This window comes from Sciurus vulgaris, assembly GCF_902686455.1.
Source record: "Sciurus vulgaris genome assembly, chromosome: 9".
In the NCBI taxonomy this organism is placed as follows: domain Eukaryota; kingdom Metazoa; phylum Chordata; class Mammalia; order Rodentia; family Sciuridae; genus Sciurus; species Sciurus vulgaris.
Window position 1 is genome coordinate 126,958,183 of NC_136469.1, and position 70,254 is coordinate 127,028,436.

Consider the following 70,254-nt stretch of genomic DNA (forward strand, 5'->3'; position numbering starts at 1 on the left):
ACGGTCGACCTGGTCCGGCGGGGCACAGGGAAGCCTCCTGCGGGAGGCACCCTTGCTTGAGTCCTGAGGAGGAGGCGGCCTTACAGACAGGGAAGGAACCAAGGAGAAAAACATTTCAGGCAGAAAACAGAGCAGCTCCGAAGACACAGCTCAGCCACAGGAAACCCACCCTGGATAATAAGTCATCCAAAACCGGAGCACCGACCTTTCTGGAACACCGTACTGGAGGCTGCTCATTTCCCCATTCTCCAGGTAGGGAAACCGAGTCCCGATGCATTGGGTAATTTGCCCCATTCACCGGCCCCGTGAGCACTGGCGCTCCACACTGTACCTGGCTTTCCCATTTCCAAAGTTCAACTCCTAAGCCCCCTTCCACGCGCCTTCTGAATTCTAGCTTGGAATGTTGCCAGGAGACACTGAGTACATCTTTCTGTATGTTTGCCATTTTCACTCTGATGGGAGCATCCGGCCCAGCCTGAGGCCCCTGCTAAAACCCACCGGCTAGCCCGCATGCATCAGAGGGTCTGGGCTTCCCTCTGCCCCTCCTCTGCCCAGATCCACAGCCATCGGTCTTCACAAAGCACTGAATCAGAGAAAAGTTCTGGGAAAGGCAAAATCAATGGCCGGATGTCACACCGGGCCTTGAAGGAAACCGCAGGACGCGTGGCCTCTCGTGGCCTCCCCCACCGCCCACCCCGGCTCCCCGAGCACTTAGCTGTCCCTATCGATTCCCAGGCGGCTGGAGATGGGAGCCCATCAGCAGGAGTTGCTGAAGTCTGTTCATTTGCCTTCCATCGTGGGTTGATTTTTACTTGTTGACTTTTCTTACCTCATTTCCCTGGTTGCTCCATTTAGAAATTTAAAAAAAAAAAAAAAAAAAAAAACTGTCAAGTTACAAAGAAGAATGAAAAAGAGGAAAGTTGTATTGGTTCTGTTCTCTTAGGTTCACTCCCTGTCTAGCGCGGCTCTGCCGGCAGGGCCTCCTGGCCACCCAGTGCAATCCACTTGGGCTGCATTTGGCCAGGGAAGGTCATGGAGGGAGAAGACAGATGCCAGGTGAGGCTGCCCCCAGCGCCCCCAGCAGCGCTGCGTCTTCTCCAGGGCAGCTTCCTCTCAGGGTCCACCGGGTCCTGTAGGGGCCCTGGCTCTGGCTTTGTTAGCACCACCTGCTCCTTCTGTCTCTCCAGCCTAGGGGTTGACTCGCCATCCTGCCTTTGTTTGGCTTTTAGCTGCTTCATCAGCTGGGCAAACAACACTCCATATTATATTCCTTCTGATTTAAGTACTGCGAGTGATTTCTGTTTACCTGGCTGGAGTCTAACTGATCTAGAAAGGGAAACTAATTTGCTAAGCAAAGACATCTGGGATGTAGCCCAGTCTATAAAACTATCGGTGATCCTATCTCAAATGATTTGGTTCCATCCGGGCAACGCAGTGACTCAGTTCAACTCAATTGAGATTAGCGAATGCTCATAGTGCACCCTCTTTGAGAAGGCACTCTGCCTGGGGAGGGAGACGGAAGAGAAAGCAGAGGCGCACCACTCCGTGGGCTGGTGGGGAGTCGTGGAAGTGGTCAGGAGCACTGGGCTGAGCTATTCTGCGTAGTGATAAAGGGTGGAGACGGGGACGTCCTGGGGAGATGGGCGGAAGGACTGCAGGCAAGGGCACTGTGTGAGCGTGGTGCGTAGGCCCATGGCTGTGGAGCTTGGGAAATCTAATTCCCAGAAAGCAGAACACAAAAACTCCAGCATCTAAAATCCACTAGGTAGCCAGCTGTGCACACCTATCGTTCCAGCATTTGAGGAGGCTGAGGCAAGAGGATCGCGAGTTGGAGGCCAGCCTGTGCAACTCAGCAAGACTGTCTCAAAATAAAAAATAAAAGGGTTGGGGATATGACCCAGTGGTAGGGCACTCCTGGGTTCAACCCCCAGTACCAAATAATAGACAGACAAAGAAACCAGGCAGATGGATGGAGCAGAAAAGTCAACTAGGAGACCTTAGGCTGTTTCTATTTGACGAAAATAATAAAGGTTTAAAAGAGACCATTAAATAAATGGTGTTAGGACAGCTATTTAATTATTGGAAAGAAATATAAATAGAGATTTGTTCTCTGCTTTTTATCAAATTAATTGAAGAGCTAACTCCTCCCTCCCAAAGTAACCATAACATCCTGAAGACACTCTAGGTTAAAATTTCTTGGACTGGGGATGGAGAAGGACTTTCTGAAGCATGGGGCATTCAATTAAGAAAAATAAAATGTTATGGAAGCTAAACTCCATGAACAATACTATAATTAAGGTGGAGTACTAGTATTAAAAGTTTGCAACAACAACAACAAAATGAATATAGAAAGAGTTTGACAAACAAATATGAGAAAACAATCTAGTGGCATAGATGTGCAATTCATATGAAGTATGTGGGAGAATTATAACCAATTAGTCACTGGAGATGTGCAGATTCTTCTTAATAAGACAACTTTTGCCAATAAAGTTGGCAGAGCATGTTTTGTTTTCTAAATTAAACTCGACACTGGTGGGCATTGTCTGAGAACTCTCATAATTGATGGTGGGAGTGTGAATTCTTACACTTCCAGGGAATGATTTTGTAACAGGTATTAATGGCTCTAAAAATGCTTATGGCTTTTGCTTTTCTCTATAATGCCACTTTGAGGAAGTATGTCCAGAGGAAATTCACAGGAATGCATCATCTTGGCATTTTTTGGAGTGAGAGAGAACACAGTCCACCCTTGGCAACCCTGTAGTGTAACAGACAACCAGTGCGTCTCTGGTCATGCAACATCAACACGTGATAAATATGATGTGATAAATGCACTTTGCAATAAAGATAAGAGCAAAGAAAAGGGAGAAGTCAGGTGAGAAAGAGCATTCTGCCTGGAGCTACCAGGAAAGTTCTCACAGAGACATTGATATTTAAATTGGGTCTTGAAGGATGAATAGGAGTTTACCAGGTAGAGGAAGGTCCAGGCAGAAAGAAAACGTGTAATTGTGGGGAGTCCTGAGTTCGATGTGACCAGAGCTTACACTGTGCTTAGACTGGAAGAGGGAGGGAAGGTAAAAAGCAAGGCATCACTGGGAGTCAGAAGGATTTTGGTCAACTCAAACTTGCCCGCAGAATTGCGGGCAGATTAGTTTGGCTTCATTCAGTAGGTTCCCCGGGCACTCAGGAGGCAGGAGGACATTTCGAGGCTCTGATGACAGGCTGGCCAAGAGGTTTGGCCCAAGGCAAAGTGAGGAGAGATTCAGGAGGTATGAAGGGGCAGGACTGCCACCACGAGAAGACAGACAGATTCCAGGATGTGTGACTCTCTGGGACGAATGGGAACCGATCATCAGAATTCAGTTGGCACGTGGGAGTAAGAATGCACCAAGACAGAGGAAGTAAAAATAGGCGTTTAGAAGTCAAACAGTAGGCGTTCCAGAAGAATCCCTCCACACCTGCTGTCAGCCTCATCCAGGAAAACAAGACTGCTCCTCCCTTCCGGAAGGACTCAGGAAGCCCGTCCCGTGGGATGGCCCTGAGGAGGGCTAGCAGGTGCTCAGTGTCTGGCATGGACCGGTCTAGCCTGTGCTCCATGGGTCCCCTCTCCACCCCTCTAGAGGAGCTGAGGGAACGGAAGTTCATGACCTGCCACCTTTGAACTTGCTATGGAGTACAGAGTGCAACTGGTGGCCAGACTTGAAATATAGATTTTCTGTGAAGATCTGCAAATAGTCCCTCCCGTAGACAGGTGGACAGCCCCCAAATAGATGGACAGCTGCAGACAATGGAGATCGGTTGCACTCGCGCGTGTGTGCACGCACATACACACGCGCGGCACCTGCCCCACCCCCCTGGCACACATTCTTGATCCTGTATTGGGCGATCACCTACGGAAATGACGTGCATGCCCTTGTGGAATTCCACATGTCACTGTGACAGACTCACTTATAAAATAAGACAAAGAGGAGAGAGTGGGGGGTGGCCGTAGAGCAGCAGCCGTGGTCTGCCTGCCAGGTCCGTGGTGGGTGGGAAGAGGCTGCCCCCTCAGGAACGTGGGAGAGAGGAGCATCCATTACCCACAGCATTGCTGTCATGGACAATGCAGGTGTGTCACTACCTCCAAATGTGTCATGAAGGGGACGGACTTGCGGGTGGTACAAAGGGGACCTCAAGGCCAGGAGACAGGGGACGGAAAAGACCACCCAGCTAGAGTTTGGATGTGACCCATTTGAGTGCACTGTCCTGGTCACCTGGGGGACCGGTTATCTAGCCCTGGTTAAGAGAGAGTTGCACAGTTTGAAGTCTATTTCCAAAGAGCCTGTCCTTACTCCCAAAGGCCTTAGAAGAGCTGCAGCCCAGTGACAGCAGGGTTTAATGTGCCAAGCATGTGACCATTTAGTAAAGCTGGCGATCAGCCTCCATAACCCCTGTTATCACTTGGTTTCTCAAAATGGGATGCTAACTCTTGATGGAATTTCAACAGTACATTATAGATACATGGTCTTTGGTGACAGCTGGCTTCCTGGGCACCATCCTCCAGCAATGCTTGGGAAACACCCTTTCCTAGTTTCTGCTAACTCCCCACCTGAAATGCTCCCTCTTTAGTGGCTGCTGCCTGTGGCCTCCTCTGGTGGCTCCCATGTTTTAGGGTGAATGTTAAGTACCTTACTGATACTGGATCACATGCAGCCTCTGACAAGATCTAAATTTCCTTCCTTCTCAATGATCACTTTGGGTACAGGAGGATGCACCAGGTAGGGTGGGCAATCTTGTCTGTCGAGTCCTGGGACACAGGATTTGGCTTCCGGCCTCTGGCAAGCATCTTCTGTAAAAGACCAGACAGTAAACATTTTCAGCGTTGTGGTCCATATGGACTCAGTTATGACTGCTCAGCTCTACTTTTGTAGCACTAAAGTAGATAGAAACTAGGTAAAAACAAACGGATGTGGTTTTGTGTCAATAAAACTTTATGAAAACAGGCAGCGGGCAGGAACTGACCCATGAGTCATAGTTTGCTGGCTCTGTTTTCATGCTGTCCAGTGGAAGTATCAGGTGAGTCACATACATGCTTTTTCACTTTTTAGTCATCACATTTAAAAAGTACAATGAGGCCTGTAAAATCAATTTTAATTTTGCATTGTTTTTAATTTAATGCAATCTACCTGAAGTTTTTATCATTTGGACATGTAATCAATAATGTAAACGCTTTAATGAGATATTTTGTGGGAACCTAGTCTTTGAAATCCTCCTCTGTGTGAGCGCTTGGCAGCCCTCCTGGGACCAGCAGCTGCCCCAGGAGAGCCCAGTTCTCATGGTTGCTCTTGGCTGCACACTGAAATTCGTCTCATTGGCACCATGTTTGCCTTCCAGCTCATGCTGAGGGAGGGAGAGCACACGCCCAAGTGTTTTAGAGTTAAGACTCCAAAATCACATATGCCACTTTCCCTTATCTAATATGGTGAGAATCCAGTCGCGTGGTGCAGTAGCTGCAAAGGACCTTGGGAAATGTAGTCTCTAGCTGGTGGCCATGTGCTCAGCTAAAACTTGGGGGCAGGGCTGTCATCAGGGAAGAAGGGGAGAAAGGTATTTGCTGGCAGTGAGCAATCTTGCCATATCATCTAGATTTTATCATTTTCAACAGAGTTGGCTCTCTGATTCTGAGATAATACTTTCACCAAAGGCTGGTCTTGAAAGTCAATCTCTTGGAAGGTGTGCTAGTCAGCTTTCCATCACTGTGACAAAATACCTCAGAAAATCAAGTTAAAGGAGAAACTTTTATTTTTTATTTTTATTTTTTATTTTATTTTTATTTTGACTCATAGTTTCAGTCCATGGTTGCTTGTCTGCGTTGCTTTGGGCTTATGATGGCGCTGTATGTCAAGGAAGGATGTGTGGTGGAGGAGCCCTGTTCATCTCATGATATTTGGAAAGCAGGGCTGGGGGCCGGGGGTGGGGGGTTGGGGGCGTGGCAACAGACAGACAGACATGAGGAGAGTCCTCCAAAGGCACACCGCCAATAAACTAACTTCCTTCCACGGGGCTCCACCTCCTAAAGGCCGCACCCCCTCTCAACTGTGCCATGGGCTAGCGACCAAAGCCTTTAACACGCGGGCCTTTGGAGGATGTTCAAGTTCCAAACTCTAACAGAAGGGAAGCGTTAAGCTCAGTTAAATTGGCCAAAAGGTTTAAGTTGGCCTAAAGGTTTCTCTGTACACAGTGAACTGTAACCTAACCTGATGTGTCCACAGACCATCGAGTCTTGGAACCAGGAGCTGCATCTCAGCCAATCAGAGTCTGTCACCTGTGCAAACCGCCATCCAATGAGGCAGACGCGAGCTGTGTAACCAGTCAGCCGCTCACTGTACCTCACTTCCATTTCCTGCAGGCCGCTCACTCTTCTCTGGCTATAAATGTGGCCTGCCTGTGTGGCAGCAGGGAGCATCCTGAGGCAATTTGGTGGGGACTGCTCTAGAATCACAAAAAGCCAGGTAAGCTCTGAAAATCTAGTTGGTGATAATTTTCCCTTTAGCAGGAGGGAGGGGACTCCTGTTTCAGACCCATTCTTCCTTCTCTTGACACCCCCCACTGCCATGCCCCTGGTCCCTCTCCTCATCTCCGTCTGTTCCCTTGTTCTCCTCCATCTGCCTGGGTTTCCTAGGGCTGCTGTAACGATACCACTAAAGCGGTAACTCAAAACAGCAGAAATGTATTCTCTCAGCTCTGGAGGCCCCGCCAAAACCAAGGGGTGTGCCTGCTCCTTCCAAAGTCCCAGGGGACAGTGACTCCCCTGCCACTTCCAGTTTCTGGTGGTCTTCCCTGGCCTGTCGACTGCGACTTCAGCCTCGGCTTCCACTTTCACATGTCTCCTCTTCTGTCCCCTGTATGCTCTTCTTACAAGGATGCCACTCCCCGGATGGTTGACCCATCCTAAGTGCAGGCTGGTGTCACCTGGAGATCGTTAATTATCCCCGCATAGACCCTATTTCCACACAAGGTCACGTTCCGGGTGGGCATGAATTCGGGGAGACCATTTTCCACCAGCGACACTATCGACTAGGACTCCGGAGGCCAGCACTTCCCAACCCCCTCATTTCTGCCCCACAACCCTGAATTCCTGGTGCTCGCAGTCCCTTGCAGCTCGGCTCTCTAGCTCCAGGGAAGTGCTCGGGAGGCAGAAGGGGCAGCAGAAGGAAGGAAGGGACAGTTAGAGGAGCGAGGAAGCCAAGGCCGCGCACCCACGCTAAGCGAATAGGTGGACCCATCCTGCCCGAGACGTAAAAACACACCACACCTTGTGTCCCCAGATAAAAATAACTGGATCACCTTATCTAGTCCTAGTGCACAAAATAAATGACTTCTGGAGCATGTCCTGACAGTCGCTGATTACCTAGCAAAACGCCTTTATCCCTTACGCAGGCGGCACTGGCGGCTGCAGATGTACAGATGATGACCTCGCCTGCAAACAGCTGTCGTTCCGCCATGAACGGACTCGGGATGTCGACAGCCTCCGTGCAGGTGTTTTGGGTATTTTTCTTTTAAATGTTGTTTTTTCCATTTTGTCTTCCTTGCAATTCTTTGCAAATGACCTTGGTTTTGCCTGGAGTCTTCTTTCACAGATGGACTCCTCTGCTGTCCCCGGGTTGGAATGGTGGCGTGGAACGGGAAGAGGTCCTCCTCTCTCCTCACAGCCTATGAGTCCATCTCTAGCTGTCCCTTCCTTCCGTCCACTTTCTCCACCCGACTCCTGGTTCCCGTTGGAATCTCACCGGGACCACTGCAACTCGCCTCAGCTTTACTGCTGCCCACGGTCCCTTCTCTGCACAGAGGTGGGGGGTCTGTTGGAAACACAAACTCTCCTGCTACTCAGCTGCACTGTCCCCCTGTTGATCTTAGCATAATAGCTAAGATGTACTCAGCTCTGTGTGTCAAGAACTACCCAAATTTTACCCACATCAGTATTAATGTGACCCTCTCGCTAACAGCCTCACATTTCATATTAGCAATCAGAGAAATTAAGTCACATAACTAATAAGTGATAGAGCAGGGATTTGACCCCAGAGACACTTGCTCCAGAGTCTGTTCTTACCTGCCACTCTGCACAATGGCCTGGTGGCCTCTGCAACCATCCATGAAGCCCATGCCACCTTGCCCGCCCCCTCACTCCCTGTGCTCTGAGGACAGTGTCCTGCTTGCACTTTCTCGTACCTTCCAGCTCTTGCATGCCTCAGGGCCTTTGCACTTACTCTGTCCTCTGCTGAACGTACTCTTTCCCCCAATTCCCAGGCCTCCATTCAGGGATGCCATCCACCATCTCCCAGGCCAGATCGAACCCTCTAGGGGCTTTGAGAACTCCAAGGACCTCCCCTTGCTGTCCCACCTCTCAGTGGTCTGGGTGAGCATTTGATAATGATCCTGCCTCCTTTCTCCCCACTTCTTCCACAAAGAAAGGGAGGATCGTTCTCCACTGTCCCTCCAGGGCTTGACACAGGATCTGGTTCACAATATTTGCAGAATAAAGAAATGGAGAAAGATATTAAATCAGTGTGCTTGATATAAGGTGGAAAAAAAGTCCATACTGATAAAGATCACAGAAAAGAAAGGGTGGAGAAGCATAAACTTGAAGCTTGCTGGGCGATCCAGCATGGGTTACAGTTCTGGTGTGACCTGCCACCATCGGCACGTGGCGCGCACAGCAGGCAGGGGGTAGGCTGCCGCAGGAAGAGCTGGGTCTTCAGCCCAGACGGCTCCTGTGCCCGCGTCCTCGGCTGCTGTCTTGCCCATCTCTGGGGAGTCCAGATGCTCCATTTTCTCTTCAAGTTTTCATGCCTTTGAAAGCCAAGTTCATCTTACAGCGAGCTGTACATTTAATGAAGTGTATTTTTTTGTGGGTCCCTGAAAAGCAGTTTCGAGATCAATGGTGAGTCCCGCAATCAATGGCGTTTGGAATCGAGGAAATTCCATTTGTGGCCTGGGGTGAATTTTTTGCTTTTCTGAATCCTAATTTCCTTGGCTACAAAAGGACAGGAGTGTTGTAAACATTGGAGGTGTATCTGTGGCCTTGGCATCGTGACCAGCAGGTTTAATTTCTCCATGGAAAGTCTGTTGTGAGTTCCGTGAACTATGTGTCGGATTGGTGTTTTACTGGAATCATTCACATGCTGTATCTGCGTGGTCAGTCACACGTTTGGCTACTCATCATTTCAGAGGAGAAACGAGAGAGAAAATTGGCGGGGGTGGGGTGGGGTGGGGGGCTCTGTCTTCTTTACGTTTTAGTTAATGCTGCACGGAACCTCTTTCTTGTGTCTGGGGAAGAGGCTTCACCAGCAGGAGGAGCCGGAGAGAGGCGCCTTGGGCCCTGGCTAGGGCGTGCTCCAGAGGGTTCTGGGCCCCACTTGGGGAAGACTGCATGGGACGTTTCCCCGTGATAAAAATGTAGAGAATTTGAGTCATCTATGGAGCACCTCACTTTTTAAGAAAAAAAAACTTAGGGCAATTACTTGTTCTATTTCTACATCTAATGTTCCTTCCAGTTTATTCTGGGTGCACATTAGTCAGTGCAGATATGTTGCAATAAAAGTTTCTATTTGCTCTGAACCAGTCACTGGAGTCCAATCTCAAGAGCTCTCCGAAGGCTTCGCTGGCGTCACCGATGGCTCCTAAGCTGACTTGAGCCAGGGCCCCAGCCATGATGGAAATGAAGCCTTCAGATGATTCTGTGAAAAACGCTGCCTTATGAACAACCTCTCTTGCCTTTTGACATGCCCAATAGAAGTCTCAACCCCATTGACCTCGGCAGACTAACGCGTACTGTGAAGAAGCTAGAAAATGTATATTTGGGTTAAAAACAGAAAAAGAAATTTCAGAGGAAGGGTGCAGAAATGTAATGAGATTGACGACACCTCCCAGGTAAGAGTTCCTGGTCCCTCTCCTGCTGACGGGTGGGACACAGATCAGAGCCTGCCTGGTCCCTGGAACAGCTCTTGTGGATGTCAGCAAATTGTTTTTCATCTCTGCAGAAGACCCATGCTAGGGCTTCTGCTGTTTGCCGTGGGGCACATGGCTTGTCTTTTAGGAGTTGATGTAACCTTTGAGAAAGCAAAAACATTGACCCTTAAGTTGGGTCAATGAAGAGAGGTGTTGGAATTTGTGTGTGTGTGTGTGTGTGTGTGTGTGTGTGTGTGTGTGTGTGTGTGTGTGAGAGAGAGAGAGAGAGAGAGAGAGAGAGAGAGAGAGAGAGGTTAAGATCAAACTGTCTCTAAAGCGAGGTAACTAACTGAAGCAGGTTGAGTGCTATCTCCCTCTGAAAGACCTGCCTGTGTCTTAGCATGAGGAGCCTGTAAACGTGACCTTATTTGGGGAAAAAAGGGTCTTTGCCAATGTAAATAAGTTAAAGATCTGAGATAAGTTTCCACTGGATTATCCAGGTGACCTTAAATCCAAGGATAAGTGTCCTTCCAGGAGGAAGGCAGAGGGAGATTTGAGACCACCAAGAGCAAAAGGTCATGTGAAGTCAGAGGCAGAGACTGAAAGACGCAGCCACAAGCCCAGGAGCATCGGCAGCCACCACAGCTGAAGGAAGCAATGAAGGACTCTCCCTTAGAGCAGCCGGAGGGACACAGCCTTGCTGACGCCTGGCTTTCTGACTTCTGGCCTACAGATCTGAGAAGATGCACTTCTGTCACTTTAAGCTACCACATTTGTGGTAATTTATTACAGTTAACACTTTTTTGGCTAATTTATTACAGTTGATTCTTTTTTGGCTTGAAAACTTGGTGCTAAGATAATTCCCAAAGAAACAAGAATTTCAGAACTAATTTGAGTAATGACAGTTTCAATCAATGGCGTGCCTATTTTTCTCTAAAACCTACTTAAAATAGTTTCTTACCAACTTTATCAATCAGGGTCCAACTCAGCATACAGCAACAACTTCAGGTATTCATAGAGAGGGGATTTCTTGCAGGACTTTGTCACATAAGTGATGGAGGGGCTGATAAGTCACTAGGTGACAGAGAGGTCACCCAGAAATTAGCCACTTCAGGTAGCCATGCCACTCCCAGGGAGGAGGTGGTGTTACCAGAACCCAGGGGCCAGGGTCACCTATAGGGAGCAGGGAGCATGGTAGGCTTATGTGGGGAGACTCTGAAGCTGAAGGACACCCCGAGGTGGAGAGGGGAGGGAGAGATGCCCAGCTCTTCCTTCCTCTGCCTTCTATGCCTCACCAGTGCTGGCTGACCCTCACAAAGGCTGCACCAACGGTGGTCACTCTGAGTTCCCACCTTGCTGGCTGGCAGCTCCCTCACAAAGCAGCTTGAGAGAGAGAAGAGAGTCTCCAGCGGACTGAACGGGTGAGGGGATCTTGGACTGAGCCGCTGAGCCCTCTCCTGAGGACGCACTTCCAGAGAAACTGGTCTGGATGGTGGGGGCGGGCATTCTCCTTCCTTCCCAGGAGGCTCAGCTTTCAAAAACATTACACTTCAAGAGAAAAGTGTAGCCAGGGTAATGCTCCCAGGGCGTGTCCGCCTCCAGGTCCCTGGATTCTGTGAGGACCTTACCTCGTTTGTCCAGATGTGATTAAATTAAGGATTCTGAGATGGGGACATGAAGCTGGATCATCCAGGGACCCAGTGGGTCACAGAGGGCCTGGTAAGAGGGAGACAGAAGGGTTCTGGAGACAGAAGGGTCCTAGATGAACAAGGAGAGGAACAATAGGAGCGGAGGGTGGAGTGATGAGCTCTGTAGGCGGAGGAAGGGGTCCTCAGCCGAGGAATGTGGGGCCCCTAGAAAAGACAGGAAACGGCCCCCAGGAAGGGGCTCAGCCTCACCAACTCCCGATGCTGGCCCAGTGAGGCTGGCTGAGGGCTTCTGGCTTCCAGATCCCCGAGATGATATGTTGGAGTGGGTTTAAATCTGTCTGTGGTACTTTCATACAGCAGCAGTAAGAAAACACTAACGAGCCCCTTCAAACCTCAGGCTCAGACATCCAGCCTGTTCTTTCTCCAGCTGGGGCTGCCATGGGCCCATTTCTTTATCACGCAGGAGAGGTCATGGTGAAGCTGAACGAAGCAGCTGCTGGCAGTGGTTTGATGCAGTCTGAAGGATTTCAAACCACACTCACGGTCCTGAATGATGCTGCGATGTTGTGCGTGGAAGTCCGCTTCACACCTACGAGCCCGGCTTGATCCTGCGCCTGCACCAACGGGCTGTCACCCTGAGCTCCCACCAACGCCCTCCCAAGTTCTAGGCACCATTGCTGGACTCTGGGAGTTGGTTAGCATTGCTTTGGTGATATTTAGTAAAGCTATGAAATGTCTTGTGTTATTACTTGAGTGTCTTCATTAAATGAAGCAGACTCGATTCAGATAAATTAAGTGGGAAAGAATATTTTCTAAAATAATAGCTCATGTTGTTGCATGGTTTCTATAATCTAATTAATGGCAGTGTCCCAAAGCTCCTTTCTCCATTCTAGGGAAAAGGAAGCAAAAGGAAGAAAGAAAAAGCATCAGGAACCAATTCCTTTTACTCCTAAAGATAACATAATAATAATAACAGTGGCAATAAAAATCTAATAATTAATTCAAATGCTAGAGCCCGTGTCGAGAGTGATTTTGCATATCCTTTTCATTTTGTTCTGGTAACTTAATGAGAGAGGTCTGACTGGCCGTGTTTTTCATGGGAAGCAGTTAGATGTTGGCAGGTCAAGTTCAGGCAGGTGGGAAGCTGGAACTCTTGAATCAAATATTGTAAGTGCTGTGTTACTGTTGCTGTTTCCCAGCTTGGCTTGTGTTTGGATCTTGGAGAACACCCTGGCTCAATAATAATTTATACATGGCAGACATTTGTTGAGGATCGATCCCAGTCACATATAAATAAGTTATTTATATGTGACAATGGCCCACCCAGCCACAGCACGCCCCCAGGGAAGTGACCACCACTCATATTCCTGAGCGAGTGTTGCATCCTAAGAGGCAAAACAGCTTCTGGTTTGGAAAAGAGCGAATGGCTTGGGCTCGCGGGTCCCTTCGCTGCTTCTGTCCTTCACCCAGCAGACGCTGCTGAGGGCTTCCCTGGAGCCAGGTCCTGTGCGGGGTAGTGGGAGTCAGTTCCCTCTCTTAGCCGTGTTCATTGGCCTGTCCGTAGGGCCTAGCCACATAGTCCACCCTGCTAACTTGGAAAAGACCCTAGACTTACAAAGCCCAGGCCTGAAAGGACCTTGGAGGGCATCTTCATGTGAAAGGAGGCACAGGTACCAGCTGGACGACAGCTAAGGGTTGCATAGGTCTGAGTTCAAATTCAGGTCTCTGCCTTCCAGCCAGACCTCAGGTGCTGTGCCTGCTGGTTTGGGGATGATAGTCACACGTACCCCAGAGGGTAGAGGTGAAGTCTAAAGATGACCACAAAGTGATTAGCTTAGGATCTGTCCACAGAAAGTGTAAAATAAATATTTGAACTCTATGTCACTGTCCTGGCCACGCTTTCCCCTGCATGCTGCCATTACGGAATGTTGAATGTGTGTGGGTCGAATCTATGGTACCGGTGCCTTGGAGACTGGTGGACACAAAGCTGCGGGCTTCCCATGCAGATCCCAGGCCCAAGCCTTCAGCACCACCGCTGGTCCCAGCCCCATCACACCTTCCGGGGACTCTGAGACCTGACGTCCCTCTCCCTGCTCGCTTGTCCAGTCTGTCCTGTGCACAGTGTGTCCTGTGGGCCCTGCGTGGCCCGTCCTGTGACTCCCCAGCCCTGCCAGCTCCTGCTGACGGCCACCGTCCAGCCGGCAGCTCCCTGCTTGCGTCTCGGAGCCGCCCCTCCGCCTCCTTTCTGCTCCTTGAGCACACCGCGTCCTTTCCTGCCCCGAGGCCTCTGTGCCTTCTGTTCCCTCTGTTCAGAGTGACCTCCCCACTGTCCCCGGACTTGCCTGCCTCCTCAAGGCCACCTGCACTCCTCAAAGGCACCTCCCCTCCACAGAACACCCCTTCCCCAGCACCCGCGCCGTCTCCCGCTCGGGAAGGGAAGCTTCCAGAATGCTGCCAGCCTGGGACCTGGAACGGAAAAGGCACACATCAGGTGCTCCATAAATACCTGGGGAGCCAGTAAGTGAATCCCTCATGGCAGTGGCTTATCTAATAGGCTCGAGACGTCATACTTTTATGATGCAATGACGGGGTTGATATCTAATTTTTAAATTGAACATGCTTGAGCTAGAACCATTTATCAACAACGCCCAAAAGCTAGACAATAATTACCATCCCCCTTCAACGACCTCTGGGCCACACTGGACACCACAGCCAGAGTATCTGTGTCCCACCGTCCCAACATGCCAGGGAGGGAGAAAGGGTCTCTGAACCTGCAGCTGCCTCGGGAAGTCCAGGCAGATCCACAAACCCAGGCGGAAGGCCGCTGCCAGGAAATCAGATCTCAAGCCAGAAACGCGGGTTCTGGGACTCTACAAAGAAGTGCAGTGTGTGTCACATTCGACACACATGAGGGCAGGGCTCTGAGGTCCTCCAGTCTGCCCCTGTGTCCCTGTACCCTTGAGGAAGGTGACTTGGGGGGGAGGGACCTGTGCAGTTCCCGGCACTGATGTTCGAGTTGGAAACAGATCCGTCCACAACCCGGCTTCGGTGGCTCATGTGGAAAGATGATACAAGATGACGCAGATCCCAGTGTGAAAGCTGGGTTGAGGGTGACAAAAATCTTACCGCTTTATGTATAAAGAACATTTAGATACTCGTGTACCTGTTATGGGGTAGGACTCAGGAGAAAACAGATATTTACATGAGGTCTCAAATTCACCTACCTGACCACCCCCGTGAGGTTTGGACGTGGCTAACCCTTTCCTAGACAGGGAAACTGATCCTCTAATAGGCTAAATGGTGCACTCTTGTTCACCCAGCTGTTAGCTGGGGAGCAGAGACTAGAAGCTGCCGAGTTCCATGTGGTTCCAGAAGAAAAAGTATTTCCCATAGGAACAGTAGAAGGTGCTCAGGGCCAGTTAGTGCCGCTGGAACACGCTGTTAATAAAGCAAAATTGGGAGCAGGGTCCTTCCAACTTCCTGTCAGGAGTTTTCTGACATCCTGAGGATTCCGGAGTCCCCACACCTGGGGGGGTCTCATAAACACACACGAGACCTCCCAGGTATGCCCTCAGGGATCATATGGGAGCACGAGACAACCAGGCTGATGGAATTAGACGGACATTGCCCAGCACTAAGGGAGACATGAAGAAAACAGCAAGCGTGCGTCTTACAGAGGGATCATCAGGCTTCCCAGGGCAGGTCTCCGTGATGGTGGACAATGAACCCTGGCCCTTGTACATTGTGTGACCCAGACAAGTAGTTTGACCTCTCTGAGTCTAGTTCCCTCATCTGGGAGCAGAAGGGAGTGAGGACTAGTGAGATATTCCATGAGAATGGGCCTTCCAGCCCTTGTTAACAATGGTGCTAGTGTCTCCATGCCTGTCCTTTCATACTCTGTGATAGTTTCCCTCTCCTAAAAGCTCTGCCTTAGCTCATTTTCTGTTGCTATAGCAAAACACCTGAGACCAGGTAATTTATAAAGAATAGAAGATTATTTGGCTCATGGTCAGGGAGGCTCTGAAGTCCAAGAGCAGAGCACTGGTATCTGGTCACGGCCTTCCTGAGGCATCACAACATGGCGGAGGACATGGTAAGACAGAGCAAACCTGCCAACTTGGGTGTCTCTTCCTCTTCTTATGAACTCACTAATGCCGCCACGAGGGCTCCACCCTCATGACCTCATCTAACCCTAATTACCTCCCAAAAGCCCCACCTCCAAATACCATTAACATAGGAATTACACTTCCAGTGCGTGAGGGCGGGTGGGGGAGACACAAACAACAGCGACTTTTTCTATTTCATTACAATGTTTCCTGTGTCCCCAGTGATTCACAGAGAAGGGGGTAGTGGGGAGGGACCTGGGCCTCCTGAGCTCTAATGAAAGTTTTCAGATGGATTTGTCCTCTGTGGGCCCCACGAAGGGCCCTCTGTGACCACAGAACCACCAAGAACCACTTGGTCTTGGGTGAAGACCAAGTCCAAGGAGGACAGGAAGATGATGTAAAACATTGAACTGTTTCAAGCGTCTTCACTGCTGGGCACCCCTGTTTACATTCAATTAAAACAATAGGATCTATCTCATCTTCCCCACTAATGAAAGTCCAGCTCTGAAGAATTTTTCTCAGTGACCCTCTTTTAGTCTAGCACTTTCCTCCCACATGTTTGAATGTGGTTGCGTTCCATTTTTTCCCCCACAGGAAATGAAAACGTTCTGTTGCTCACAGTAGTGTGTGCGGGTTGTTCAAGCGGCATTTGCTCCCCTGGCCTGGTTCCTGTGTGCCCTGTGCAGACCCGTGGTGATGGCGCCCCCATTGGAGAAAGGAGGAAGTGCAGGCGAGTCCCAGTGTGGCTGCTCCTGGGCTGGGTGAACTTGGATTTGTGAAGTTCTCTGAGCCTCCATTTCTTTACAGTTGAAACAGAAACAGTGTTAGTGTTTAGATATGAGATGTCCCCCAAAAAGCTCATGTGAGAGACAATGCAAGAACATTTAGAGTCTGAATGATGTGGTTATGAGAGCTTTAACCTAACCAGTGGATTGATCCAATGATATGGATTAACTGGGAGGTAACTATAGGCAGGAAGGGTGTGGTTAGCGGAAGTAAATGACTGGGGGCTGCCTCTGGGGTTTACACCTTGTCCCTGGGGACCCTCTCTCTCTCTGCTTCCTGTTGCCATGTTCTGGGCTGCTTTCCTTCACCACATCCTTCCGCCATACCCTAACTTGGGCCCAGAGCCATGGAGTTGGCCATCTATGGACTGAGACCTCTGGAGCTGTGAGCCCCAAATAAAACTCTTCCTCTATGTTGTTCTTGTCTGGTCTTCTGGTCACAGCGATGAAAAAGCTGACTAAAACGAACAGTGATTCCTGATGTGAGGATTAAATGAGATCAGGTTTGCTATAAAAGTTAGCATTCTCAATAGCGAGTGGTAAATTGACAAAATACATTCTATATCCCACAGACACAGAATGTGTTTGTTCATGGACCAGCACGACCCAGGGACATAACATCAGAGACTGCTGACAATGTCAGCAAGGGACGCCCCTTACACACACAGGGGATAGAAAGGAGGCACGCCAACCTGGGTTAGGTGCTGTTCCACCACTGACTCTAAGACCTCTCAGAGCTGAAGACCCACTGTGCACTTACACTCTGTGAATATCAAAAGAATAATTCATTTGATACTCCGTTTCATTGTTGGAAAACTTTGAAGGGTATTTTGAAATTTTGGGGTATATGGTTCTTTTCCAACTGGAAATTTTATAAACTATAAGGATAGGAAAAAAATAGCTATGATGAAAGTTTACTGCTCTGAGTATAAATAATTGTAAGTATAAAAATACGCCACTATGTATCATGGTAGAAGTAAAAAATTCATCACCGAATTTCAGAGACTTAGTGTGAAGAAAACATTTCAATTATATTGATGACAGGATGAAATAAAAACATCTGGAATATCTTATGGCTCAGAACTGTGCCCCCCTCAAAGCCCATGTGTGGAAGTTCTAACCCCAGGACCTTGGAATGTCACTATTTGGAAATAGGAAATAGAGTCCTTGTCAACAGAACTCATTGAGATGAGGTCCGACAGGGGGGAGGGGGGAAGGTGGGTTCCCAACCCGACAGACTAGGGTCCTTATTAAAGAACACTAGCGAAGGGACAGTGGCACATTCTGAGGGAAGACAGTGTGAAGACACCATTTCCAAGCCATGGAATGCTGCAGATGGCCCACCACCACAGAGGCTGGGGGAGCATCCTGGAGGGGACTGTCCCTCCCAGCCCTGGGGCGGGGGCACCGTGGCCTTGGGCTTCCAGGCTCCGGACATACTTCCGGTGATTCTACCACTCCGTTTGTGGTTCTTCGTTATGTCACCCTTAGCAAACTATCACTTTTGGGCTAAATAAAATATATCATTAAAGTCCTTTCTTTGTTGACTTTCTAAAAATGTTAACAGAAGGTTTGAGATTGCACATACAGTTTGAATTTTGTTTCTATCCCATGTTGCTTTCCCAGCGGTAAAGTCCAGATACCATCGGACACAAGACCAGGAGACTTGATCTCCGGGATGGGGTTCAGAAAGTGTCCCTGAAGAAGTGAGGCCTAGACTGAGTCTGGAGATTCACGAGGGCTAATGAATTGAGGCATGAGCAGGATGTGGAGGGGCAGAGAGCTTCAGAGGAAACGTGTCTCCTGAGCCACCTCCCCAGCCCCTGTGTGGCCAAAGCTGACCAAAGTGAAGCATCCTCTGGCATCGATCGATATCTATGAGGGAAGCCACGGGCTGCATTCGCACCCCTGGCTTCTGAGGCTCAGCAGGGAGCTCGAAAGAGGAAAATGAGCCCACAGCTTCTGGGGAACACCCGGTACCATCGAAAACTCAGAGTAAACAACTAGTATAATTATTTACAGGTGTCAATAATTCAGGCTCAGTTGGAAGATGAGACACGAACCTGTTACCTACCTCAACAATTTCAAGTTCCTAGAACATTCCCTGCTCACCGCTCAAGGGAAACAGCTCCACTTGACACTCGGGAGCCAGTGGTGGCTGTGACCTTCAGGGTGTCCTTTCCTGGCCAAGATGGACCAGTTTTTATTGGATTATCAGCAAAAGCAACCCCACAGGAATTTTCATACCAGACCCACTGGATTCCAATCTGTGGCCAGAAGTGGCCTCCCTCCTCCATCCCAACATAGGGCGTGAACTTGGCACTCTGAGCCAGGAGCATAGATGCAATTGTGCTCAAGAAGACAGAAAGCAGCGAGGAGGACAGAAGTGGAATCGTGTATTTATTTCCAAGCTAAGTCCTGCCACTTTTCAATATGTCTGATTTTTATGTAAAAAAAAAATTCCTCAGCCAGGTATGACTTGGGAGGCTAAGATGGGAGGACTGGAGGTTCAAACCAGCCTCAGCAACTTGGTGAGGCCCTGAGCAACTTAGTGAGACTATGTCTCTAAATAAAAACTAAAAACAGGGCTGGGGATGTGGCTCAGTGGGTTAGTGACCCTGGGTTCAATCCCTAGTACCAAAGGGGGAAAATAAATCCTCTACACTTTGAAAAATGAAAAGGCAGCTGGTTAACACTGCAAGAACATCTCTGGGGCGATCAAATTTCCAGGGATCGAATTCCTCTCTCCTTCCTCGCACCACTGAAAGTCCCCGCAGCATGGCGTTCTCATTCATTCATTCATTCCTGTGACCATTCGTGGAGCTCAGAGAGGTCATGTGAGTTCGCAGAGACTGTTACTGATGGGGTCTGTTTTGTGTGAAGCCTCCTTTTCTATGAGGGAAGCAGAATTTAAGCAGCCGACCTCCACAGACTCCTTAGGCCGGGAATCTGAATGGCCCCAGGGGCCTGGAGAAACTTCCATTCTCTCTGGCCTCTCTTTGTGTGGCTTCTCCTCTTCCTCAGCACTTACTCCAGGTGCTCCCAAGCCCTGTGCTGGCTGGGACACTTCCTCCGTCCCGCTGGGGGAATGCTGGCCTGGACCTGGGTCCTCCCTTCGTTCTTCCACGTCATCCCAGAGGGGTCCGTGCTGCGCAACGCGGCTGGAACAGCAAACCGAACATCCTGGGCCCCGCGTGGCTCCTTCTGGAACACTGGGCTTGGGCGCCATCCTCGCCGCCATCCGAGGCCTCCAGGATTCAGCAGGGAAGAAGACAGCCAGGTTTCTGCCTCCACGGGGTCCCATCCTAGTGAGGAGCATGCCTTCGCCAAGCCAGGGAAGTTATGTATACGCGATGTGAAGTCGGGGAGACGCTCCCCAAGAAAATGCTGCGCGAACCGCTGGGGCCCCTTCCGAGGGGGCGGGTGGCAAAGGCCTTGTGAGGTGGAGACCTGAGTGAAGCAGGCGAGGCGCTGCGGAGTGGAGACGGTGGGGGCGTCACTCCTGCAGGGTGAAGCCCGGGTGAGGGGATCCCTCTCTGTCCCCGTGGCAGCCGCATGCGGAGAGCTTCGTGGGGCAGGCGGGAGTCGTCCCAGCCTCTCAGTCTCGTGGAGTCGTACCTTTGGGTGCTCAAGGTCGTCTTCCGCCGCAGACAGCACAGCCTAGGGACCGTGCAGAGCCAGCTGGAAGTCGCGTCAGGGTGACAGAAAGGAGGCTCGCCACACGAGCTCCCGTCCATCTGGGAGAGGGGAGCCTCATTTCCCAGAATCGCTTGACCACAGCCTTGTCCCTGGAGCCATGTGTGTGAGCAGTGGGACTCCTGTCACCTGGCTCTGGGAAAACGGGTCAGCAGCCAGGACAGAATGTGCTGCCCCTGAGGAGTGCCAACGAGAGCCAGGGTGCCCACTCAGCCTTGGTCCAGAGACATGTGTACCAGAGGGACAAGCACACCTGTACCCGGCATCAAATGAAGAGGAGTCCTGGCCATCTCCCCTCAACAGGGCATGAGGGTCCTTCTATGTTCCCACACCTCATGGGCAGTTCCGGCTCCCGGCCTCTCAGCCTCAGCTCTCCACAGCTCCGGAGTCACCCCCTTTATTCCCCTTCTCTGCTCCCAGGACAATACAGCTCTTTTTGTGACAGAATGAATGCAAAACCAGGAAGCGTCATCAACTCCCAGGTAGCAGCAGATTTCTAAGAACCCTCACCACTAATATTCTCATGGCTCCAGAGAGGCCTGGAGCTTTTACTGAGCTCCTCGTGGTTACGTCCATCCACCAACTAAATGTCTTTTTTGTCCTTTGTAACAGACCTGGAGCGAGGCAGCTCAGACCTCTCCTCCAGAAGGAGCTGGCTAGCCAGGGCCTAGAGGGTGCTGAAGCTCAGTCTCCTGCTATTAGTGCCTTCGGATCTTCCTTGACCAAGCAGGGCCCTGTTAGGAAACCCAGCCATTTCCCCCAGAGGTAGGACTCCTCTGCAGGGCGTCTCTACCTGGGAGCGCCAGGTACTACTCCCTAATAAACCTTTTGCGTTCAACTCTGGCTTCTGCCCCTGCTTCCCAGTGATCCCAAACAGCACACGCTGCAGACTGGAGTTCCAAGAGCGCCCAGAAAGAGCCAGAGGGCAGGCCGACCTTCCTTCCCAGAGGCCATGCACGTTCAGGGCAGGGAAAGAAACAGAAGATGGAGCAGATCTGACAACATTGATTCTGGCCGTACCATGGTCCTTGGAAGCTTTTTCCAGTGGCCCCTCCGTATCCCAGAAAGGACATGAGTCTTTTGTTTCTTTGGGGGAATTCAGCTGTAACCACATTGTCCAAAATATTACAGTAAAATCAATCAGAGAGAATGCTATTCTCATGGCAAATTTTCTGATTTCCCAAATGAGTCTAAAGCCAAAGACATTATTGATGAATCCTATTATTCCTCTTGGAGGATAAAAAATAAAAATAAATAGTGCTGTCTTGGATGGGCCCCTAAGGGACCGCTGCGGCTCCTGCTGGAGGGGCAGGGCTGGGAGAGTGTAGGGGACAGCTCTTCCAGCTGGCCCTTTTCTGGTCTAGAGGCTTCATGATCTCTGCTGTCCCAGGGTGACGTTGCCGTTTCCTCTCTGTCCCCGTCAACCCTCAGCGACTCTCTCTTGGTTCCTGGGGGTTCTTGCCTCAAGCCAGGTTTCCTTCGCCTGGCATGGGGTGTGGGTTGCAGAGGGTAACCATACTCCACACTCAGCTGGGGTCTTTGGGGACATTTGGACAGGGTCATCCTGTAGTTCATGTGTCTCTCTGAGTTACAATATGTAAGGTTGCTCTAACAGCAAGGAGATGCCTTGGAAAGCTTGGGTTAAGAGGAAGGAAGACAGGGCAGGGTTTCTACCTTCTAGAACTTTCTGGAAGGCATTGAGACCATTCCCGCACTGGTCCTGATACCCTCGGCAGGACCGTTGGTGGAGCAGTCTCTGACACGTGCACGTAGCTTCCTGATGGACAGGCCACTCGACCTCCAAGCCTCAGTTTCTTCTTTTGAAAATTCCTGCTCCAGGGCAGCCGTGAGCTGGGGAGTCGTGACTGAGAAAATGGGGTGAAAGGCCTTGTGAACCACCGAGCTGCGGCGTGAAAGTCAGACGCTGTCACGGAGCCGCTGACCTTCTCTTTTGTATCCTACCAGGACTCAAAGCCTGAGATAGAAACTCCCAGAATTTCGAACATAACAGAAGGCAAAGCTTTGATGTGAGCTAAGATGGCCCCGCCGAGGACGGACCTGGGATTTACAACTGTCCTCTCCTTGAAGCGACCGCTCCTGCGTGTCAGCATTTGGGCCAGTGGACATGACCCCTTGCCCTTCCTTAAGTGATGGATCACCCACTCTCCTGCCAAGTGAGCAGTTCTTCAGGAGCCACATAAATTCTAAGTTCCAATGTCACTGTGAAGATCCAGAACAAGGAGTCCGGAGGTTTGTTTCGGGATGGGAACTTATCTCAGTGCAGGGATAGGCCTGGTCTTGCCCTGGGAGGCGGGGAGGCGTGAGAAGGGTATGAAAGTTTCCACTTTCTTGTCCCTTGGCTGGCCTCCTGAGGCACTGCCCAGTTGCCTGGGGGCTGTCAATCCAAGGGCAAGGTGTCCATCTGGATTTTAGCATGTGCAGGGCAGGCTGGAGGCAGTAGGAGGCGCCCTGCCCATCACTGTGTCAGAGTCTAGCACAGGGCCTGGTCCACAGGAGCCGCAGGGAGTATTTCTTGGACAATTAAACTAAGCTTCTCAGCTTTCAGATAAATACACAGATTGTGTCTCCTGGAGCTGTTGAAAAAAGTTTTGAGGAAGAAGCAAGACACTTTTGATGTACTGACAGGCTCTTCTGAGACAGAAGAGCCTTATTTCCTTGGACATGTTGTAAGCTCCTTGAGGAGAATTATCCAAGTCCATAGCATCCATATCTATAGCCTATTCCAAATCCATCTCCATTTATCCATAACAAAATCCATGTTCACAGTGATTTATGGCCCTCAGTAAATAGGTAGAGACCAACTAAACAGGCAATTAACTAACTCGAACGGCTTATAAATACTTTTCACAGTCTTCAACTGATTTCACGTTCCCAGCAATCCAGGGTGGCGGGCACTCTCTTCTTCCACTGGCAGAACAGAAAGTCGAGATCGTGGAGATAAGTGGGGAATCCGGGGTTCAAACGAAGGAGTCTGACAACGCAGTCCATGCTCCCTGCTGTGCCGACTCCTGGTACCAGACTCTGCAGAGCTTGGGAGAGGGAGCCAGGTGGAGGGCCACGAAGACAAGTCCCCCTGCTTTTCTTCTATAAGACAGAGGCAGAGCCGAGCGGAGAGACCTAGAGGTGGGCGGGAGAGCAGTGGAAATCAAGGCCCGTTTTCCGATTTCAGGAACTCTGCAGGCATGGCCCCCAAGGTGTTTGGTCTAAGCCTGAGAGCTAAGTTAAAACGGCGACATGCCAGAGTCGGAAAGCCCTATAAATACACAGTGTGTGCATTGCCCATAGTCCCCAAGGAACACATTTTGATGCAGCTGGGGCAGGTTGAACAGAGGACATAAGATCACAGAATAAGTCAGATGTCATAGCACAGAAAAATTATAAGCCCCCAATCTATTTGATTTAGCCTTGATTAAAATTAAGTGGAGACCAGAGGTCACACAGCTTTTAATAGCCTGGATCTTCAGATTCCAGATTCAGTGTGCAAAGCATTGGATTAACCATGGTTTATGGATAAGAGAAGAGCTTAGAGGATATTTACAGATCTATTATTATAAATTTAAGTTAAATCTCTACTTTTTTCTTAACTCATACTCCTGAAAGAGGATTTCTGCTAAGGCTCTTCACTAAGAAGAACAAAGAGATTTCCCATAAAGTTATGGTGTCGACTAGTAAACTCGAGGCCATGAATGTTTGTTATAAAGGGCACTGTGTTTGTTTGAGGAGATCGACTTTGCTCACAGACCCACCGCCTGTGACCTATCCTCACACAACCCAACTGAAAGGCTGGCACGTTCTCTTAGAACTAGGAACACAGCTGAAGAGCCTCTGTCTTGTAAACGTAAATAAAGTGCAAAGCAAGTGACCTGTGAAATACAGTGGCTGGTGCTATAAAGTGACTGTAACTGATTAACTACTTGAGTGTTGGATTTCAGATTAAGTAGAAGAAAACAGATGGAAGGTACAACACAGCAAGCTCAGCGCAGAGAAAATTAACAAAGAAACAAAACATAGGTAGAAGAAAGAAAATCAACAAAGGCATGACTTGGTTCCTTGAGTGAGTTAATAAAATAGGCAAAACACTGATGCCGTGATTCGAGAGAATTAAAGAAAAAATTGTGCATGAGCAGGAGAGGCAGAATTTCAAAATTTCTTTAGCAAGTGCGAAGGAAAGGATATCATAAAATTGGGGAGAGAGGGGAAGCACATGGTGAGAAAGCTTTGAGTTTTCCCCATGTTGGCCACTGCATACTGCCTCTGTTCTTGGTGACAGCTCAGTGGATTAGTTAGGATTTGTTTGGTTGCAATAGCCAAAACCCAGATTCAGAGAAGTTAAGCATCAAAAAGCATGTGTTATCTCACATGCCTGAAGAGTCGAAGGGTAGCTTGATTTGAGACCTGAACAATATCACTGAGATCCCTCCCAGGTGGAGCCTCTCTCTGGATACGTGGGTTTGCAGGTTCGTGTCACATGACACCCACACCAGTGGGATAGAGAGATGATTTCCAACATTTCAAGAAAAATCCCAGCTAAGGGATTCTGTTAGCCCTGGTTGACCCTGGTTGTCTCAGTTGGGTGGTGTATTCATATTTCAACCAGTCACTGTGGCTGAGGGAATGGAATGTTCTAGAATACTGTAGCCTAGCTGAGATGTGCGATGGAAGATGAAGGTTGGTCAAGTGAGGCCCTTGGGTTGGACACTGGGGAGGCTGATTACCTTCAGTGCAGATGGCGTCCTGTGGCCATGAGAAGTTGCAGCTGGTACGAGCTAACAAAAACCCACGGAGTCCATTATGCTGGGGTGGGAGGAGGTGACAAAGGTCACTGGAACTGTGGCCAGGGTCCTGAGGGTCTTTGAGTTGGCTTAGGAAACTCAGTGAGACGCATACACACAGCCCTTCAAGAACATGACTGAATTCAAGAGGCCAATCAGGGGCAGCTCTAAAGCGAGCTCCAGCCTCAGACACCACCGAGCTTTGGAGAGGGAATGATGGGGAGCCAGGAACCACATCTACATTTGATCAGCAGCCAACCACAGAGTGGCCTGTCAGGGTGATGTGGTCAGAGAGGGACTGGCGAACTCGGAGACGGGGAGGACATGGAAAGTCTTTCTTTTTTTTTTTTTAACCCCAGGGAATCTAGTCTGTAGTCATTCAAACCAGGAAGTACCTTTGAGGTTAGGGCGAATGATTTTTCTTCAGTTGTTACAGTAAGCTTCGGAGCCAAAAGTACTGGACATGAGCAAAGGCTCTCTGAAGCCAGGGTTCTGGTGAGGAGACCAGGTGGGATTTGGTAGCAGGGAGGGGGATTAACAGCATGATGGAGTCTCTAAGACTCTTACAAGATTTGTAGTTTGGTTGAGGATTTGAAGATGATCTGTGATCTAAAAATAGATTTCCCAAACTGCAGTATTCTTAGATCCACAGCCTTCTGTGACATTTCTGCTGCTCTTACTGACTGTACCTGGGATGGATCTTCTCCTTCATGTCTGGAATTTCTGAAATGCCACTTCTTCATTCAATCAGCCAGGAAGGACCACAATGGCCTCACCTGGAGAGATGATTTCCCATCTACGCCAGCTCCTCTTTCCATCCCTCCGGTTACTGAGCTGCCAGTTCACCACGTGCACGTGGCTGCCTCAAGGTCATCTCAAACTCAACCTCCCAATTCCAAATTCCTGATACCACTCTTCCCCAAACCCTCTGCTCTTCTAAGCGTCCTTGTCTCGAGAAGTGGCTCCTCCACCCACCTACTGGGTCTAGCTCCCACCCGGAGACATCCTGACATTTCTTCAGCTTTCCCCCTAACTTCAGCCTAGTGGTGAGTCCTGTCCATCTTCCCTCTAAGATGTATTTTGAATCCATACCTCTCTCCTGTATCTTCTCTGCTGCCCGCTGAGTCCCAGCCACCACCATCTCTCTCCAGGACTTGTTCCTCCCGTTCTCTACTTGGTCATCAAAAATAACCATTTGGAAGCATAAGGGACATCATGCCTCTTCTGCAATGGAAGTCCTTCCTTGGCTCCCTATGGCATTTAGGATGACAGGCAGGCTCCTTGCTTTGGCTTACAAAGTCCCCCAAAACTTGGTTCCTTCCTGCCTTTCAGATCTCGTCGCATCTCCTCCCTCTCCCTCCCTCTCTGTGCACTGGTCACACTGGCCTTCATTTGAATTCTCCAGGCATGCACCTCTTTCTGGCGTTGGGCCTTTGCACATGCTCTGCTTTCGAGGGCACTGCCCCTTCCTTCGCCTCTGCCTCTTCCCTCAGCCCTGGCTTCTTCTCCGCCCAATGCTCAGTGAAGTTCTCAGACGGGCTTCCAGCGCCTCTCCATCCATTAAACGGCTCTCCTTTTCTCTTCCTTTGAGGGATCTACCATCATTTGTGATCGCATGTGGTGAAGGTGGGCACCATGTCCGTCTTTGCCATTACGTCATTATGAATGCCCAGCACCCAGCAGGCTCTCTGCCTGTATTGACTCCTGAACTGACAGGAGCTGAATGTGAGCGTGCACCATGGGACTATTTTGAGCTGCCCACAGGTAACAGCATCAGGTAGAACAGATTTCGAGAAGGCCACTCCAGCGTGTACCATGTCACCCATATTCAAGGTAGCAGCGTGCGTTCATGTCACAGGGCTCCGTCTGAGTAAGTGTACATCTAAATGAGGATTTCTACATCTTCAAAAACTCTTGCTATTTCCTGGAAACAGATTGTGTCTCTCTGATTGTCTATTAAGTTTTTTTTTTAAACTGCTGAAGATCTTGGAACCCAACCAAAGTCATCTGCATTTCCATTTTTGTACCTTAATTTATAAACTGCGCCTTATAATTTACAAGCACTCGCTTACTTAGTGTCTTCAGCAGAGTTGAAACAAATACCAGCTCTGCCAGCTAGCCACTCCAGTCTTCTCTCTGCACGCTGTTCCAGGGTGAGCCTGAGCCTGCCTGAGCTGTGGAGAGGAAGACAGCGATAATGACGGCATGTCACATTTATTTAGGGAAGAGAGAGAAGCCTTTTCATCCCCTGTAACAGGTGAGGGAAGAGCAGCAGGGAGCGGGAATGACATGACCAAGACGGTTTGCTGGTGAGCAGGGAGCACGGCCTGGAATCTGTGCCTCTGGGATTCTCCATGCCAAGGATTTGTTTAGGTCACTAGGCCTCATGCTAGTGACACTTTGGACCAAATCATTCTTTGTTGGGTACTTCAGGGTGTTCAGCAGCATCCCTGGCTTCTACCCATTAGATGCCAGCAGCACCCACCCCACTGTGACAACATCCGGACATGGTCAAGTGTCACCTGTATCACGCTTAATGGGAAACCAGTGCGTTAGACTGTGACCCTGACCTTGATTAAAATGCAGGCTCAGGAGCCAGGAAAACTCCCTTTGCACAGTTGCGGAAGCAGAGGCACAGAGAGGGCCTAGCTTTCCCAGCATTACACAGTAATACTTGGCAGGCTGGGTGCCAACCCTAGGCCTGTCTGCTTCAGGGGCAGGAGTTCACTTACCTCCCCCAACCCCCAGGCGGTTCCAGGGCAGATCTTCTTGTCCTGGGTCGGCAGGAAGTGCTGTATTTGTGAACCCTCAGCTCTACCACTCTATACAGCAGGAGGAGCCCCTTCTTCTTTAGACAGACTCATGCACGATGTTGGGTCCCTGTGTCTGTTGCCGTTCCCAGACCCAGAAGCCAAGTCTGGAGTATGATCCTCCTGGCTGGGTCCTGTGTGACCTCAGGCAAGGAAAAAAAAAAAAAAAAAACCTCTTGGAGTTCAATTTTCCTATCCATAAAATGGGAAGACTCACTTCTCAGGGTAGATGTGAGAATAAATGATGAGAAATGTTGCTTGGTTTGCATGGATGCTGGGTGTTGGGTAAATGGTGGCCTGCAAGGAGTGCTTAACTCCCTCCTTGAAGTTGCCTATGAGTTCACTTTCCATTCCTGAACCTCTCCTGGTCAGTCTGTGACCTCCATGTAGCCCTGTGCAGTCACTGCTTTAGGGCTACCTGCTGAGCTAGACTCAGGCTCCCTGAGGATAGGACCTGCCCTTCTGTCCCCTCCCACAGTGTGACCAGTATGGTATTTTCCTCATGAATGGTGCTATAAATGATTGTGAAAAAGTGAGAGCCCTAAACTTTTGCACCGGGCCTTTCTGGGTATGGCTCCTTATCAGAAATGGTTTCCTAGGTGTGTAGCCTCATAATGGGACCCTTGACTCCCCTCCCAGCTGTTTGGGCCACTGGCCACCATTTGGGTTCTGCTTTGTGGTTTTCCTTGATTTCCCCAGCTGCTCACTAACTCATGGTAAGATTCAAGGTCACAGGACAAGCTCAAGGAATAGCAAAGGGGCTCAGTGGGGCCAGGTAACCAATCCCCAGCCCAGGCCAACCACTTAGACCACAGGCCTGATCCCGATGCCTTCTGGTTCCAGTTTCCTTATCAGTAAATCAACTGCATGAATAGGATCTGCCTCAAACCAGTAGTGAAGGTATGTGGCCGTTCCTACAAGTATCACACCCTCAGTCTCTATCAGTTTGCATCCCCTGGGTTAAAGGGGGTGGGTGGGCTGGCGGGTAAGCCACCTTGCTGAGTGAGGGAAAACTTTTGCAGGCTTTTTATCAAGTGCAGGCAGGGCCCTGAGTGACGGGGCGTGTACAGCTGTGGCAGCTTCGCTTTTCTGCATGCCTTCAGCATGGGCGAGCGCCTGGCTTCAGTAACCAGATACTGTGGAGACCAGAGCCAGAACCCACTGCCCCCTCAGAAGTCAGCCAAGCCAGGCCACTCCGCTGAGCCCCAGGGCTCACTTCAGAATTACTAAAGGCTGCCTAAAAGTCTGGACTCTTCAAAGCTCCCGGGGCAGAGTCCCCTCCCCAGATCAAGCCAGGTCTCCCTGTCCCTACTTTTTGGAGGCTCACGTTATGGCCAGGCTTAAAGGATCCACCCCCACCTTCTTTGCAGCCTGTGGCGGGACTGCGGGCATCTGATCCTCCGCGGCTCCGCCAGACTCCCGAGGGGTCTCGGTCCGGGCTGGCCCCTCCCCCGAGGTCCCCCAACTTTTCCCGGTCGCCCTCGGGGGCGCCGCGGCCCCCTCCCCCGCGGGGCGGGCCGGGCCGTGCGCTACTCATTGGCCAGCGGGGCTGCGGGCGCGAGTGCTGATGTCAGGCGGGCGCGAGTGCGGCGGGCGCAGCGGCGGCGGCCGCCCAGCAGCCCGGGCTCGGGTGGGGGCGCCGAGTGGGGGTGGCGGCCAGCATGCTGCTCGGCTGCGGCTCGGCCTCCCACACCCGCGGCGCCCACGTCCTCGCCAGCAGCGGCGGCGGCCGAGCAGCGAGCGGCGCCCGTGTCTGCAGCGGCGCCGGGTCCGAGTCCGAGCGCGCGGCGCGGCGGCGGGGGTCGGGACCGAGCCGGGGGCCGGGGACCCGGCATGGCGCTGCGGCGGGGCGGCGGCGGGGCGCTGGGGCTGCTGCTGCTGCTGCTGGGCGCCGCGTGCCTGATCCCGCGGAGCGCGCAGGTGAGGCGGCTGGCGCGCTGCCCCGCCACTTGCAGCTGTACCAAGGAGTCCATCATCTGCGTGGGCTCCTCCTGGGTGCCCAGGATCGTGCCGGGCGACATCAGCTCCCTGTGAGTGGGACCCTTCCAGCCCCCACCCCGCCCCACCCCGTGTCCGCCGCCGCCAGGGAGTTGCCTTGGCGCTGGGGCAGCGCCACCGGACCCCACTCACCAGTCCCTGTCTTGGCATTTGGGTGCCGGCGCGCTAGGGACGTGGGTGGAGTCTCGGTCCCGGGAGGATGGAGGGACCCCAAGCCTTAGAGTCTGGGAACCCAATCAGGTTCCCGTGACAGTGTTTCTCAAAGTGTGGCCCGCGGTCCACCTGCATCAGACCCACCTGGGAGATCTGCACCCATGGAGGGTAGGGTCTATGAAATGGAGCCTCAGGGTCTGCGTTTGGCGTCCGCCGGTGATTCCGGGGTGCAGCATTAAAGTTTGACAGCCGCTGTTTGTGTTTGTGGGGTGGTGGGTGTGTGGTTGCCATAGGAGCAGCCGAACATGACTGGATGGGGTGCAAACTGGGACCCAGTGAGTCTCACTGCCCCACCTCACAGTGAGGCTGAGGTTGGCACCGTGGCCTCTTCCTCCCTTCACACTGCAGGGTGGGAAGAGCCTCTGGAAGTGGAGGCCACCCCACGTGGCCGGAAGAGGGGGCTCCCAGGTCCCGGTAGAGCCCTGGGATGTGGGGTGTCCAGCTCAGTGTCAAGGGCAGGAAGTCAGACCACTTCATGCTTGACTCCAGGGGACTTCTTGCCCCTCCCCTCCCTTCGCCTTGTGTTGACTGCTTTTCCAGTACTGGAGTAAATGACCAAAAAGGGCTTAGCATTCCTTGTTCACCTGCTAGGAGATGCTTTCAACTTGGATCACACTGCCACTCAGGCCAAATGACTAGCTGTCCTAATGACTGTGGAAGGGGCTGTTGGGCTAGATCTGCTGCCAGGGCGCTCCCTTGTTCCTGGCCCAGGTGCTGGATGCACACTTGGTTGTAGAAGAAGGAGTCCTGAGGGTGATGTTACTTGTGCTTGCTCATGTCCAAGGCCAGAACGGGGCCTGGACCTAGGAGCCAGGGGCATTCTGTTTGCATTTATAGGAAGTCAGGAGAGTCTGGCTGGAAGAACAGAAGGCCTGTCTGATTCTTACTATTGCCAAGTCAGGTGACTTGGAGGATTCCAGAAATCAGAAATCCCCTTGTTAAATCCTTTAAACCAGCAGCTGCTTAATTGATCTGCATGTTCACGGAAATAAAGTATTGAGGTCCTGCTGTGGCCAGCAAGGGTAGGGAACCTGGGGGCAGAAATGTAGCCAAGCTTCTTGTCCCCGAGTTGACCATTTCATTTGGCAGATGGCATTGCCTCCCCTGCACAGTCAAGTTCAGGTGTCTTTTGAGTTTTCCCTCAAGGCTTTCACGGTGCATTTAATCAGAAGTGCTCAGAGTGTCTTTCAGAGACATTCTCCCAAGGGGAATGCTTAATCCTACCCCAGAGTTTCGTGGGCCAACATTAACTTTGTGTCTGCACAAACAGAATCTTGGGCAGAGGTGAAGTAATTATCCATTTGCAGCCGGGGCCTCCCGTAGTTAAGTGAAGGAAGCCAGGGGATTGATTGGAGCTGGCTGAGCTAATGTCTGTGAAGGAAGCCAAACGGATGGTGCAGGTGTCTAGTATCCAGACTAGTTTTCATATTGATCAAATGCGTTGGCAAGAGGCTCTACTCTTCCCATTCCTACCCCTGAGAAGCTGATGGTCTCCTGTGGTAAGAGGAAGCGTTCGAAGAGCAGGTGGCGGGTGAGGCCGATGGCCCACCACACCCGGCACTTCCTGAAAGAAACCCAGGCCTTCTTTTGTCCCTCTTTTGCCTGTAGGAGCCTAGTAAATGGAACATTTTCAGAAATCAAGGACCGAATGTTTTCCCATCTGCCTTCCTTGCAGCTGCTGTGAGTATGGAAAGCTCCCTTTGCAAAAAGGGGGTCCCGGAAGGGTGGTCCTTGAAGGGTGGTCTCTGTCTCTTTGGTGTCAGTCCTTCCTGAAGTACCCCAGCTCCCTGAGTGAACGGTGGCTGGCTTTTGGTGTTAACTGGCCCCGAGATGTTTTCAACAAAGCATCAAGTCTCCTTGCTCCAGGTCCTTTCCTGACTTTGGTCCTCGCTGTCTTCCAGGACTTTGTTGTAGATCCAACTCCCAGATTCAGCAACGGGGCAGGTGATTACATCAGTCATGACCAGAATGAAGCTCCTCAAACATCTCACTTCAAAAGAAACTTACATTTTAGGATCTTAATGTTACCCTGGAATGAGGAGCATTTCTAGTTTACCCATTAAACAGGCAGGTAGCATAGTATGAATTTATGTGCTTAATTATATCTCAAGAGCATATCATTTCTTTGAAGAGGGTATTTTGATTTTCCCATTTGACAGATGAGGAAACTGGGGTTCAGAGAATTCAGTAACTTGCCATAAAAAAAAAGAATCACAGCGATTCTAACCCAAAACTCAAAGCCCTCACTCATAACTACTCTTTGTCCCAGCTTCTCTTGGTGAGCAATGCCCAGGTTACTGTAGTGTTGTGCCCATAACCCAGGTCAGCTGGGTTGGTTTGTTAGTAAACACAAATGTCCCCAAAGCACTTTTCCACAGTAGATCATTGCCAGGCAAAGTCAAGTATATAGCTAATTCTCTTTGTCACGTTAGTTTCTTAAATTTGAGATGAGACTGTAACTAAAGCGAGCAATGAGCTACAGAAAAATATTCAGAAATATAGATCACTACTCCTCCTAAATAAATGAACTGTGGTTATTTTTTTCTTGAAGTGTTATATGTCTGCTTACAATATTATCCTTACTGTTTTAAAAGTTAAATTCTCTTAGAATTATAATGATATTAGAATAAACTTTCTCTACAAGGTAGGAGTAGATATATAAATTTAGGTATTCTAAGTGATTATTATAGACTGCATAGACTTACCAAATTATCTCAAGTGGCAATTCAATAAAAAACTATACAGCGATGAAGAGTCTTCTGAAGACTTCTTAAACTTTTCTGTCATTTTTCATGGAAATGTATAATGTAATAGAAAGGATTTTTTCCCCTCAACTATGTGACTTTGGTCAAATCACCTAACTTCTTTGGGTTTGGAGTTCTCTAAAAATAAAGTTGGATGAGATTCTTCTAGGTCTATAATTCAGTGGTGGCTTACGCATCATAAAGCTGCTGTGTCTTGCCTCAGAATTATCAGTTCATATTTACTGAGAAACCTAGGGGTGAGAGGGGTGGGGTATTGGAAATGACCAGAAAATCCAACCAAAAGGAATCCACTCCCCATCATTTGAATCAGCAGTGTCAGAATCAGGTTGGGGACCTAATGGGCTGCTCTTGGGCTAGAAGAGCCCAGGTATGTTCCCAAATCAGAGCATAGCAAAAGAAACAGAAAGGGCTGTATCATGTGGCTCAGGCATTGCGTTTCTGCCTTGACATCTGTCTTATTTTCAGACTGCTGAATTCTAACTCATTCACCGTGATCCGGGATGATGCATTTGCTGGACTTTTCCATCTGGAATACCTGTAAGTGTGTTGATTTGTTTGCTTGCAGAGCACTCTGTCTCTTGGTGGCTTGCTGGATTGTGTCCTGAGTTAGGACAGAATCTCTGGGAGGGTCTGCAAATGGAGCCAACCCTATTCTCTTTTCTGCACTGACCTTTGAGAGCTTCCTTGCTTCTAAACATGCAGGAGGAGGCTGGAGACAAAGAGGGGAAAAGCAAACAAAGAAGGAAAGAGATTCATTCATTCCCTGGTGACATTTAATTTGTAGTGGAGTAAGCAAAATTGGAAACTGCGTTGGTTATTTTTGCCTCTCATAACCAGGCATGGATTTGCTGATCAGCCAGAAATAGGGCTGAAGGGTTCTGAGGTTACTTATTTTAAAACAAAGTTTCCCTATTTGGGGGTACAACTCTTTTCTTATCCAGCTATCCCACATCCGGTTTGTAGTATTTCCTCTGGCTTCTGCTGAATCTAATAGTATTTTCTTTTTCCCTATCAAAGAAAAATGATGATTTTCCCCTCTTCAGATGTGTGGTTATTATTTTTATTTTTATTAGCAATGAGCTTTGCCTTTGTTCTGGTTTCCGCACCAAAACACCTTGTCTTTTTCCCCCTAAATTCTTTCATTCTGGTATTCTGAAAGTCTGTAATGAAGCTAATCCTGCCATCAGATGAGATTTCTTACTTAGCATTCAGATGGATTGTTAAAGCCCTGTCTCTGCTTTCTTATTGAAGATGATAGGTAGATGTTGGAATGCCAGATACACCTGGGGGTAGGGAAACTTTCTGCTGATCTGGATCTGGGGGAATGGGGGGTTCTTCCTCCAGAGAAGATGTAATTTGCATACTCTGATCATGCAGTACTCTGACTTTACATGGCGTGGAAAGAACGGCAGGACCCCAGTGCTAAACCCATCCAACCCCAGTGCTAACTCCAGCCAGCCTCTGTCAAGGCACACACTCTGTGAGGGAGGGATGGAGGGGAAGCTATGAGTTTTCCTGGAGCGCTGTTCATCTCTGGGGCCAGATTGCTGGGGAGGAAGTTAGCTTGTCAGTTTATGCTGAAGTCTTTTACTAAAGAGATACCAGATTCTTTTTCTTTTTTTTTAAAGGCATCAGAAAGTTCTCAGTGCATGGATCAAGAACCTATTCACAGATGTAGCAAAGCTTCTTTCTTAGACGGTCTCATCAAAGACTCCCTGACAGTTGATGTAATGCAAAACCATAAGCTAAAACTTAGTTCTCTGTGACCCCAGGGAGTAGTCACAGTACATTCACATCCTGTCTTCCCCACAGAGTTTAAAGCATGACCAGGGTTATAGTTGCAAGATTCTATGAACATTTTATCACAGAGAAAGCAAGCCAGCCCCTGTTCAATTTCATTATACTTCCTACTTCCTGGTGGCAGAGATCTGGAAAAGATCCCTGCCTTGTCACCCCTTTGCTTGGAGGGTGGGACAGGAAGAGCTCCAAGTTGTTGAGAAGCAAGCTTAATGGAACTTTCCTTCGGCAAAAACTTTAATAGCACCATGTAAAACACTGGACTCCCCTCAAGGGACTGTGATATGATCAAAAGAGCAAATAGCCAGGCGCTGTGAAATGCAAGCAGAGCAGAGCAGGGGACATGTCTGGAAGCGCTCCAGTCTTGCAGAGATGAGCATTTCTTGCCTTTGTCCCAAGCACCCCTGCCCTACTCCAACTCTGAGCTTGAAGACTTCCGTGCTGTCTGGAAGGAGCGCAGATACGCTGGTGTGCCTTTCTCCCACGTGGAATTCACTGTAGCTAACTTAGTCTTCAGAGATGTTATGATTCATGAATGCTTCTAGATTTTACTCCAAAAGCATACCAGGATCACTTTTTTAGAAATTTTAAGAATAGGAAATTCAGTTGAATTATGCCACTTTTCCCCCCTTAGGTTCATCGAAGGGAACAAAATAGAAACCATTTCAAGAAATGCCTTCCGTGGCCTCCGTGACCTGACTCACCTGTAAGTCCCGTAACAAATGTCGCCAGTCCTTTCATGTGTGGAGTAGGATTGGTCCCCCAGCATATGTCTCTGCCTTCCCATTTCTATATTGTAACATCCCCGGAAGGAAACTTATCTCCAGGTGGCCCAAGAGTTTTCTTTACTGTGGAGCAGACCTTGCTCTTTGTGATTACCACCACTTGGCTTAATTATCTTCCCCAACATCCTGAATCGCAGCTGGGGCCACATGAAGTAAGGAGTCCTGAGCTGTGAGGGGTCTTGCCGCTGGAGGTAGGAAATGGCCAGGGGCTAACATGTATCCTGTACCTACTTGGTGTTGGGTGCAGGGCTGGGTGCCTGGTGAGCCTTCTCCTCTCTCTTCTGTGATAACCTGTGAGTCCCCATTGTACAGATTTGGGAACCGAGGCATAAATGACTCATTGAAGAATGTCAAATATGGGATCAGAATTAGGACAAAGCAGAATAGAGACATCTTTGTGGTTGCTCTCATTTGAATGCAAATCACTTTTTCTCTTATGTTGGATTAATCTGCAGGTTCAGCTAAGCTCTTGGATTCCTTAATAGCTTTCTGGAGACAAAAAAGAATTAAACAAATTGATTTGAATTGGCATATCAAAATGAAGCAAGTACACACATTTAGCAAATTTATAAAACTAGAAAAAATGGTGGCTGTGTTTATGAAAATGCAAAAATACTCATTGTCTTGGTGAGGGTAATTTATTAGGCAGGAGCCAGGTTCCATTGGCATGATTGATATTTTGTGTCTGATTAAGGAAACCGGTCTCATCTCCACAGGCAGCCTGTCTGCAGCAAAAAAAGAGCATTGGGAAGCCTGAAGGGCTTTGAGTGTGGACATTGGGCAGGGATGGTGGCACCTTTGGGTGTAACCCCAACAGATAATGGTATACACAGAGTCATCCAGCAAGACAGCCATCACATCAAGCCCTGATGCTGGCCCGTGTGTCCGCCTGTGGACACAGTGAGCCCTGTTTGGAAGCCCACCATGCAGGAACTCTGCCCTGGGCCCTCTGGAGCAGGGAGATCATGAGAGACAAAACATCTGGATCAACACAATCCCTGCAGGTGGAAGGTTCTCGTTGGCATTATTGCTCCAGGTTTCCTTGTCTTCCTATAAAAATCTTGACTTTTTTCAGATTCGGTCTAAATGCCAACTCCCTACTTCCTGTAGAGGCTAAGATTATAGGCTTGGAGTTTCATAGACTTGGGTTCAAGTCTCAAGGCCATCATTTATTAATGTGACTTAACCTTTCTGAGACCCAGCGTCCTCATCCTTAATATGAGGCTGATGGTGCTGACTGCATAGGGCTGCTGTACGTAATACTGCTTTGTTGCAAAGCATCCAGCCCGTACCTCATGGTGAACGCTCAAGGTGTGGTCAGCCTTAGCGCCATCGTCAATGAACATGGTTCCCTCCTACTTGTTAAGAAGTCTCGATTTCTCCATGGACTGCTAAGTCCTTGTCCTAAGTCTGTGGCAGACTGGGTGGCCAGACAGGGTTTTCTAACAGGACAGCTGCGATGTCTGGAGAGGAACAGCTGAGTATGGGTACGTCTGGCTCCTAGGAGTCAGGAATGAGGAGCTTTGTTTTTGAGTGATTATGAAGCTAAAGTAAAGCCTGCATGACTGACTTAGTCCAGATGGTGACTTCATTCATGTGCCCAGTTGGCTACTGTTCCTCCATCAGAGAAGGGAATACCCTGGCAGGTACCATGGGTGGATTTGAGATCTTTATGTGTGCGTGCCCATGGGTACACAGACATTTATGTGTGTGCATAACTGTGCGTGTGCATGCTGTGTATTTATTTCATGTGTTATCATATGTGCGTGCTTGCAAGATGTATCTCCTTCTCTGGGTGACATTCAGAGAGCACAAATTCAGAGGGAACAAGGGAATCCTCCACTTGGGTCCAGAGTGTTCTAGATGCATCGGCTGAGCTCGGCTGGGCTAAGCCCACAGGGCCCTCCTCTAGCTCTCCAGCCTCATTGTCCCGAACATCCTCAGAGCGGGAGGCTCTCCGTGGCCCCGCACACCCAGGTCATGCCATGACAGGGCTTTTCCCTCTTGTCCTTTCCCTTGCCTGGGATGCTGTTTCTTCTGTCCTCAATCTCCTAGAGACCCTTTTCCATCAAAGTCTAGATTGAGTTCTGTCTCTCCCTGAAGCCTTTCCCGATCTCCCTTGTCCCCACTTTGGCTGGGGACACACACACACACACACACACACACACACACACACACACACACAATACTCATTGTCGGCACCAGCCCTGGCTGAGGCTTCTCAGGTGTTAGTCCTGGCTCCCCAGCAGGGTAGAAGGACTGATGGGGGCAAAGCCCTTGCACATCTTCCACCAGCTCTGCCCTTTCGTGTCCAGCTCAGGGCAAATCCTGCAGGACACATTTTGTGATTTGTTGATTGACCAACAGATTTCTTACAGAGCTGGATTTTTTTTTTTTTTTTAAATGTCTCCTACTTCCAGGCAAATCTGGCAACTTTAAAAAGTTGCCTCTCAAGGCTGCAGATGTATTTAGAAGTTAACACATTTAGTACAGTGTTTAATGAATGAGCAGGTCCCCCTCCTTCCCTTTTTGTGAAACCTCTAATGAAGAGAAGACCTCAGCTCTGAAGTTCACTTCTGTGCCCTGGGACAACCCGGCCTGGAATTTGCTTGTTTACATTAAGTATCTGGTTTTGTCTCTTTTCCAGCACCTACAGATGCAAGTTCATATGCAAAGAAACATAGATCAGGTTTCAGAGCATTGATGAAGCAGTGCCAATCTGTAACTAAAATCTAGGGCGTTTGTTTTCCAGCAGTTCTATAAAGCCCGAGGGATAGAGAACTGTTAAATAGTTTCAGAAATGAAGTAAGTGCCATGAATTTGTAGACAAAATGAAGTAGGGAGGGAGATGTTAAGCACTTAGCGTGAGTGGGGTGGATAACCCTCTAAATAATTCTGCTTTCTGAGCTCGAAATTGCATTCTTGGAACGATTGCTAAACTTGTGACTTTAGCATTCCGCATATTCTTATCACTTCAGTACAAACTTTCTGTCAGCCAAAATTTTTAGCTCAATAATTAACCTTTAATTAGTCAAAACCCTTTTGTACTTTGCTTTCCAGAAAAATCCACCATCCACCAGAAAAAAATCAAAACACCCCCTTTTTAAAGTTAAAAAGCTACTTCCTCACTGGATTCAGTCTGATCACATCTCTAACCTCTTTCCCAATACATTTAAAAATGTACAAATAAATCATTTAGGAAAAAAATTAAAATAGTACATACAATTGGATTTTAATCACTTATGGGTACCTGGGTGGGAAGGGGTGTAATTTAGAAACCACGAGTCTCCTCATATTGAAGTAAAACATTTGACTTAAAAAAAAAAAAAAAAAAAAAAGCCCTAAGCAAACCAAACCAAAACAGAAACACGATGGGCTCACACTTTTGACTCTGCCAACCTAACTGACTCTAAGAGGAAACATTTCCTTAATCATCTTGGTGGAATGGGTCCTTAGGATGCTAGGAACAACTCATTTCAGATATATTTATGTTTTGTCATTTGTCCTTAAATTCATAAGAGAACACAGAAGTAGGCATCAGTTTCTTGGCTGACTCCCATGAGCACGTGGGGCCTGGGAAACCAGACTTGAGGTACAGCGTTTGGATTCCCAGCATCTTTCCACAACAGCCCTGCACCCTGGATGTTCATCTTCAGCCGGATGGTGGTAGGGCACTGCGGAATCCTGGGTCAGCAGGAGGAGTTGATGCTGTCAAGCTGGTCTACTTCCTGGAGGTGGGGCATGGACCCGGGCATCTTGGGAAGATCTTCAACACTAAGGACAAGCAAGCACAGTAGTTTCTCCCCAATCTTTGTCAGTGAGAAAATGAAATTGAGCATTACCAGTCATTCTCTAAATATTATGACTCACCGAGTTTTTATTATATTATCCTTGAGGGTTAGAGCTGAGTGTCTTTATGTAAAAGAGTATTCACTGGGTCCTTTTTAGAGTCATGAGTGATAGAATTCACTTAGGTGGACCATTAGGGAACTTCCAGGGGACAGACTGTACATCTTCTGTTGTCACTGTTACTTGGGTGCTTAATTCATTCATTCAACAAAGATTTAATGAGATCTACCATACAGTGGGCACTGTTCTAGGAACTGGGCATACAGCTATGGACAGATAGACAGTCATCTGTCTTCATGTTGCTTCTGCATGGGGAGGATATACAGCCAATAAGCTAATAATTCAAACAGATAAATAAAGTACAGAGCACGCCAATGACAGTCTTTGAGTGAGGATTCATAAGCGGGGAGGGACAATGGACAGAGGTCAGGGAGGGCGGGAAGAGTTGAGGGCAGACCTAAGGGAGGTGGAGTGAGCCGTGTAGATATCTGGGGAAGAGTGTCCCAGACAGGCTCGTGGGTGCTGAGGCCTCAGGCCTCCTGGGGAATCCTATGGAGGCCATGTGGCTGGATCTGAGCAGTGTGAGATGTGCGCTTGTGGCTGAGCAGGAGTGGAGGGACCTGGACAAGGGAAGGTCCTGCACATCATCAAAGGGACTTTTCCAGGAAACATAGAAAGCCATCTGAAGTTTAACAGATGTGCATAAACAGCTGCGTAAATGCTTATTTTAAGAAGCAAACACAAGCGGGCCATGGTGGCACACACCTGTGATCCCAGCAGCTTGGGAGGCTGAGGCAGGAGGATTGCAAGTTCAAAGCCAGCCGCAACAGTGAGGTGCTAAGCAACTCAGTGAGAGCCTGTCTCTAAATAAAATACAGAAAAGGGCCGGGATGTGGCTCAGTGCTTAAGTGCCCCCGAGTTCAATCCCTGGTACCAAAAACTAACAAATATAAATAAATAAAAATAAAAACAAGCACAAAAAAGCTTCCAAGGTAATCCAGCATCTACAATGTTATCTTTGTGTGAGTGAGCTCATGACTTTCTCCCAGTGCTGATGATCAAGGCCAGGAATGAAACCACACTATGATGAGGAGGGCAAGAGCTGGTTAAGTCATTAGCTACATTTACAGGGACTTCAGAGTGATGGGGCATGCAGATGATAACCACATTATTATGTGACTCTCTGTTTCTAGTTCTTTGGCCAATAACCACATTAAAGCGCTACCAAGGGACGTCTTCAGTGACTTAGACTCTCTGATTGAACTGTAAGTAATGAGATTAAGTCTGTGTATACTTGTCACTGGGCCCCCGTTAATCATATCTTCCAGTCCCCTCTGCTTCTTGCTGCATTTCTTTCACGCTGTCATTAACAATCGATAACAAGTAGTAAAACTGTGTGGTTTGCATTGTGCTGGATCAGTAGGCACAGTACTATTAGGTCAACGGTAAGTTAGGCCTGCTGGACGGGAAGTCCCCACTCTCCCAGACAGCGAATCCGGCTGCTTTATCTTGTGGGGTTTGTCGCTTCTTCCTGCACATGGTTTGACAGGATCTTAAACTGTCTTCCTGTGACATCCTGTTTGGTTTTTGAGAACCTAAGTTGTGTGTGTTCTTTTCTATTGCCCCTCCCCATTTCCACGTGGTGACAATTTCAAGAGGGTTTGAGAGGAGGTGATATGCCATTTCTGAGAGCGGTCTGTTTGTTATACAGCCAGCATCATGGCCCTGAGAAGCCTTAGGTAAAGACAACGATACCCACAAGAAATAGGAAGCACCTAATGCCCTTTTTAAAAATTCTACATCTAGGGGGCTTAAAATATATCAAGCTGTTAGTATCCCTACATCACTACCAAAGCACATCAAGTTTTTTTTTTTTTTTTTTTTTTTTTTTTTTTTTCCTTTTTTTAGGGACTTAAGGGGTAATAAATTTGAATGTGATTGCAAAGCCAAGTGGTTGTATCTGTGGTTGAAGATGACCAATTCCACCGTTTCTGACGTGCTGTGCTTCGGTCCACCAGAATACCAGGAGAAAAAGCTGAACGAGGTGGCCAGCTTCGACTACGAGTGCACGACCACAGGTACCCAGAGCCTGCCTTGTCCAAGGTGGACGTTTAGCACAGTCACTTTGTTTTTCTTGTAGGTCGTCAACAGGGTGCAAGGTAAAGAGGATGCAGGAGTTTCCTACCGAAGTTAAGAGAAAGTTGCAGCGTTCTAACAGAAATGAAACCGTGAGGTTGGCAAAATCTCTCAACCATTTGGAAGGACTTTTGTTAACTGCTCTGGCTTTCATTTTGAGTCTTTACAAAATTCAAATTTCTCTGAAGTTTGTTTTGTTTTTCCTCTTTCAAGATCAAAATATCAACTCATGAGTTTGGCATGAGAACATCTTTCAAGTCTGTCTCAGTTTCCTGGAAAACTAGTTGCAGACCTGAATTGTTTTGTCTTTACCCTTCTCCTGATTCAAAGACAGTGTTTATTGGATATTGAATACCAGACTCCTAAATCTATAAACGGTTTTTGTAGTTCCAACTAAGAAGAGATCAGTAGGTAAATTATAATAAAGAGCAAAGAAGAAAATGTAAGTTATCAAAAGAAAAAAGATGTAAATTATCCAAAGAAAAAACTCATTGAGAGAAAAATGTAAAGTTCAGTTTTGTTTTTCTAGGACTGGCCTCAGGGTTTTAGTTTAAATGTTTTTTAAGGTTATAGAATAGAATTAAAATACCAACCGGCTCAACTGTCACAGCAGGCAGAGAGCAGGTGGGCATCTCCATATGAAAGGCACAGGCAGTTTCTGCTGCTTCTAAAGCCAGTTTTTAAAGGAGAGAGGATCAATCCACAGCATGAAACCTGCTTTCTAGATCTTCATAAAAATAAACATTGAGGTTGAGAGTTGGTATCTACAAAGCCGCTAGGCCTGTCAGCAGAAGCAGCAGGAATGAGAACTCAGAAAATAGTTGCAGAAACTCAAAAGACACCCAAATTCCACGAAGAAAATATCACCTCGAGGCCAGAACCCGCTACCACCCTCCAAACAAATAAACAAAAATCCATAAAGTGAAAATTATTTCTAAATGCCTTTCCTTTGTAAATAAGGGGCCCTACAAGTTGTCTTTTTAAATTTTATTTTATTTTATTTATTTATTTATTTGAAAGCCTGAAATCTCATAGGAGTGCCCTGTCCTTCATCATTGACTGGGGACTTATTCAGCTGTGTAATTGGCGGGTGCCCTTTAGCCACCTGAGGCCACTAGGAGGTTATATATTGTACTGTGGGGCCAGTGCAATAAATCAGAGGGCATAGTCAATGACATTTGCACCAAAAGATGGCATTTGAGACCATTTAGTATTAAATGCTACACAGGAGCTTCTTAGGGTTCCTTTCTGTCTCTCGTCTAGTTTTTCAGGGGCGTTCTCTAAACTCCAGGTGAAGGTGGCATTTTCCTTTGTTGTGTTCATACTGAACCAGCCATAGCGTGGGGAAACTTGGCCAGTTTCTGAAAGGATTGACATGGGCAGCAGAGGACCTTGGGAGTAGGGAATCATTCATACAAAAAACACGATTTCCGACTTGAAGACCATCTGGATGGTTATAAAAACGATCCAGATACTGAGAGTGATTATTGGAAAGGAGATGGTTTGGAACTGAGGCAGCCAGGTCCTGAAACAGAACCCGTGGGGCAGTGTGAGCCCCTAACCCCACTCAGGGCTGTGTCTGTCTTGTGTATCTTTGTCTCTCTAGCAAGCTTCCTGCCCCAGCTTGGAAAGCCAGCATAGGGCTTTCTGGAAGGGAGATGACAGTGCAATCTTTGCTATTGTTTTGAGACTCAAGGACATGTTAGCTCTTACAGTTTCTCCCATCAGGGAAAGGGGGCACCACAAAGTATGACCTGGCTGTCCCCCAGTGTAGTCTCTGCCATGCAGGAAGAAGGGCGGTGAAGTGTGGGGATTTTGGCTTCCCTTCTTCCGCTGAGCTCAAGCCCCAGTCTCTGGTGCTTCATCAACGGCTGTGGAGGAAGCGAGATTGGATGGAAGATGCAGAGCCTGCGGACAGCTCAGGGTGCGGCTGCAGCCTCCTTGCTAGAGGTTTGGGAAGAAGCACATTTCCCAGAGCCTGGTTTTCCTCTTAGCTCAGCTTTTCGGGAGAGGAGGCAACGTCTTCCGGTAGATCTCCCCTGGTTTGGCCCAGAGAGAGGAAGGCACCATTACCGCTCTGTTTTTTGGCAAAGGGGACTAATTAACACGAGTCAGCCACCACTGAGTGCTTCAGCTCTTCAGGTTAATCACTGTTCTTCCACAGCTTCCCCTTCAAGTCTATTTTTAGCTGCTCAAAAATCCCTGTTACCTGTGATGATCCCTGTGTTAGGTGGATAATTCACTAAATTCCTTAGAGGGAGCGAACTTTGCATCCTAATTGTCCTATGAGCTTCCCCATTTGGGGGCTGATGAAAACGCAAAGAGAAATAATGCATTAATGTGCACTTTCTCTCCCCGTAGGCTCAGCATCATGTATAATTTATTTTCTGCCAGTGCTATAAATAGCCGCGTACAAATCTGTTGATTCTAGGGGGAGAAAGGCCTAGATTGTAAGAGACCCACTGACATCATGAACTTAATCCAGTGTGAATGGCAGAGAGTGCCATTAATATTTTAACACCCGTAAATTGATGTCATGTCAGGATGTGTGTTCGCTGAGATCTCTCCACAAGGAGCACTGGCTTTGCAGCGTGGGAAAGGTAAATTAAGATGGGGGTGGGAGAAGATATTTAAATGCCTCGCCCTCCACTCAGATACGCACAGAGGCATCGGCATCTAAGGGCTTCGTTTGCCCTTTCTTCTTTTCCTTCCGTCTTCTCCTCCTCTTATGGCAGGGCTGGTGGTGATGTCTCCTACTAAGACTTAGATTTGTCATTCAAGTGACTTAACAGTCTGCGTTGTACCAGTTCATATATAGAAACTATGATGAAACCACTGTTTTGGAAAATAAATTGAAACAGGGCTGCTAAAGGGTAGATCCGTACAATGCTCACTCTTCCGGCAGCCTTGCTTCATCCTGGGATTCTTCAATAAAAACGGAAACTTTTTGGTCTGCACTTGAAACAGCCTGCATTTTAAAGCAAATGCTCGTGTTTCTGAGAACTGAGCGCAGTTGGGAGACTAATGGGAACGAGGAGCCCTGAGTTATGGGCATCAAGGGAGCGTTCAGAACCTCTGGCAGGCTGGGATGAGCCGGTGCAACCAGAGAAGGAGGAGTTTATAGCCGTCTCGGCTGTAATTAAAAGAACTCAGCTGCGTTTGGAGTTCTTTTATATCTCCAGAAAAGGAGCACCCCGAGCGTCACATACCTCTCTCCCGTTTATCTGCACGTGAACACAGAAGCCAGCCAAGCCTGTGAGGTCAACCAGCGCTTTGTGGCTCCAGCGCTGGCTCTGCTGGTGCCTGCAGGGGCGGTTCTGTTCTTGGTCTTTGATGGAACCGCAGTGTGATCTTTAGGAGTGGGGCGGGGTGGGACTCTTCCCTCCATCTTCTAGCAGCAACCCGTGCTGTGGTGGTTGCGTATATAAAGCTCGGGAGCAGCGTCCCCAGGCCCGCGCTGGGCTGCAACGTACCCGCGCAGCCTTACCAAGGGCTCCTCATTTTACCAGGAGGAACCCCAGGCTCTATCTTCTTGCTCAAGGTCACACAGCTAACCTTGAACAGGGCAGACTCCGAAGCCTACTTTAGCTTCACCAGGATGCTCGCTGGCTGCGGGGATGGAGCTGCCCCGTCCACTAGGGCCACTGTCTCTCCACTGTCCATCACCTCCTGTCGGGCTGCAGGGGCAGCTTCTTCTTGGTTCCCAGTGGCACGGCGCACCTCCACCTGCCTCTTTCCTCGCTAGCGTGTACCGTTCCGCGCATGCGCTCTGCCGCAGTCTTTAGTGGGCCTTGGGGCAGCCAGATCACCCCCATTCCTTATGCCCCAGGCTTTATCGTGCACCCACCGTGCATCCGAGTGGGGGAGGGGCACCTCTTCCAGTGAACTGGTTGAAGTCCACTTTGTGCTGGGTGAGCGCAGGGCCATCATAATATACGATGAGGAAACCGAGGCACAGATGGGGTGAGCCATTTGCCCAGGGTCATTCTGCAAGGAGGTGGCGGCTCAGCCCCAGCACCTTATTTTAGGTGTCCTTAAGGTGGACACTGCCTCTCTTGGGTTAAGTCAGAGGAGGTGGACTGTCCTTTCTTGGACCTCAGTAACACATTTATTAATGTCCGGATCCCTGAGATAGGCATTTCTATCCACGTGACCTGATCTTCTCTGTCATTGAGCCTGGGAGGTCTGTGTCCTTGCCCCATGTTGTGCTTGAGACCTGGAGGGTGAGGTGGACAGCCTCAGGTCTTCAGTAGCTTCAGACTACAGGCCTTCAGGACCTGTGTGCTTTCTGGTGCCCGCTCACCCCTGCCCCTCGGCCCTGGCCTTCCTCCACCTGCCCTTCCTGTCCCTGGTCCATGCCACCCTCCTCGACCTGCCCAGCTGCCACCCTCTCCTTTCCTTCCTCTGTTTGTCCTACACTGTTCCTCCTTTGCTCATACTGAGTGGCCCCTTGGTCCCTTTCTTGAGTGACATCTCTGACGAGGCTCCCTCATCAGCAGTTATTTCTTGAGTGACTGCTGTGGGAGGCTCAGAGTAGTGCAGGACCAGGCCTGGCCTCTGGGAGCCCTTGGTTCAGGAGACACCAAGCTGGCTATGTGGCCAAGGCCAGGTGCTCACCCCTCTGGGCATGGTAAAATGCTCAAGGCTCTTCCCCATATCTCCAAATTGGACTGTGATGTTATTTGAAGTCATGGTGGATTTCACCAAGATTTAAACAATCGTGCCTAGGATGAGCCCGTGAGTTTCATGGATTGGGCTGCTTAGGGAAGGCCTTGCAGAGTGCAGAGAGGAGCTGGGGAAAGCCAGGATTTCCTCCTAGGAGTGATTTTCCTTAGCAGCATCCATCATGGCCCCACGTTATTAAAGAGTGGCATACACTGAAGCACCTCCGGCCAAAAATGTAGCTTAAACTTTATTTCACAGCCTTTATTAGTGTGTGTGTGTGTTTTAAAGAGGATCTTTCTCCTCTTGATTTCTGTAGCTACTCCCCACACCTTCTACCCTTGCTCCCAAGGGTGTGCTTTGCTCTGTTCCTTGGCCATTCTCTGTCCCTCCCGTCAGTTATAATGCAGAAAGTCAGCTGCAGCTCAGGGCAGCAACATGAGGACACTCGACTCACTGTGAAATATGCGGAGAGTGTGTCCTGAGTGCGCTGTGGCACTGTCTAGACCTGAGGACGGCTCTTGCTTACCAGGACACCAAGTTCAGCAGCCAGTGAGCATGCTTAGTTTCCCTTCCCCCTGGGTGTGGGACACCACTGGGACTGCAGTGGAGGGCTTGGTTTGGTTTTTCCAGATGGTGGCTCCCCTCTGGAGTGCAGTGCTAGTTCTGAACAGCGGGGGCGCTGTTTTCCAACAGGGGTGCCAGGGTGCGTCCAACCACTGGGGATCCTGAGGAAAGTCTGAGAAGCAGGCTGCTTTCCTGCAGGGGCTGAGCTGGTAGGGCTGGAACTGCTGTGTTTCCAAACTTGCTGGACCACAGCACCCCGGGGAACAGAGCAATCTGCATGACAGCTTCAAGACTCTCTGGCCTCCTCTTGGCCTGGGCTTTGAAAGTCAGGTCTCACCAGATTTGTTTAACGTGTTATCTTTCACCCACCCTGTGAAGCTGTTTATTCATGGGAAGCTGCAGGAGAAGCTGCGCATCCAGTCCGATGGCAGAACGTGTTGCTTGGCTCCCTGCCTCCTGGTCCCTCCCCAGTCCTCTAGAACCAGGGTGGAAAGGAAGGAAGGGCAGGGGCGGTTGGTGGATCCCACAGGAGATTTTATGGATCTCATGAACTTCTTTTAAATGCCCATCCCCAGATTTTGTCGTTCACCAGACTTTGCCCTACCAGTCGGTGTCGGTGGACACATTCAACTCCAAGAACGACGTGTACGTGGCCATCGCGCAGCCCGGCATGGAGAACTGCATGGTGCTGGAGTGGGACCACATCGAAATGAACTTCCGGAGCTACGACAATATCACAGGTGGGTTGTGGCTGAGTTCGGCGTCTCCCAAGGCCCATGGGACAAGTGCCCTGTGTCATGTCAAGGAAGGACTTGGCACTAACGCAGTCGGAGGTGGCACCATGTTCCAGCCCACCCCCTTCATGCCTCCAGCGTTTTCTTCAGTGACTGGTGAGAGCAGAGGCCACAGGTGACGATCCTGTCAGTTGTGGACAACCTTTGAGGGGGGCAGGGGCAGGAGCTGCATGTGGGCAGCGGAAAGCATTGTGTGGTGGCCAGGTCACCCCGTGCAGTTGGAGCAGCCTGTCTGCCCAGCTTCTTAGCAGCTCAGTGTCAGCTTCCACTTGTGAAGCTGATTAACCAGCACGCTCACCCACCCACCCACACCCCTCCAGCCCATTGCCCCTGGCCGCTGCTCTCATTTACCTACAAAATAAGAATTAACAGATCGCTCCACCCAGGCCTTTGGGATTTGCTTTCGTTAGAGCTCCTTCCAGTGCTGTCATGGGATCCCAGGGTCTCAGTGATCCAAAAAGAGAACTGTTTACTTGCTTTTGAAATAAGTGGATAAAATTAAAATCAAAAGAAGTCTTTCAGTGACTTCTCAGTGGTCAAGTGCGATCGGACACTGACGCTTACTTTATGGACAGTGCCCCACCCCCTCAAGCCTGTTGTCACGAGAAGGGACTTCCTTTCCAGGCCCTTGTTTGGAGACAGAGCAGCTTTCCCTTTACCTGTTGCAGCAGGAGAGCTTGTGGGAAGAACTTCAGGGTTGGGGGGCTCCGAGGCGTGGTGCAGGGTGAGGAGGCCAGGGGGTGGTTTCCCCCGGGGAAGGAGCTGTCATGAGCCTGCTGACGGCATTTCAGAGGAGCCACTGGCTGTGGCTGGGCCATCTGGCCTCCTGGTGCTGAGCTCACCTTCCTGAGCAGCGGCTGGGGGTGCAGCGGAGGCCGGAGGACTAACAGCCTCCATGTTGAGGGAGAGAAGGCGGCGGAAGACCCCTGCTTTTTGCTTCGCTCTCTTTCCAGACTCAGGAGAGGGGGAAGGATGAATGGGCTGGTGGGTGGCTTCTCCTCCCGCCCCAGGGCAGGAGGCAGGAGCAGCTGAAGCTTCGCTGCAGCACTGGGCACCCGGGGCCCACGCTGCTGAGGCCTCTGAGGTGCCAGCACCGGCTTCTGTCCTTGGCAGGCACAGCAGCCCCGGAAGCAATGGCCGAGGGCTGCCTGCCCCCAGGTAGGGGACAGAATCCTCTTCTCAAGAGAGGGGTGGTGTAGACCTTAAGCAGCTGAGGTTCCGACCACCGACGAGCGTTTAAGCTGTTGTGTGCTGGGAAGCAGGTGCGCCTCTGAGGGGGTGTCCCCTGTGGATGCGGGAGGACTCGATGCTCATTCAAGGACAGAGCCTGAGATCTGTCACAGTGGCACTCCGTCCCTTCTCTGGCTCAAGCTGGTGTTGGTGGGAGGGGACAGCACTGCCCCCGCCCCCACCCTGGTGACATGTGGCAGATGGTGGCATCCTCAAGTGCACTCGTCCATTCCTCATTCATTTATCCACAAACATTTCTTGGGCACTTTCTCTGGGCCAGGCGTGTTGTAGGTCCTGGGGACGCAGCGGTGACCTCTGCCCTCGAGGAGCTTAGATTATAATGGGAGACGGGGGGTGGGGACAGAAAGAGAGAGAGAGGGAGAGAGAAAGAGAGAGAGGGGGGACAGAAAGAGAGAGAGAGGGAGAGAGAGAGGGGGGAGAGAGAGAGAAGATGGGGGAGAGAGAGAGAAAGAGAGAGAGAGGGGAGAGAGAGAGAGTGAGAAGAGAGAGAGAGAGAGGAGAGGGAGGAGAGAGAGGGGGGGGAGAGAGAGAGAGAGAGGAGAGAGAGAGAGTGAGGAGAGAGAGAGAGGAGAGAGAGAGTGAGGAGAGAGAGAAAGAGAGAGGGAGAGAGAGAGAGAGAGGGAGAGAGAAAGAGAGAGGGAGAGAGAGGGAGAGAAACAGGGAGAAAGAAAGAGAGAGGGAGAGAAAGAGAGAAACAGAGGGAGAGAGAAACAGGGAGAGAGAAAGAGGGGGGGAGGGAGAGAGAGAGAAAGAGAGGGAGAGAGAGAGGGACAGAGACAGAAGGAGGGAGAGAGAGGGACAGAGAGGGAAAGAGGGATAGAGAGGGGAGACAGAGGGGAGAGGGAGGGAGCAAGGGAGGGAGAGGAGACAGAGACAGAGACAGAGAGAGATACAGAGACAGACAGAGAGATAGACAGAGATAGAAACAGAGGGAAAGAGAGAAACAGGGAGAGAGAGGAAGAAAGAAAGAGAGGGAGAGTGAGAGAGAGGGAGAAAGAGAGAGAAGCCAAGGAATGTTTTGTGCAGAGGCAGTGTGGCTGTCCAGGAGGATGTGAGGGCCAGTAAGGTGGTGGGGTTGGGTCCAGCTTCGGGGTTGAGCACTGCCTTTGCAGGGAGTGGGGAAAGGGCTCAAAGGTGGAAGCAGAGCAACTCCTTCAGAAGCTACTACAGGGACTCAGGGTCTAGGGCAGCCATGATGGCCTGCACCCATGGAGGCTGCAGGGGTGGGAGGTGGGTGGTCAGGGTCCTTGGAGGGGGCGTGGTCAGGGCCGGATCTCAGGCTAGACCTGGCTCATCACCAGGATTTCTCTCGCCCTCCTTCTCAAGGCTGAATCTCCAGAGCTGGGGATCCCCACATGACACCCACCTGGATCCTCTTCTCACCACCATGTGGTAGTTGAACTTGGGAGCTCCACCATCAGGCTGGTTCCAGCTCTTAACAGTGGAGACAGTGACCAAGTTATTTAATTTTTGCGAGCCCCTTTCACCTGTGAAATGGGCATTTTGTGACTTTTCATTTGTAACTTGGGCTCAGCATAGTACTGGACTTGGGGACCCTGGTTAGGATTTCACAGGGAATGGGGTGTGACCCCTCAGTGCCCGGCATGGAGTGAGTCTGCCACAGCATTAACTTCAGCTGCTGAGGATAAAACAGGACCAACTCTCCTTCTTCCCAACTTTTTACTTGAATTAAATCCTCCCTGTGGATTCCAAAGCACAGGGAGCACCTGAGTGAAGCAGGGTGGATCCCCTCGCGGGAGAGGGCGCGCGACTATAGGTTGCTGGAATTGAGCCTGGAACGCCCTACAGCACAGGCGGACAGGCAGGGGCACAGCCCTCAGAGTTACCTGCCTGGAATAGGATCAAGGTGACGGGATGGCTCCCCCAACCCCTCAGATCAGGCTTGCCCTGAGTCATCGGGCTTGGCTATGGGGTGATCCCAGAATCAGCAGGGCAAGGCAGGATTTTCTCAGTCTGTGTCCTCAAGACTGGGGCTCCAAGGAATCAGAGGGACACCTGCTTCCCCCTTTGGGGCACAGGTAACCTTGGTGCAATTGAGCTAGTCCAGCTGTCTGTCTCCGAGGAGGGAGGAACCTGTGGTCATGATCACGCCAGTACTTGCTGCTGCTTCTCCTCGCGCTCTTCTACATCTTCTCAGCTCTCCCACTTTTGTTTATTGGTTTATTTTGTTTGCTTTGTGGTGTCTGCAGCTATGTGTGTTCCATCCTGTTATCCTCTTCTCACACACACACACACACACACACACACACACGCGCACACACACACACACACACACACACACACACACACACACACAGAGGATACTCTGCTGCTACTGATAACGCCATAGGCTAACAGTGTTTACAAAACTGTTAGATAGCATCTCCAAGAAACTGTCTTAAGTGACCCCTTGGCTGTGGCAGGCAGACCTCTAGGACTCTTCTGGGCAGTGGGCTTCCACAGCCAGGCAGCTCCAAAGGAGACAGGAGCATGCACAGTCAGTCAGTGTTGGCAGAGTGGAAATTGATGCAGTTTTTAGAGAGCAGTTTGACAGTTTAAGCCCCAAAGCCTTAAAAACATTCACAACATTTGCCCCAGCAATTCTTTCATTTAAGAACACTGCCAGATGGTTTCAAAACAAGTTATTTAACAATATGTTAAAGAAAACATGTTATTTGACAACAATGAAAAACTAGAAATAACCGCTATGTCCAACAGCAGAGGATCAATTAAATAAAACATGGTGCATCCATGCAGTGGAATTCTGTGTCGTATTTTAAAAAATCAAGTTGTAGAAGAGTCCATTACCTGAGAAAAATGTTTACATACAACAAAGAAATCAAGTGAAAAAGGCAAATTCTAGAAAGTATGTGTGTAGTATACGTTCCGATTTTTTAAAAATAAGCATATTTGAATTTGTGTATGGATCAAAGAAATCTACCAAGATATTCTTATTTTGTGTTTGTACTACAAGTGGTTTTTATTTTCTTCTTCATTTATTTTCTTTTACTTATTTTGGAGTCACACTAGTGGATTTGAACCCCAGACTCCACCACATATTAACTGTGTGATTTTGTGTAAATTGCTGAACTTCTGTTTCATCTGTTGTAAAATAGGGATGCTGATGACAAGAATTGTACCTTCCCCAGATGGTAATTGTGAAATCAAATGAGTAAATACACATAAAATATAGAATATAGTGCCTGGTTATAAAAATCCACTCTATTAGTTCTACCTGTTATTATTTTTGCATTTTGTTTTGGTGAACATTTAACACTTTTTATTCAGGAAAAAAATGCACTAGTTTGTTTTAAACAAAGAAAAGGGGTCAGGCTCTTGGATGAAGTGCAGAACAGTAAAAGAGAAAAAATAAATACCATTCTATTACCCATTGTCTGCCCCTGGAGTTAATACTGAGGACGGAAATTGGGTAATTAATCCTTACAATTTTGTAGACCAAATTCATTTCAAATTAACTAGCAAATTAAGGGAAAGAAATAACCTTTGCTTTTTTTAGGTACTGAGGGTTGAAGCCAGGGGCACTTACCACTGAGCTATACACCCTCCCCTCCCCGTCCCTTTTATTTCCATTTATTTTCAGACAGAGTCTTGCTAAGTTGTTGAAGGTTTCTGTAAATTGCTGAGTCTGACCTCAAAGTGGCGATCCTCCTGCCTCTGCCTCAGGAATCACTGAGATCACAGACCTGGGCCACCACCATGACTTCCAGGAAATCACTTAATGGAATGATCTAGATGGAGGGTGGGCCATTGCCATTTGGTGGTCTTCTTGCTGGTCGGCTTCTGGATGGGGAAAGGGGAGGTCCAGGTAGAGTGGGGAAGAGGATGGTGGGGAGACCCAGGGAGGAGAGGCCCTGCAGGGCGCGGCCCCCTTCCCCTGCAGACGCCCGAGCTCGATCCTGGGGCTTGCCCGTTCTGCGCGCCTGTGCGGCGCCTGCTCTGCACAGCACTGACGGGGCAGGGTCTTCCAATGACCCAGGTGTGCCGTGAGGTGCTCGGGTGTGCAGTGATGACCGTCACTGGTTGTACCTGCTCCCTACATGGCGCCGGGTGTGCTCAACACTCGGGTGAGCTGTCCCCTCCAGTCCTCGGGGTCAGCACTGCGGTTGCCTCTCCTTGTATCCATGGGGGCTGGAGCCCCGCCAGCCGAGTCCCGCCCGGGCCCAGGGTCGGACCTTACAGCCTTGAGCCTGCGTTGGAAGCCCAGGCCAGCAGCTGTTAGTCCGCACGCCTTCCAGAGCCCTGGGAACTTCTGACCTGAGGCCTGACCCCTGCTTTTGAGTCCCTTAGTACCAGGGGATGCAGCCGTCTCCTTGCCTCCCTCTATCAGAGTCAAGAAACACTTTTTCGTCTTAAGGATGGAGGTATATATATTTTAATATATGTTTTATTGAACAAATAAAAATTGTAGATATTCATCATGGATGAGACATTTTGAAGTACGTACTCATTTTGGACTAGCCCCATCAAGCTAGTTAGCATGCCATATGGACTAACAAAAGTTCATTCCTGTGCTGGTGGATTTCCTGACTTGTATGCCTGCCTCTGTGGCCTGGCAGGCCCTGATGAACTCACATACCCATTTCCAGGTTGGCATATTTTTAAAAGATTAACAATAATTATTTTTTAGCTGGTGTGGCGGCACATGCTCATAATCTCAGCAACTGAGGGGCTGAAGCAGGAACTTTGTAAGTTTGAGGCCAACCTCAGCAACTTAGCTAGGCTCTGAGGATTTCATGAGACCCTATCTCAAAATACAACATAAAAGGATTGGATGCAGCTCAGTGGACAAGTGGCCTTGAGTACAATCCCTAGTATCAAAGAAAAAAGGAAATTAAAAAAAAAAAATTGTGGCAAAATACACATAACATAAAATCCCCCATCTTAACCCTTTGAATGTACTTGTCTCTCAGGGCCAGACACACTCATGCGATCTCTTGAACTCTCACCCTGTACCCGCTAAACAGCACCTCTAATTCCTCACTCTGTACCTGCTAAACAGCACCTCTAACTCCTCACCCCATTCTTTCACTTTCCATCTCTAGGCCTCTGGCTGCTCTGAGCACCTCAGGTAAGGGGAGTCATCCAGTATTTGTCCTTCGGTGACTGGCTGATTTCACTTTGCACATTGTCCTCGAGGTCCATGTGGTAGAATGTATCAGGGTTTCTTTCCTTTTTAAGGCTGAGTAGTACTCCACTGTATGTGTGGGCCACCCTTTGTCCCTTCATCCATCATGGATACTTGAGCTGCTGCCACCTTTCGGCTGTGAAGAATGATGCTGGAAGCATGTGATGGTGCTGCTCAACGGGACTTTATTCTTCACAGTTTTGGAGGCCCGGGCATCCAGGATGAAGGCCCTGGCAGACTCGGTGTCTCGTGTGAGGGCTGATGTCATTGCTGGTCTTCCTTTTGCTGTACACTCACGTGGTGGGAGGCTAGAGGAGTTCTCTGGGCCTCTTATGGGGCGCCACTCTCCTCCCCAAAGCCCTGCTTCCTAACACCATCGCCTTGGAGATTGGGTTTCAACACAGGAATTTGAATTTGGGGGAACACAAACTTCCGCCTGCAGTTTTGGCGTGGCTCCCCCTGAGGCCCTGCTTCTGATGCTCGGGTGTGTTTGGGGTGGTCATGGCGGGGTCCCATGAGACTTCTGTGTAAGTCTCCAGGGTGCTGCCACACTGCCGTCCGCCACGGCTGTCCCCAGTCCTGGTGTCGCTCTGGAGGTACCACAATAACCTCTCTGTCTCCTCCCTCCCTGTCTCGGGGCGCAGGCCAGTCCATCGTGGGCTGCAAGGCCATCCTCATTGACGACCAGGTCTTCGTGGTGGTGGCCCAGCTCTTTGGTGGCTCCCACATTTACAAATACGACGAGAGCTGGACCAAGTTCGTCAAGTTCCAGGACATAGAGGTCTCTCGCATTTCCAAGCCCAACGACATCGAGCTGTTCCAGATCGACGAGGAGACCTTCTTCATCATCGCCGACAGCTCCAAGGCTGGACTGTCCACCGTGTACAAGTGGAACAGCAAAGGCTTCTACTCCTACCAGTCGGTGCACGAGTGGTTCCGGGACACAGACGCCGAGTTCGTGGACATCGATGGGAAGTCGCACCTCATCCTGTCCAGCCGCTCCCAGGTGCCCATCATCCTCCAGTGGAACAAAAGTTCCAAGAAGTTCGTCCCCCACGGTGACATCCCCAACATGGAGGACGTGCTGGCTGTGAAGAGCTTCCGGATGCAGAACACCCTCTACCTGTCCCTCACCCGCTTCATCGGGGACTCCCGGGTCATGAGGTGGAACAGTAAGCAGTTCGTGGAGGTCCAGGCGCTCCCCTCCCGTGGGGCCATGACCCTGCAGCCCTTCTCCTTTAAGCAGAACCACTACCTGGCCCTGGGCAGTGACTACACCTTCTCCCAGATCTACCAGTGGGATAAGGAGAAGCAGCTGTTCAAAAAGTTTAAGGAGATTTACGTGCAGGCCCCTCGTTCCTTCACGGCTGTCTCCACCGACAGGAGAGATTTCTTTTTTGCGTCCAGTTTCAAAGGGAAGACAAAGATTTTTGAACATATAATTGTGGACTTAAGCTTGTGAAGGGGTGATGGGTGGGTTTCAAAGACTTGCAGCGTTAGCCCTCAGAAGAGAGGACCAAGAAGAAATAATAAAATACCGTAAGCCAGGCGCAGAGCTCTGAAATCAAGACTTTAATTGCACTGGGGAAATAGTTAGAAGTTTTCAAACTTTTAGGACTCACATTTTAATCAGGGATTGCATTTATTGGCTAACCGCATGACAGCCCATTCTACCATTTAAAAAGACATCTTAAAACCTGTAATTTCTAAGAAAAGAGTACAGCATTTACTCTTGCCATCTAGAAAGTAATGTGCTTTTTTTCTTTCTTTTTAATGAGGAAGGAGAAAATTGAACAAGATGGGATAGCTCTTATAGCGAAATTAAAAAAAAAAAAACTTATGGACCCTTCTCATTTCATTTTAGCAATCTTTTTGGTAAGAACTGTTAAAGCCAAAGTCAGCTGAAAAGATTTGCTGATGATTAGTTTAAAAATCTTAAAACACTCAGCAGTGCTATTTTGAGCCAATCTAGTTTCCTGAAAGGAATGCCCGGCCTTCCAGAATCTTCCTTCAGTCCCGAACCTCGGCTCTTTGTTGGCTTATACAGCTGGATACTTGTCATGGGTGTGTTCACAGTGTAAAGTTAGACATTGCCTCCTCTGCCGCAGAGAAAACCTTCTGACAACACCTGTCTAGGCCCAGCATGGGCTGCAGGCCCAGCAGTGAGATAAAGGAGTCCCTCCCTCCCCTCGTCGTTCAAAACTGACCCTGGTGGTGGCCGGAGCAATAATGATGCTTGATGTGCTCTGTTGCTCATCTGCTTCCCCGACCCATGCTTTGTGTTTGTGGGGAAGCAGCAGACGGGCCAAAGACTGAATGGTGCTTTTTACTCTGTCCTTTAGCGGGCCGGAGCAGCTGTTGCCATCTGATGTGCATTTGGTAGAATTTTTGAAGTGAGATTTTGTGGAGTCCAAGGGGACTTTACACAGATCTCGTTGTGCTTTGAAACCCAGAGGTGGCCCTTTGGTTCGTGCACGTCTTTGCCCTCTGGGCGACTTAATGTGTCTCGTGGTTGAATAGCAACCTGCCCACCTGCCCACAGCCTCCCTCCTCCTCCTAGAACAGTCCCACCTTCTTCAGTTGTTGGTCTTGTGGCTGCTTGAGCAGCCCTGCTAAAGGTGCTGCAGACCCCAAATCACAAGCTGGGCATTCATGACAGGGACGTGCCCTCCTCTCGCAGTACTTTACCAAGGGGCCCCCAGGAGCCCCCTACTCACAGAGGCCATGTGTTGGTGGTGGGACATCCTGGGCAGGCGGGACTCTCCAGGAGAGCAGCTGGAGTCGGACAAACTGAATCACATAGACCAGGTCTGTGCTCGGGGGACCAGGTGGCCATTTCAAACTGGGCCTCTGGTGCGGACATTAGGGAAGCTTAGGGGTCCACTCTTGTGGGAGTTTCCTAGGAGATGTTCTGCCTGGGTGGCTGGTTCTCTTTAGAGGGGAGAAAGTGGATGCTTCAGTGGGAGTTCTGTAAAGGGTATCCCAAAACTCCTTCCAGCCCTGAAATACACAGGTTTGGATTAGGTTTTAGTGATTATCGGCCACATCATAAGTAGGTGGATGTTCTGCCACAAATGTGAATGTTTGTTGTTTCCTGACGTTAAGCAATGCAGACTGAGCAATCAGGCACTCAGGGAACGGTGCATTGGTGTCGCATCAGCACTCTTGAGTACATTCTGGAACTGCAGGCCGAGGCTTGCGGCCCGGGAAGCTGGGGCTTTAGGGAACCAGCTCGCCCACGCTTGGAAGTGTGGTTGTTGGAACTCTTCTACTAAATATCAAGCGAACAGAGAACAGTGGTTCACTTTCATTTTTCAAACCCAAACCCCTTTTCTGCATTCTTTTGCTGTCTTGGTTTATCTGAATTGCCTACAGATGCCCAGGTCGCCATATCGGAGTCTGCAGGTGGGATGGCTCTGCTCAGTTCAGCTATAGAGCAGGACAGTTCTTCCCGGTGTGTGGAACCCTCAGACAGGCCAGGGTGGAGAAACAGGCCCTGGGCAAGCAGTGAGACAGTGAGACTGTGCCAGCATTTGTGCCAAGTTGAAATGATGCTCCAGATTCCAGCCACTAGTTCTTAGGAGAGTCAAATGGGACATCTTTCTGGAGTGCCACCTCAGCATGGCAAAGCTAAGGACTAGGCATCTGTACTCACCACGCTGGGAACAATTGCTTAGCATCTGGAGAACCAGGGAGCAGGAAATGCTGGACTTGGGGTGGGGGGCTTGTTGAGTCTCGATGGAGCATCAGGAAGTAAGAGAAAGATCTCAAGTAGATGGTGGGGCTAGGTGTAAGAGAGTAGGTACTCTGATTAACACTAATCCAATTTTCTTTTTCAAAGAGCTTATCCAAGACTACAGTCTGCAATCTCTAGAGTTCTGGGCTATGGGAGGAGAGATTTGTTCTAGCTAACCTACCAAGGGAGCCTAGATGTTCTTGGCATAAGGTGGTAGAAGCTCCACTTCATTAATCTGGCTGCCTCATCCCCAGAATCCCTGCAGTTTTAAGCCATTTCTGCAAGAAGCTTTTCTCCAGCAATAATATAAAACAAACACACAAACAACCAGACAAGGACCACAAAAGTCCAAAGCAGAGACACGTAGGAGCAACCCTGCAGAGGTGGCTGGGGGAGGGTGGCTCTGGCCATGGGGTGGCCACCTGCTTGGCTTGTCTGTTCCTCATGACCTCTGTGGCTAGGCTGCTGGACTGGTCCCTCCTCACAGCCATGTGGCTTTAAGGCCACTGCCTTAAAGCGAGGACTTGTCCCCAGACCCCATAGGGTCGAGAGTAGGTCTTCATAAAAACTTAGAAAACCCTTTGGAAGGGAAGAGCACGTGTTCTTGGGCGGTGGACATATCTCCTTGCATTTCAGCAAAGCTTTATGTTTTTTCCATGCACAATTAAGTTCCTCTGGTTTCTCATAAGCAGTTCTTCAGTCCGTTGAAGGACAGGTATTCTAATTTCAGAAGGAGGGAGATACACAGAATCTAAGAGGACTGTCCGCCTGTGGTTATCAGTAGTGAGTGGCAAGACTAGAACTTGCCCTCTGAACGGGCAGCATTCTCTGTTTTTTCTGTGACACTCTGCAATAGCCTCCCAAAGAAAGACCTTCATTGTTATCATGATTGTGCACATGGCAGCTCCTTCGGATAAATGAGAAGCGTGACAAAGTATCCATAGCCAGAAAGGAGACCGTGCCCAGCAGACCCTGTTCAATCAGCTGGTTCACTGAACCATTAACAAGCATCGTGGAACTACTGTGACAGAAAAGGCCCCATTCTTGAAAATCTTCCAGAAATTTCAGAGAGTCTTCTGTTGTTCTGGAGGATTTCTTTCTGGCAGGGTCCTGTCTCCTCCCACGTAGCTACGGGCGGATGCTGAGGTTTGGACACATCTGCTTCTTGTCACGCCGTCCACCAGATAAACAAGAGGAGTTTTGGGAGAGAAAGATAAAAAACCCAAATGCACAAGCAATGATGAATTGCTCCAGGCCCTGGCCAGCCTTTAGGGATCCCGTTCACCGAAAATGACAGAGTTGCGTTTTTCCTCCCCATGGAGCGAGAGGCTGGGTATTTTTAGGAAAGAAATCAGTGTGGGATGCAGGAGGTTTGGCGGCCAGGAGCGCTCACAATGGAAATTTCTCTGGCCAGGGGTAAAATGAAAGAGAGACGAGGTCCTTGGGAGGGGAGGCTGCTTGCATGTCGCCTAAAGGAAATCTCTGCAGCAGGCTCTCTCCTTCTGGAGCGTTCTGTCAGCTGCAGAGTTCTCCGCTCCTCATTCACAGCTTTGGAAGAAAATTCTTTCATGAGACATGGCCGGTGATTCCATTCACCAGTGCGCTGGGGTGAAGGCATGCTGCCTGTGACGTCTGCAAGCAAGGTCCAGGCAGGTTGCAGATGCTGTGGTCCACGTTTGGGGACCATGGAGAGGCAATGGACAGAAGTTCAGGGCAGATGGCCTTGGAGGAAAGTGTCTTGGGAAAAGAGAAATAAGCCTGGAAGAAAAGAAAAATTTCTCATGACTTACTTTGCTTTAGCCAGGCAAACAGAGGGTAGGATGACCAGGCCAATGACTAGCATCCCAATGGTTATTCAAGACAACCCGTTGTGGTGCTGATCAAAATAAGGACCACACTGTAAGGCTACTGAGATCTACACTGAGAGACGCTCGTCCTGACTGTACTCCATTGCTTGGGTCAGAATCCACCTTTTTCTAGTAGGTAACTATGCATTCCATATCCATCCTTTTGACTATCAAGAATGTATAAGAACTGTGATAAATTAGGCCAATATGCCATTTGGTACTGTTTTATGTATTTTAAATGCATAACTTAGGTAAAATAAGAATAGTTTATACATCCATGAAAGTAAGTTTTGCATTATGCAGGCAACAATGGATACATTTTAAGGCTCTATCTGTATTTAGCTCTTTTTGGTAAATAGAGTTAACAAATGATATGCCTCTTAATCAATCTATTCTGTAATCTTATGAATAAAAAGTAGTTCATGCCTGATATAGCTTTGATCTCTGGTCTTCTTGAGTATGGATATGTCCACCTGAGTCGTATGGTTGATGGATACATGCGATGGTGTGTGGGGGTGGGAGGGGACAGCAAGGTCTCTGTGGCTGACTTCTTATTTAAATGGGAAATGGGTGCCATGGCTTCTTTTCTTCTTCATTTGGAAATGCAAACTCATTAACAAGTCACTAAAGAGTGGCTGAAGAACTTCACGGTACTCTTCCACCTGCTCTGTGGACTCATAATTCTGATGGGCTGAACGAGATCACTTAGGAACCTTTGGGAACCTCTGATTCTGCCTGATAATAGGAGATGAGACCACAGGATCTCAGTGGTGGGACTGAACCCTGAACTCCTTGAGCGCAGGACCGTGGCTTGTCCTCTGCCTGCCTGGGATCTAACCTGGCACAGAGTAGGTGCTCAGTAAATGGTTGCCACACATCTTTATCTAAGACCCATTGGTTTAGTTGGATGAAGGAAGGGTCAAGACCCCAAATCGCACGTGAGTGTACCTACGGTGTGCCAAGTACTTTGATGTGCGGTGAGGTTAAAAGTACAAGAGCAGAGCTCTGGACCTCATGGGACTTACAATGTAGTTAAGAAAGTCACAATTACACGAGGCTTCAGTCAACAATACAAGCTCTAGATAAAATTCCACATCATAAAGCTCTGTGTGACTCATTGACCAAATACTGAATGACTGGTCTGGCGTGGCATGTTGTTAGTTTTCTATTGCTATGTGACAAAGGACCACAAATGTGTGACTTAAAACGGCACTTGATCATTAGCTCACAGGTCCTGTGGTCAGGAGTCCAGGCTCAGCTTAGCTGGATCTTCTGCTCACAATGTCACAAGGCTGCCATCGAGGTGTTGGGCTGTGTGTGTGGTCACTTAGAGATTCCAGGAGTGGAAGGTCTGCTTTCTAGCTCATTCAGCTTTTGGTAGAAGTGATTCTTTGTGACTATGGGACCAGAGTCCCTGTGTTCTTGGGAGCTATTGGCTGAGGGTCTCTTGTAGCTCCCAGAGGCCACCCATGTGGCATTCTCCATCACTTCTCTGACAACTGAATTGTCAGCCTCCTCAGTCATCAGCAGCCCCAAAAGTGACACCCCATCACCTTTGCCCTACTCAAGGGGAGCGTATTCATCATGACCTGATTCATGGATCGGGACATCAACATAAGGTGCATCCACTATAGCCACCATTCCAACAGGTGGGATACCAGCTGCTCAGAGAAGTCCCACCCACCAATAGCCATGCCCTGGGACCCAGCGGAACCTGAGCCATGAGTGCAAATAGTAAACTCCTAGGAGAAAGGGTCACTTCAGCCAGAGGGAAGGGCCAGGTTCCTTCCTATTCTTGTTTCACCATTAAACCATCGCTTTATATTTGCGGAGAAATACACAAAAAACTAGAACTTTCCAGAATTTCCTCTGAAGTCAGAGGTTCATTAAGGCCGAGGCTGATCTTACTACCTCAGTGCGTTTTGCTGGGAACAGTGTGCTCTGTGGGGTCACCCAGCCCCGACTAAGGCAAGGACACATGCTCTCTCTCTTTCAGGAAGCTAATTGAGCCTCACTGTCTGAGAAGAATGGGAGGCACCAATAACATGTCCCCTTCATTGATCCCCTGTCCTTGCCATTGGTTTCTTACCTGCCTCACAGACGGACGACCCCCCACTAGCTGTGTCTAATTGGCACAAATGACTGTTCCCAGCAAATTGGTAGCAGAGGTGAGCCCCACCTCGTGGCCTGTGCTCCAGGCAGCCTTGCATTAACGTGAACTTCTGTTCCCACTCAGACAGCAATCCAGGCAGGGTAGAGAGGGAGGAGCGGAATGTCTGCCCCAGATTCCCCTGCTTGCTGCCATCTGCACCTCAGGGGTGCACTCCTGCACGGACCCCAGGAGACGTACCCCAGGAGAGGACAGCTAAGTTCCTTTCGTGTCCCAAGAGAGGATTGCTAGGGCAGGGAGAGACAAGCCTCACCTACGGTGCCCGCTGCATGCCATCTGCCATCTCAGGGTGACAGCATCTCCAGTTGCAGGGCTGAAGAGATGATTCCAGGTGGTATCACTCACTAATGAGTTCCGCCATCTCCCAGGGTTTTCCTCCAACCAGAGTGACCATGGAAACAGGAGAGGGGCTTCTGAGCACTCTAGACGTTTGTCCTGGCCCTGGCTCACCCCTGCTCACCTGCTGGGACTCACCTGCAGCAGCCTGGGTTGGTTTCTCATCCTCCATCTAAGAATTCTGGACACACTGGGTAACTCCAAAATATTTTTAAATTTTAAGTTTATGTCCTTTTCCTGCCCCCTTTGGATTATAGCATCTTGGCTCATAAATCATATGAAAATCCAAATTAATTTAAAAATTTTTAAATTAATTTTTAATTTTAATTTTTAAAAATCGAATTCTGAGTACCCTCTAAGAGATCAGTGCTGTGTGAATATTGAGAATCTGAAAGTCTTAAGAAAGAGACAAAAGCATTTAAGAATCTTGAAGAAAAGTGGTTTCTTGCCATTTCACACGTGGTAATGAATTCTCAGGGAAGGTCAATGTTACCCGCAAAATACCAGGACCCACACCCTCCAGTCTCACCGCAGTGTAGCACTTAATGAAACAGCACCAAACCATAGAGTAAGTACAAGGGATGCTGCTCTTTGTGTGTGTGTCTCTGGAAAAAAGGAAAACCTGTTCCTAGCTGTCCACGTGCTGCTTCTGAAGTCCAGCCTCGCCCAGCCCCCGGCTCTCCCTTGGCTTGTGTCCAGCAGCAGCCCCCAGCCTGGCTCTTCCCCAGACTCTCCGAACATGACCCTGCATCCGTGCAGGCCCCTTCTCTTTCCCACGTCAGCTTCCCTGAGCTCACTGGCAGCAGAGGGAAAGTGTCTCCAAACGTGCAGACGTTCCTGTGTTATTTCTGCTATTGTGGATTTACCAAATTTCAAGATTCTTCAGCCTGTGCTTCTCCCCGTCTGAACCACGTTACCTGTGGGGGTTTAATTTTGCTCACAGATTCCTCGGTGCTCGGGAGGCCAATTTCCCACCCCTGGAGAGTTAGCTGCAAGTAGCAGCAGGAGAAGGGCTGGGCTGGGCCTCCCTGGGAGAGCCCCTGGAAGGCTTCGGGCTCTCCGATTGCTCACTCTGAGCTCCCTGGGCCACCAGCCCTGTGAAGATGCTCAGGCAGCCAAGGAGAGGCCCTTGTGGGTGGGACCCATGCCTCTGGCCACAACCAGCACCTGGCCAGTGGCCATCTTGGATGTGCACCTGGCCCTGGCACATCCATCAAGCCTTCGGATGACAGCAGATCTGGCCACTGTCTCCACTGTAACCTCCTGCACAGTTCCCACGCCACCAAGCCAGTCTTGGATTCCTGATCACAGAAACTATGCGGGATAATGAGCGTTTATTGCCTGGTCCTGCTGAGTTTTAATTTATTAGGCAGTAATGGACACGTAATTCCCCTCTGTCTCCATAGGCTTAGGAATAAGTTGCTGACAAGTGGATCCCTTAATCTGAGAAGGTTTAGGAACCAACACCACATGCCACACCGCGCCATGCCACGCCACCACCATGTGCTCAGCATACACACACACACGTGTAAAGGAGGGACGTGTTCACGGAAATAACTTAAGGCCAGGTTGGTGTTGACCTCCTGGGTAAACCATCATAGTGAAGTTAGAAGGAGAAATACTCAGTTCAACTAAAAAAAAATATCAGGGGCTCTTTTGAAGGGACATTTTGGCAGACTCTGTACTAGGAATTGGCAGTGAAGAGGAATATAATCTTCTGGACTTCCTTTATCATTCCCAGGAGAAATTTTTAGGGACAACCAGGTCTTCTGAACTCTGTCTTGTGGGTTGCGGCTGGTCCTGAGAAAGAGGAGGATGCTCCGAAGACATCTGCAATACTGTCTGTCAACTCCTGGGGTTGGAGGTCACAGCTTCTGTTCTCTCCCATGCCCCTTGAGAAGCAGGGACAATGCCAGAACAGCACCTTCAGTGCTGGTAGGAGTTGCACTGGGGGTCTCCTAACTCCCACTCCCAAAGCAGAGAGGGTCATGGGGTGCAGGCAGGAGCAGAGGAAGCACTAGCCCTGGGGGCAGGGAGGCAGAGGGGAGAGGGCGGCCTGCTTCGGAGCCCCGGTGGCTTGGTCCTGACGCACCCTCGCATCAGGACCTCTCACTTTGTCATAGCTGGGGGAGGGAGGACCGGAGGACGGTGCCAGGGGTACTGTGCTCGGGGGCGCCCTTCCCTGGAGTGGAAGGAAAGGCCCAGAGGCGGGAAGAGGCTTCCCCGCAGGCTCAGCTCTCAGGACCAGGACGCTTCTCTACCCTTGGAGGGCTCTGGGGGACCCCGGCTCCCTGTCTCCTAACTCTGTCTGCAAGTTATGCCCAGAGACCAAGGGAATATATTCTTAACCACTTGGAAACGATCTTTTTGATATGAAATAGCCCCCCAAAAGAAATCTGGCAGCAGGAAGAGAGGCGCTGCGGGCCGCGCAGGGCGGGGAGGGGCCCTGCGGTTCTCTGACTCCCCGCTCCGCTCACCACGCCTGACAGCGTCCTTTGCTACCTTCTCGATGCATCTGAGGTCATTCTGGAGTCCGGAAGGGAGAAGCAGGCCGATCTCACGTTCCTTTCGATAACGTAGAAAGTCAGGAGAATGTGCTGGTATTTCGTATTCTCAGCCAGATGGAGTGTCCGCTCTACTTACTGAAGGGGACCCGCCTGCGTCCGCATGTGCGTCCTGCCACAGTGCGACGCAGCGGTCTCCCCGCGGTGCACTGCATGCCATTTGCATTTCCTGCCACAATAAATAACCCCGTGAAGCCCTCCGATGAGTAGGTTCCCGCCCTGGCTCTCTAGCGTGGCGTCACAGACCATGATTTATAGTCGTGGTGGCCCAGAGGGAAAAAAGGAGTGGGCCTGTGTAAAGGGAAAATAAGCGAGTGCCAGCAAGGCTTGCTGCGCCGTTGAGAGGCAGAGACCTGGAAACGGCCTTGAGTTCTCTGCCACCGTGGAAATCGTGGGCGGCTGGGAGGTCGGGCAGGAGGACACCCCGCTCCAGATTAGGCAAGGCCAGGAAAACGTGGCGAGTGCTCAGGTAACCTGCTCAGTCTGTACCTGCAACACAAGCACAGGGCATTTACCTCCAGAGTAAGGTGGCCAAAGGCAGGACGCCGGTTAAGTGGGAATTTCAGATAAACTCCTAATACATAATATTGAGTCTCGAAATGTCTCAGATATTGCAAGGTCATTCTTACACCAAAAAAATGTTTATCGCTTTTCTGAAATTTTGATTTAAGTCTTTTTATTTAAAAAAATTTTTTTTGCCACCTCTGGCAGTTCCCCAGAACCCAGCTTGTTTTCTTTTCTTCTTCTTCTTCTTTTTTTTTAGCTTTTTAATTTATTCTTTTTAGATACACGTGACAGTAGTGTACATTTTGACATATTATACATACATGGAATGTAACTTCCCATTCTCGTGGTTGTACATGAAGTGAAGTCACACTGGTTGTGTATTCACATATGAACATAGGGAAGTTATGTCTGATTCATTCTACTGTCTTTCCAATTCCCTTCCTCTCTCCCTTCCCTTCATTCCCCTTTGTCTAATTCACTGAAATTCTGTTCTTCCTTCTCACTCCCTTATTGTGAATTAGCATCCGAATATTAGAAGATTCGGCCTTTGGTTTTTTGTTTTTTTTGCTTGTTTCACTTAGCATGACATTCTCCAGTTCCACCCATTTACCAACAAAGTCCATAATTTCATTCTTCTTTAAGGCTGAGTAATATTCCATTGTGTATATATACCACAGTTTCTTTATCCATTCATCTGTTGAAGGGCACCTAGGTTGGTTCCATAGTTAAGCTATTGTGAATTGAGCTGCTATAAATACTGATGTGGCTGTGTCACGGTAGTATGCTGATTTTAAGTTGTTTAAACCAAGGAGTGTGATAGCTGGGTCAAATGGTGGGTTCATTCCAAATTTTCTAAGGAATCTCCACACTGATTTCCAGAGTGGTTGCACCAATTTGCAACCCCACCAGCAATGTATGAGTAGGGTGTTTTCCCCACGTCCTCTCCAACATTTATTGTTATTTGCGTTCTTGATCATTGCCATTCTGACTGGAGTGAGATGAAATCTCAGTGTTTAACTTGCATTTCTCTAACTGCTAGAGGTGTTGAACGTTTTTCATATATTTGTTGACAGATACATTTCTTCTGCTGTGAAGTGCCTGCTTCTCCTTTGCCCATTTTTTGATTGCAGAACCCACACTTTTAACCCCTGCACTGCCATCTTCAAGGTGCACAATGTGTAGTCGGCAGAAGGATCCTATGCAGACCAGGCCGTCTGCCTGTAGAGCTTACACAACTTGTAATATTTTGCATCTAATTATTTTTTTCTTTTTGGTATGGTGCATTGAACTCAGGAGCACTTAACTACCGAGACACATCCCCAGGAGCCCCCCACCCACTTTTTAATTTTATTTTATTTAAAAATAGGGTCTCACTGAGTTGCTTAGCGCCTCGTTAAGTTGCTGAGGCTGGCTTTGAACTCCAATCCTCCTGCCTCAGCCTCCTGAGCTGATGAGACTACAGGTGTGCGCCACTGCACCCAGCTAATTCTTACAAGCACACACAAAGTGAATGATTATCAACTTATTTTACAGATGAAGAAGTTGAGACCCACATAGCTCATGTCACTTGTCCAAGGTGACACAGAAAATAATAATATCACATCTAACCCTCATTTGGCCCTTGCCCAGGACCAGGGATGATTGGAAATGCTTTTTGCTTATTATTCAGTTGGTCTTCACAAACTCCGTGGGGCAGGCCCAACCATCCCATTTTACAGATGAATCATGGGGGCACAGAGTGGTTAAGGAATTTGTGTGGAGCTACTCAGCCAATTGGTGAGAGCCTGAATTTGAACTTGGGAAAACTGACCAGGGTGCCAGGAGTGGGATCTGCTCGTATCTGTGATGCACTCCCCTTAAAACCCACGCATGCACAGACAGACAGCTCTACTGATGCTTAGTGCTGATCCAGATGTGTCTGACTCCCAAGACCATTTTTTTTTTTTCTCTAATCACCTTCAAAGGGAAGCATCTGGACATGGTAGTGGGGTGGGAGAACATGGAGATTTGTTTAGCTTTGTGGGTGATCTGAGAGCTGATGAGGTCACCTTTGGCCAAGGTCAGCCTTTTCTGCTGACCTTGCCCACTTACCAGGAGTCACTGACAGGGGCCTCTCCCCTGTGACACCAGCCAGCTACTTGCTTTGGTGCCCAGGACATGGGGGACCAGGCCTCAGTCCAGAACCAAGGTGCACGAAGGCACCTTGGAGCCCCCGGCTCCAATACCTGGCATTCCGGCAGGAAGCTGAGGCCCAGCCATGAGTGTCTGGCCCAGGGGTCGAGGCCCAGCAGCTTCCCTTTGGAATGTGCAGCTTTAACTATTCCCAGTAATCCAGGAGGTTCAAGGCCATGATGGCTGAGGCACCAGAGGAGATGGTGAGGCCAGGACAGCTCCCTTTGCTGGGGATTGGCCAACCTGGGCCAGCTCTTCCGTCTCACCTTGGCACTCTCCTCTCTCTGCAGTGGAAACTCTAGGTCGGAATGTGCCTGTGGAGCGGAGGTGACACTAAGGTATCCTTTCTGGCAGACTCTGTGGATTGCAATGTGCTTTCTTGCAATTTTGCATTTGGTCAGGAAAACGCCTTCCCTCCCTCTTTTCCCTTCCTCTCTTCCTTCCACAAATATTTGTTAAGGGCCTGCTGTGTGCTGGGCCCTGCGCTAAGCCCTGAGTTCTCCGTGTCTAACAAAAGACCCACAGTTCCTGCTCCTGTGGAGCTATTTATATAAGGATACTCAGCAATTAAGTGCTTTCCAGAGGTTTTTGGTCAGATCCCAAATGTGACTGGCCACACAGTGATTTGCAATATTTCAGAGGATAACTTTCGATAAACTGGACAAAGCCACAATCTTTCTCAGCAGAAATAAAAAACAAAAGTTTTTAACAATGTGTCCAGAATCTGACCGCCTCCACCCTGGTTCAAGTCACGATTGTCTCTGGCCTTGACTATGGCCTGGCTACCTTGTGTTTGCCCAGATGCCTCCCTGACTCCCCTTAGGCTCTTCTCCACTTAGTGGCTGGAGGGACCCTCTTAATATGTAAGTCAGATCAGAGGCTTCAGGAAAAATGATTCCCATCATTCAGAGGGAAAAACCAAATCCTTACAGTGGCCACCAAGTACCTCAACCACTCTGTCTCTCTTGCTCTCTCTGAGATCATTCCCTAGGCCATGCCCCCTGCTCACCTGGCTCCTGCCACTCTGGCCTTGTTCTCACTATTATGTGATATTCCCTAGGCACGGAAGAATAAGCAATGGGAAGAACCTGGATCCTGAGTGACTATATGGAGCAGAGTTGCCCCACGGTCTTGGTGGTCCCCTCCAGACTGTTAACGGGGGAGACACAAACTTCTGCCTTGTGTAAGGCACTATATTTTTGTTGTTGGACAACCTATATCATACTCGATTCACAGATGGTGAGAGTCAAATCTGGCTCTCTGTCTGCTTTTTTAAATAAAGTTTTATTGAAACAAATTGCACTCACACATTTCTGTACTATCTCTGGCTGCTTTCCTGTTCCAGCAACAGAGCTGAGTAGTAGCAGCAGAGGTTCTAGTACCTTCCAAGCCTTAAATATTTACTCTCCAGTCTTAGAAAATGTTTGCTGGCCTCTCTTCTAGGTAAAATACACTTGTTCTTATCATTTTCTCTTTTTTTTTTTTCCTTATCATTTTTCACATGAAGAAAATGAAACCCTCAAGAGTTAAGTTGTTCAACTAGCAACTAAATGCTTTTATCTAGAGTCAAACCCAGAATTACCTGATTCTCAAGTTCCTACCCAAGAGTGCCTCAGATAGGCCAAGTTAAGAAGTGACGTCAAGTCATAAATTCACTCAAACGTGCAAAAAATTAGGCTTCTGAATTTTTCCTCAAATTAACTTGATTTTTTTTTATGGACCCAACCATATTGGGTAGTGACTAAACCATAACCTAATCCACTAAACTCAGTCTAATCTAACAGTTTGGTCTCTTTAGATCACTCCAGCTGTTAGGAGTCGATGCTCAGTCTTTCAGATTCCCACCTTCTTCTACTTCTCTGGAAATTTCCCACCTCTTCAACTTCTCTGGAACTTTCAGGGTCCTTATGGTAGCTAGGGCGTGGTAGGGAAGGATCCTCCTACACATAGAGTTTTCTGGACTCTCCCTGTCCTCTGCCCTGGTCTGGTTTGATGTCTGACCTTAAGACCACTGAGCTCTGGTTGATCCCATCTAATCTTGCTGAGTGACCCTGGGCAGGTACCTCAGCTTCCTCACCTGTAAAATGGGGATCATAATTGTGTGTCAAGGACTTAGACTCTTTCGCCTGCAAATGTCTGATGGACGGTGGAAAACAGGATTGAAGGCTTGTCCTCTCTGCCTCTATTCTGCATCCGTCTCCTTTGCTGAGTCACCCTGGGCTCCAGGAACAGCAGGTCTGCTGGAGGAACATCTTGTTAACTTGGGAAGTTAAGTTACGTCCCAGGCGACATTCTTACCCTGACATCTTGAAATAATGTCAGACAGACCACACCTGCCCCACCAAGATCACCTGCTCCAGCTATGAAAGTTCCCAAACTTTGTCATCATCCCCCTTTCCATAAAACCTCACGGTCACTGTCAGCCCCTAGAAGACAGGACTAAGGACTTGGGTCCTCTTGTCTTCCTGGTGTCACTACACGAATTAAAGTTCCTTTCATTCTTCTCGTCACGACATTTCCTGTTTGTCTTTGGGGCTAAGTGGCTAGACCTGATTTGTGGATCCCTGGAATCAGGCTTCTGGCCTAGGCTGCTGGTAACAGCAGAACCCACCTTACAACCTAATCCAGAGACTGAAATGGGATGATACGTGTACACTTGGAGCAATGCTCACGCTGATAAGTGGTCCATGTGTGTCAGACACCACGTCGTGGGACAGGACGGTCTCTGCCCCTTGGCAGCTTGCCCCGGTCTCAGGAACTTCCCTTCAGACCCACCTGCCAGGCCTCCCGCACCCCCCGGTCACCTCTCCAGAGCACATATACACACACTCTGAGCCCCCTGGGGTCAGAAGTGCTATTGTGGTTGCCCCTCACACTGCTCGAGGGCACTCTGACTTGGTGGGCTTTGCCCAGGCATGTGTAGCTTTGGCTTGGGTGCACGAGGGGCGTGTCCCTGGCTCTGCAGCGCTCTCGGCCTCACCTGGGCCTCTGGAACATACTCCCCACACCTAGGACCTTAGCCGGCTCCTCTCTGTTCCCCCTCCCTGTGCTTCCCCCCACTACCTCCTGGACCAGGAGGAAGGGAGGTGCCATTCCTCTGCATCATGCCAGGGCTCATTCTATCTTGCTCTAGGACGGCCATGGAAGAAGGGAATCTAGAAAACCCTGCCTGTCCCCATGCCTGGCTGTCAAGACC

General features: G+C 49.3%; 1 protein-coding gene and 2 long non-coding RNA genes across 6 annotated transcripts; 2 read left to right on the forward strand and 1 right to left on the reverse strand.

Moving 5' to 3' along the window:
* Window positions 1-7,592: 7,592 nt before the first annotated feature.
* On the forward strand, window positions 7,593-12,548 carry LOC306669424. 2 transcript variants are annotated; one of them, XR_013766113.1, is made up of 3 exons: window positions 7,593-7,826; window positions 8,284-8,392; window positions 12,037-12,548. It is a non-coding gene; the product is annotated as an uncharacterized lncRNA (long non-coding RNA). The 2 variants fall into 2 exon arrangements; XR_013766114.1 differs by lacking the exon at window positions 12,037-12,548 and adding an exon at window positions 9,599-10,155.
* An 11,588-nt stretch (window positions 12,549-24,136) lies between these two features.
* LGI2 (leucine rich repeat LGI family member 2) lies at window positions 24,137-59,737 on the forward strand. Of its 2 annotated transcripts, none has more exons than XM_079154566.1 (8): window positions 24,137-24,216; window positions 31,583-31,654; window positions 33,205-33,276; window positions 35,171-35,242; window positions 40,364-40,435; window positions 41,079-41,248; window positions 47,111-47,275; window positions 54,371-59,737. In XM_079154566.1, exons 2-8 carry the CDS (start codon window positions 31,623-31,625, stop codon window positions 55,186-55,188), a joined length of 1,401 nt encoding a protein of 466 aa, XP_079010692.1. In that variant the 5' UTR covers window positions 24,137-24,216; window positions 31,583-31,622; the 3' UTR covers window positions 55,189-59,737. The 2 variants fall into 2 exon arrangements, with proteins under 2 accessions (XP_079010692.1, XP_079010691.1); XM_079154565.1 differs by lacking the exon at window positions 24,137-24,216 and adding an exon at window positions 29,367-29,793.
* Window positions 24,225-29,236, reverse strand: LOC306670103. 2 transcript variants are annotated; one of them, XR_013766318.1, is made up of 3 exons: window positions 29,123-29,236; window positions 27,686-27,897; window positions 24,225-27,127 (listed from the first exon to the last, which is right to left on the reverse strand). It is a non-coding gene; the product is annotated as an uncharacterized lncRNA (long non-coding RNA). The 2 variants fall into 2 exon arrangements; XR_013766319.1 differs by having other exon boundaries at window positions 27,686-27,906.
* Window positions 59,738-70,254: the final 10,517 nt, after the last annotated feature.

What these genes read in the sequence shown, in the direction of transcription:
- LGI2 (XM_079154565.1), top strand. Translation starts at nt 29,597, where the DNA reads ATGGCGCTGCGGCGGGGCGGCGGCGGGGCGCTGGGGCTGCTGCTGCTG. An exon ending in CTGCCTTCCTTGCAGCTGCT is followed by an intron (nt 31,655 to 33,204) that starts GTGAGTATGGAA and finishes TCTTATTTTCAG; the next exon opens with ACTGCTGAATTCTAACTCAT. An exon ending in GAGCTACGACAATATCACAG is followed by an intron (nt 47,276 to 54,370) that starts GTGGGTTGTGGC and finishes CTCGGGGCGCAG; the next exon opens with GCCAGTCCATCGTGGGCTGC.